The 70,819-nt window shown below is 37.5% G+C and overlaps 6 protein-coding genes across 14 annotated transcripts; 4 read left to right on the top strand and 2 right to left on the bottom strand.

Moving 5' to 3' along the window:
- Window positions 1-23,770: 23,770 nt before the first annotated feature.
- LOC112295045 (uncharacterized) lies at window positions 23,771-26,015 on the top strand. 2 transcript variants are annotated; one of them, XM_073540559.2, is made up of 2 exons: window positions 23,771-25,208; window positions 25,488-26,015. In XM_073540559.2, the coding sequence occupies exons 1-2, from the start codon at window positions 24,764-24,766 to the stop codon at window positions 25,565-25,567; spliced, it is 525 nt and encodes a 174-aa protein (XP_073396660.1). In that variant the 5' UTR covers window positions 23,771-24,763; the 3' UTR covers window positions 25,568-26,015. The 2 variants fall into 2 exon arrangements, with proteins under 2 accessions (XP_073396660.1, XP_024401928.1); XM_024546160.3 differs by having other exon boundaries at window positions 23,783-25,300.
- Window positions 26,016-32,092: 6,077 nt separating this feature from the next.
- On the top strand, window positions 32,093-42,694 carry LOC112295469 (villin-3). 5 transcript variants are annotated; one of them, XM_024547124.3, is made up of 24 exons: window positions 32,104-32,357; window positions 32,864-32,950; window positions 34,115-34,266; window positions 34,601-34,700; window positions 35,088-35,156; window positions 35,324-35,560; window positions 35,672-35,849; window positions 36,117-36,246; window positions 36,372-36,525; window positions 36,864-37,014; window positions 37,731-37,831; window positions 37,951-38,109; window positions 38,355-38,423; window positions 38,810-38,878; window positions 39,116-39,214; window positions 39,368-39,496; window positions 39,725-39,872; window positions 40,117-40,127; window positions 40,357-40,497; window positions 40,651-40,776; window positions 41,009-41,071; window positions 41,251-41,530; window positions 41,760-41,953; window positions 42,177-42,694. In XM_024547124.3, the coding sequence occupies exons 3-24, from the start codon at window positions 34,211-34,213 to the stop codon at window positions 42,288-42,290; spliced, it is 2,778 nt and encodes a 925-aa protein (XP_024402892.1). In that variant the 5' UTR covers window positions 32,104-32,357; window positions 32,864-32,950; window positions 34,115-34,210; the 3' UTR covers window positions 42,291-42,694. The 5 variants fall into 5 exon arrangements, with proteins under 5 accessions (XP_024402893.1, XP_024402888.1, XP_024402892.1 ...); XM_024547122.3 differs by having other exon boundaries at window positions 32,218-32,357; window positions 32,842-32,950; XM_024547125.3 differs by lacking the exon at window positions 32,864-32,950 and having other exon boundaries at window positions 32,093-32,357; window positions 40,651-40,770.
- Window positions 42,695-46,053: 3,359 nt separating this feature from the next.
- Window positions 46,054-46,326, top strand: LOC112295431 (uncharacterized). The gene has a single exon (XM_073540753.2). The coding sequence runs from the start codon at window positions 46,054-46,056 to the stop codon at window positions 46,324-46,326; it is 273 nt and encodes a 90-aa protein (XP_073396854.1).
- On the top strand, window positions 46,197-47,860 carry LOC141046499 (uncharacterized). 2 transcript variants are annotated; one of them, XM_073540751.2, is made up of 2 exons: window positions 46,197-46,339; window positions 46,584-47,860. In XM_073540751.2, the coding sequence occupies exon 2, from the start codon at window positions 46,710-46,712 to the stop codon at window positions 47,310-47,312; it is 603 nt and encodes a 200-aa protein (XP_073396852.1). In that variant the 5' UTR covers window positions 46,197-46,339; window positions 46,584-46,709; the 3' UTR covers window positions 47,313-47,860. The 2 variants fall into 2 exon arrangements, with proteins under 2 accessions (XP_073396852.1, XP_073396853.1); XM_073540752.2 differs by having other exon boundaries at window positions 46,200-46,339; window positions 46,593-47,860.
- LOC112295430 (ATP-dependent DNA helicase 2 subunit KU70) lies at window positions 47,752-54,677 on the bottom strand. Of its 3 annotated transcripts, none has more exons than XM_024547014.3 (20): window positions 54,551-54,677; window positions 53,649-53,814; window positions 53,180-53,257; window positions 52,899-52,997; window positions 52,605-52,704; window positions 52,337-52,442; window positions 51,986-52,103; window positions 51,620-51,700; window positions 51,400-51,458; window positions 51,150-51,283; window positions 50,865-50,908; window positions 50,654-50,730; window positions 50,372-50,519; window positions 50,138-50,199; window positions 49,912-49,972; window positions 49,430-49,507; window positions 49,185-49,302; window positions 48,779-48,881; window positions 48,358-48,544; window positions 47,752-48,154 (listed from the first exon to the last, which is right to left on the bottom strand). In XM_024547014.3, exons 2-20 carry the CDS (start codon window positions 53,715-53,717, stop codon window positions 48,041-48,043), a joined length of 1,836 nt encoding a protein of 611 aa, XP_024402782.1. In that variant the 5' UTR covers window positions 53,718-53,814; window positions 54,551-54,677; the 3' UTR covers window positions 47,752-48,040. The 3 variants fall into 3 exon arrangements, with proteins under 3 accessions (XP_024402782.1, XP_024402779.1, XP_024402781.1); XM_024547011.3 differs by having other exon boundaries at window positions 54,320-54,659; XM_024547013.3 differs by having other exon boundaries at window positions 54,279-54,633.
- Window positions 54,678-56,292: 1,615 nt separating this feature from the next.
- On the bottom strand, window positions 56,293-59,046 carry LOC112295397 (phosphoribulokinase, chloroplastic). The gene is made up of 4 exons (XM_024546923.3): window positions 58,329-59,046; window positions 57,441-57,525; window positions 57,188-57,272; window positions 56,293-57,041 (listed from the first exon to the last, which is right to left on the bottom strand). The coding sequence occupies exons 1-4, from the start codon at window positions 58,928-58,930 to the stop codon at window positions 56,542-56,544; spliced, it is 1,272 nt and encodes a 423-aa protein (XP_024402691.1). The 5' UTR covers window positions 58,931-59,046; the 3' UTR covers window positions 56,293-56,541.
- Window positions 59,047-70,819: the final 11,773 nt, after the last annotated feature.

Here is a 70,819-nt window from a genome sequence, read left to right as displayed (position 1 = left end):
TTTATAATTTATATAAAAGACTATTAAATATTTTAAAAAAATATTAATATCTAACCTCTAAATTTATGTGAGAGTTTTATCTTGTAGTTTAATAATTTTATAGTTTTTTAATTTTGATACATAATAATGCTTGATTTTTTGAACAATAGGTGTATAATTTTACCATTCTAAAATATTATAGAAAAAGTTATTACAATATTATTGAAAAAGTTATTACAGTATTATAGAAAAAGTTATTACAGTATTCTAAAAAAAGTTATTGCAGTATTATGAAATGGATTTTTTGTAGTCATCAAAAAAAAACTATTACAAAAGCTACAACATTATTGAAACAAGAGGTGTTGAATGAAAGATAATATTACAACAAAAGATTTGTTTTAAATTGTAAGTAAAGTAGAAGCTTTGATTGAAAAGTTTTGCAAAGAAGATTGGCTTCAATTTTTAGTGATGCAAATCAATAATAAAGAAGCTTTTAAAGAATTATCTATAGATTGAAATTGTTATTTTGACACTATTTGTGGCATCTTTTAATATCATTATCTTGATCTAAGTAAAAAAATCATTGAAATTAAAAAGAGTACAATATTTTTTCAACATCCACTAATGAAGTTAATTAAGACCTATTCTTATTGTATAAAAATTACAATATTACATTGCAACAACCATGTAAAGGCATGTACAAGTAAGGATGTTGAATTTGCATATTATCTTATATAACAAATAAAGGATGTTCAAAAGGCTTAAAGGGGTGAATTAAATATTATAGTTTTTTTTATGAATATCTTCATTCTAAATTTGGAAGACCACATATTTTATTGGATAGACAAGAATAACAAATAGAAGTGTATTTAATAAAATAATTGGATTTAGAACCTTGACATGTTTGAAGAAACTAAAAATGTAAAAATATGAGGCTTTGGAAGAGTTTTAAAGTAATTTGGAGAGTTTGATTTCATTAGAAGAATTAAATTTTATAAGGTGTAGTAATTTTAAAAAGTTTCTGGAAGGATTTAGAAGCTTGACATGTTTAAAGAAGCTAATAATGTAAAAAAGTAAAACATTAGAAGAGTTTTCAAGTGGTTTGAAGAATCTAATTTTACTAGAAGAATTGGATTTCTTAGAGTGTTGGAAGTTGAAGAAATTTTTGGAAGAATTTGGAATCTTGACATATTTGAAGAAGCTAAATATGTAAGAATGTAAAGCTTTGGAAGAATTTCCAAGTAGCTTGGAAATTTTAATTTTATAAGAAAAAATTAATTTCTTAAAGTTCAAGAAATTAAAGTTTTTAGTAGAGTTTGAAAGCTTGACATGTTTAAAGAAGGTATTCATATTTGAATATGTGGCTTTAGAAGAATTTCTAAATGGATTAGAAAGTTTAATTAAATTAGAAGATTGATAATTTGGAAGAATTGTGCTTCTATTGCAAAAAATATTAAAAAATATATTAATTTTTTTTAGAAGCTTGATATATTTGACAAACCTTAATATATAGAAATTACAATGCTTTGAAGGAGTTTTTAAATTTATTGGAAAATATAATTGGATTAAAAAATAATAATTTTATAAAATATAAAATATAAAATTAATTTCTTAATATGTTGTTGTAGGTTTTTTAAGTTTAGAATTTAAGATTTAAAAATACATGGATATCTCCAATATTTTAATGTACTTATTTTTGGATTTTAAATTAATTTATTTACCTCCTCCCTTCCTTTCCTTCTTATTTTAATTTTTTTTTCTACAATTCCAATGATTTAAATAACTTATTTTATAAATTCCTAATTTTCAAGATACAAAAACTTTGATTTGAACTTTAGGATTTTATTGTTTATTATAGAAGAATTATTTCAAATTTTTAAAAATTACAATGGATGCATTTAAAAATTAATAATTCTAAATATATCATTGAATTTTTCTAAAAGTATATAGATTTATAAATATTGAAGATTTGACTATTTTTAATTTTAAATTGACTTTACAATTGGATAGGACTTTATAAGTTCTGATTTGACCTACTTCTTTATTTTATGAGTCTATAAATTTAATGATGGATTTAGAATGCTTTGAAAATTTTATAATTTTTAATTAGAGGGCCTTTGATTTGGTACATTTTCATGTTATTGTTATTATTATTATTATTGTTTTTTTGTTTTTTTTGTTTTTTTTGTTTTTTTTTTGTCTTTTCAAAATTTTAAATTAACTTATATTCTAATTCTTCTAATTTTAATGGTATTTTTAAAATCTTAAACATGTCTAAAGTTTAAAAAATATAAGGTTATCAATATTTTGTATAATATGTCAATAATTAAATTAAATTAAATACACATAGATTTGTTTACATCATGATAATGAAATTGATAGCTTATAAAAGTATGTATTTATATATTTATATATCTTGTGATTATAAAATGTCATATATAAGAAAAATATATAAAATACACTGTAACTTATATATAATCAGCATCTTTCTTTTTCCTTTTTTTTTCTTATTTTTTTTGTTTTTTCCTTGTTATTTGTTTGAGACTTACTTATGTAGGTTGTCATGCTCTCTCATCATCTAGTGAGTCTTTAAATGCTAGTCTTTTAAACAATCAAAGTAATAAACATATAGCCCATAGTTCAAGGAGGATAAAGTTGAAGGCTCTCAGTGATCAAATATAAATCTAGTAAGGTTTCATTAATATAATATAAAGAACAAAAAATGCCTTAATATTAGATATATATGTTATCCACCTTTACGTTGTTGTGTTGTAATACAACTATATGGCAAAAGATGATAATATGGATTTTATCATAAAAGAGCTAAGTTAAAAGATAAAGTAAAAAAATATGGATAAAAGATAGGAAGGTAGTAAAAATTTTAGTAGTAATACTGCCTTTCTAGAAAAGTGACTTCTACTTACTTAGTAGGACCATAACTAATGCAAAACAAAGTAAATTGAAAAAAAAACAAAATGATATAAGCATCTTTAAGAAGAAGTTAAGAGTAAATTCTAGCAAAAATTACCTAGAAAAACTAGATATTGATACCTAGAGAGGGCGAGTTATGAACTAAGGTTGAAATCAGATCCCAAGGCACAAAATCAAGCCTCGATGGCGATTTTAGGATTCTTTGGTAGATTGGAGAGTGGAATTAGAGAGCAGACTTGATAAGGTTTTGATGAGCATTGGTTTTGGATGATTTGGATTTGTATTGACTTTGAAAGAGCTTTGCAAAACTGGGATTTGTTTTGAGTGACTCTGGATTTGTGAAATAAAGTGGGTGATATTTTTTGGAGAATTTTGTAAGTTTGGCAATAGATCTACAAATGAAATTTTGAAAGTTTGTAGATTTATATGTGTTCAATATATGCTGTGAATTTGAGTTGGATTGAAAGGTTGGATCGATGGTTATTGAGGTTTAAGTGGGTGGGGATCTCGGAAAGTAGAGTTTTTGGATCCAATGAGATTTTTTAAGATTTCTTGCAATCTATCAATTAAATTAGAGTGAAAACTACATGTGTAGGTATTAGACTTGTTTTTCTACATATGTAAGAAATTTCAGATCAATTAAACAATTTAATAAGGAGATATTGGCACTGGAAATTCAACATTCAGATTGGAGAAGGAGGCAGCCAACATCCATGCAAATATTAAGGTTGATCTTCTTTTTGGTGAGTTCGATCTTCTTCAAAACTTTTGTACTTGTTGTCAACTTAATTGTGAAGAGGTGTGCAAAATTTGAATTAAAATCAACAATTCATTCATTAGTTATTGAGGTTTAAATCTGCTATAGGAATTACTTGGGATTATTTAGGGTTTGGTTAGGATATGTTTAGGGTTTGTTTAGGATTTTATTAGGATTTTATTGGAATTTGGTTAGTATTTAATTAGGATTTGGTTAGGATTTATTTAGGATTTGATTAAGATTTTATTAAGATTTATTTAGGATTTGATTAGGATTTATTAGGATTTGACTAGGATTTATTTAGGATTTGATTAGGATTTGACTAGGATTTAATTAAGATTTCTATTTTAATATTTTATTAAGATTTCTATTTTAGTATATTTTTGAATTTCTATGTTATTTCTTTATGATTTCTTTAAAAGATCTTTAAGAATACTTTGTGTTTCTTATATAATTCTTTTTCAATTTTAATTGGATTTTATTGGTGTTTGATTATACTTGCTAATATTTAATTGTAATTTTTTTAAGAATCTATTAGAGTTTTTAGGACTTATTGTTACAATTTTCCTTTTATCTTCTACAGCCAAGTGCCTTGTGCATACTCAAATCAAATCCCACGTATTACGACAACGTAATATTGTTGTAATGTTTGGTGAAGTAATATTGAGCATTGTAACTTTGTATAAGAATTAATAATAATAATATTTTATCACATTTTTATATTATATTCTTAAAATTATTCTTTTATGTAATGTAAAATAAGAAGTCCCATACACACTATGCAGGGCATAAAGGATTTGTTTAACCACATATCTTCTTTATTTTGAATTTCTTGTATCTTGTATGCTACCAAATTTTTAATTGAATTAATTTGCAGTTTAAAATAATAAAAAATATATTAAAAATATAATCATATATGATATATATGTATATAATAGTTTTAAAAATTAAATATGTATTATTTGAAATTAAAAATAGTAGGAAATCAAGTGTAATTTTATTTTATTCTGAAATAATATTAAAATAAAATTAATTAATATATAAAAAACTTTTGGAAAATTTGAAGATGATTTGTACATGGTATTTATAACTTTTTTTATAAAAATAAAAATATTAAATATTATTTTTTAATTATTAATATTAATAAATATTTTTAAAATTTTCTGCAAATTAATTTTAATAAAATAAATTATTTTTAACTGAAGATTTATTATTAAGATACCATGATATCTTTTATTCATTTTTTTTCCTAAAAAACATTGCAGTTCTACCAAATTGTTATATAAATTCTCAATTCAAATATCTATGATATTATATCATAAACATTATATTCATGTATCAAATCATGTTTTCAAATTCATATATTATTTTATTTTATATTATATGAATTCAAAATTATATATCATGTTAGATTTTCAAAAAAATATATATCTTTTGAAAAGCATTTGAGAAAAAAAGAAGTGGTATGTTAATAAATAAATAAAATATAAGTCTCAATACAAAATAATAATAATAATAATAATAATAAAGTTTAATATATTTGTGATGATATTAAGCTTTCTTGAATTGAAATTATATAAATATTGAAGAAGATTAAAAACATGGTGAAAATTGTAATAGATGTTCTTAAAAATCAAGATCTTATTATTCAAAATAATAATGTGAAGAACTTATCTTCTTTCCTATTGTTGGATGAAATTAGTAAATGGAACATATAAGATTGGGCATATTAGAAAATTTGGGAAAAATGTATTATATATAGATTCATGTAGATGAAAATTAGAACTGGTAAAATTTAGATTCAAAACCTTGAAATGTCTAAGTTTGATTTTACAAGATTACAAGTAAGCCCTACAATAGCTTTCTCTCACAAACATGACATCTTTAAACATTGCATTAAGTGGCACTTCAACGATGCTACTACATTGGTTTTTTGTAAGTTGAATGATTATGTCCAATACTCTTGCATCAACTATATCTAAACACTATTTTTATTGTTTCCATATCCTCTTTACAAATGTAATGCTTCTTTGGGCAGATAGGTGGACATTGTTTATAGGGTGGTAGGATCAAATCAACATCAATTTTGTTGTTACTTAATACTCTCTAATTCTCAATGGATGATATCAAGATAATAGCTACTACATAAATTACTTATTGGGCTTAAATAATATGAAAGCAAGCAATGTAATCGAAAATTGATTATTGCATGAATAACACAATGCTAATTGCATGCATATATGGGATTCCAAATAGTTACCACTAATTACAAGCATATGTGTCATTTTAAAAATCCAAGATATTACAAGATTGCTTCAACATGCATTTGAAGATAGTAATAGATGAAGAAATGATGCAATAGCCACATGCAAATGTTATTGACCATTTACTCTACTATTATGCACTAGTTGACAATAGTCTTATAATTGAGTTGGCACTAATACATCACTCATTATACCATGTTATAAGTTGCTGACGAATTGTTTATAACATTGAAATTAACAACATTTCATGTGCTTCTAAGATACAAGAGTTGAGAGATTCTGTAATATTCAAAGTTATGTAGTCAAATTGGTTTTTGTCAAACTGTGATAATGTCCAATATCGTAGTTTAGTGCTCATGAAGTACTCTATAGCCTCTTCAAATAAATCCTAAACTTTTGACAATTTGATGTTAAAATTAAGAGTATTTGGTGCATGTGTTATTACCCAAAGATGTTGAAAGCCATATAAACTTGCATTGTAGGCAACAAACAATTGAAGAAAATAATTTTCTTCATCAACTTCTAATTTTGCATATCCTCCATAATTCATTGTCTTGATTTGGTGACAATATGCTTTCAAATTAATATAGCTATCTTCATAGGAGCCAATTAGCTCAAAAATAGTCTTTTCTCTTTGACACCATGGCATCAAATACAATATTGTAATGCCTTATTATATCAAATATCTTTTTGAATATCCACAACTTTGTATTGTGGTATGTCTTTTAACTTGCTCTTCGCATTGCCCGCTATTCAACTTGTGCTACTATGGGAATTGCCAAAGTGTTCAGCAATAATATATGTGTATTCCAATAGGATTGTACAAATGATAAAATTACTTATACATGCTGATTGAAATTGTGATGTAGGCATCCTCCATCTACAATTGTTGTTGCAACACTTCACAATGTACTTTGTTTGGTCAGATTTGATAATGGTTTTTTTATAATGCTTGCTAATTGCATCATTAGATATTGCTTCTTTCAATTTGTTACTAGAACTAAAAACAACATCCACTGTCAAAGACGGTGACAACTTGAAATATAAGTTTTGCTCGAAAAGCTTTTGAAAAAAAAAACTTGTCAACTAATATGTAAAACAAAAATACAATTATATCAAAAAAATTAATGGATCAAATATCAAATGGATGGTATATGCACAATGTGTTTACAGTAAACACTGATTATGTAGTAAAAGGTAAGGGAATTCAAACTGGGACACATAAAAGTTTTCTATTACGCCGCTTCTAGCCCAAGATAATTCTGATATCCCCCCTGCGTGTGAGCTGTCACCGGCTGATGGATATCTTGTCTACAAATCAAGATCAGCTTGTTTGCACTGCCCCATAATTCTCCGTGCAATAATGCTCAATGAAGTTCTATTGTTGCATGCAAAGTCGGTCCTGGAAACCTTAGTACAGATGAAATGTGTTTCCTCTCTCGGAGACCCGACAAAAACTGTAAGCAAGAAGAAGAAGACAAAAAAAAAAAAAAAAAAAAAAAAACCCACTTGCTCGTGGATGTCATGCGGGCAAGACGAGACTTGTCATGAAGGATGTGGACAAGCTGATCAGCCTCTCCTTTTGGAGATATCGATCCGCTGGTTTGATGGTTAGAACGGTGAACTTCGATTCGAAACGGTGAATATGTGTCGCAAGCCAGGTAACTGATTGATAACTTGCCTCTTTCCCCTACCGTTACCCTATCGATCAGTTGCCCGAAAGTTGAAAGTGCATAAGCCCCGCAACTGATCTAGTTCCCACTTAACAATTCGAACGTCGCTGGACACGGTACTCCTCTGCAACCGCACCCACGCACATGCAGTGAAGCTGGTCGAGCACCTTAAAGCCACAGAACCTCTCCTGGCAGGGAAAATCTTACAACCCATCATGGATTTAGAAGCTGCGGTTCGAGCAGGCGACATTTTTTCCTGCGCAAAGCTGCTGTGCGAGCCTCTAGTGCTCGGGAAGTGGTTGTCGAGAGGTACTTTCAACCTTGTTTGGGTAACTGATCGATAACTTCCCTCTTTCCCCAACAGTTGCAAATGATAATAGGAGAGACTGAATTTGGGGGTGGCAACGCGATCACGCGTCATGCAAATGAGGTGGAAACGCCTAGTCCTCGTTTCTCTCACTTCTACACAAGAAAAAAACACTTTGTTGATTGCACCGTCTTTCCTCGACGATGACACCGCCTCGGGTCGTAGCTGATCAACAGTCGTAGCTGAGTGCTCCTGCCATTCTCTATCGAGCGGTAATTCGGTGTACATGATGAAACATTCTAAAAGGCCTACGTCTGATCTTTGCCTGGATGCACTCGAAAAGGAGGGGGGAAAAAAAACAAGAGAAAATAACGACAAAAAAAAAGGATAAGAAATTCTTTGACTGCGGAAACAAAACAACTACACGTGTTTTCAAAATTCTAAAAGCAGAACAAAACAGCGAAAATCTGGAGCACCAAATTGCTGATTCAGCTCCTGCCACAGCATTGAAACCTTGAACCTGCTGAATTGAGCACCTTAATGTCATCTATTCGATACATGATTTGTTGGGATATTACGACACATGAAACGAACAGATAGTAGCCGGAGTTCAATTACATCTTCCTTTTGGCAAAACCCGTCACATGTTTTGAGGTTCATCACTACAGCAGCCTTGTGCACAATGTACCGCACTGCACACACCGAGCTCTCTCTAAAAGCCCGGAAGTCACGCACGTCAGGACGGAAGGCTAACTGGCAGAGCTACAGCCTCAAAACGGATGGGGCACCATCCTCCAAGGCCGCAGAAAAACCCAAACGCGAGGTGGCCTTTTGAATCGTCGACAGATTCACTCATCCCCATAAGGAAGATCAGCAAGCAGGAAGATTCCATTACCGGGAATACCCAAAGTATTGCAATTCATATAGAGGCAATAAACAAGCTGAACAGAGAACAGTCAGAGAACAAACCAAGATCAGTCAGAGCACGAAGAGAAGAACTTGTCATAAGGAGTGAAGACGTCGAGAGTAGGAGGAGGCGCCGATGAGTGAAGAATTAGAAGAACAAGCACAATATATATATATGTATATGTATATATATTGATGCAGCGGACAATTGTGCGGCCAACTAGGGGCGAGCATCGGCAGCAGCAACTGCAGCGTCGGCGACATTTTTGGGCCAAATCGAGAAAAGACGTATTCATTATTCATTCCCAAAAAAATCCAATTAAGATCCAATTTGAGTAAAATGTATAGTCTGCTGAATCTTAGACCAGGCGCGCTCTTCAGGGGCCACAACTTATCTACAAGTATGTCATGGAAATTGTTTGCAGAGGCTGGTGATTTCAGAGATGACAACATAAAAAATGTGATCAAATGTTAACAATTTCATACATTCCAAGACGGAATTTAAAATTTACTTATGTTGATACTGTTGTGAGAAGGCGGCATTTTGAGAGGGAAGTTGTTCTGATCAAACCTACTTCGGGCTGGGGGTGGAGCGTGGGACTGCTGCGGGTACTAAGCTGTATCATGAGCATGAGGGCTGGGCGACCGTCCCATACTGGCGAGCAGCGGCAACTTCTGCGTAAAATTCAGGCCAAAGCGAGAAAAGCCGCTCAGTGCCGTGCCGAAGTGTGCGCGGCACGCCCTTTGGGGCCCAGTTTGAACTAAAAACGGATTTTTTGTTTTCATAGCTTATCAGGATCAGGGTAGGTTAAATATTATCACATTTATCAGGGGCAGTTTTTGTGATTTTCAAGAATACATGGATATTCAAGAAAATTGCAAGGGTGTTTAAGAAATTTTTCCAATTATATATATCCATGACTTAAAATCGTATAACCTATGTTTTAAATCTATGCAATGGATTGTATATGATCATGCCATATTCTCCATATTCTCTAATGAAGTAGTGAGTCCCTCCAATACAATCTTCATAAACTCATTTATTTCTTCCAATTTCTTCTTCAGCATTACTCCATCCATACTTCTATCTACCACCCATTGTGCACAAATCAATATGCACTATAAAGAAATTCAAAGATGAGATGACAATTATTAAGATTATCTTGTTGTTAGAGACATAGTCCTTAGAACCTTCTAGAGACAAGTTTCTAGAACCTTCTAGAGACAAGCTTCTAGAACCTTCTAGAAGCAAGTCTCTGGAACCTTCTAGAAGCTTCTTAGTTGGTAGAAGATGTTAGGGACATAGTCCTTAGAACCTTCTAGAGATAAGTTTCTAGAACCTTCTAGAAGCAAGTCTCTGGAACCTTCTAGAAGCTTCCTAGTTGGTAGAAGTTGCTTGAGAAGCTTTCTAAATATGAGTATATATTGGAATCGAGGTTGAAGAGTTCTTCAGTCTCGACAACACATCTCTTGGAGCTCTAGCTCACCTCTCTGGTGTTGTTCTTGTATTCATCTGATTAATCTAGTTCTTGCCAGTTCTTCTTGAACTTCTTGGTAGATATCAAGTTTGTATTCTGTGTCCGTGACAGTTTGTCGAGACTTCACTCACCTCAGATATCAGAGCTAGTTTCTTCTTTGTTAGAGTGTGGATTACTCCTCTGCTTGGAAGCGTACTAGCACTTTAGAGGTTGCGGATTACCCTCCTCTAAACTGATACTTCTTTTGTTACAATATTGGAGTCTTATTCTTCTTGTAGAGAGTGGATTACCCCTTTTCTTGAAGCTCTTAAGGCATTTTAGAGGTTGCGGAGTACCCTCCTCTAAACCAATATTGTCTTCTTGTAGAGTCATTCCTGTCCTTCTCTTAGAATGGTCGGGGGCCAAGACATTAGTATGACGGAAAGTTCGGAGTCCAAGTTAGATGCTATCATGAATGCCCTCGCTACGTTATCACAAAGAATTGCAGAGATTGAAGGAGTCGTGGCAAGGCTTCATAATGATGGAGCATCTGAAATGGCACAATCTAGGTTGCACCAGCCTCAAACTTCTACACTTCGAGAAGCAACTTTGCCTCAGGTTCGACAAGCACCACTGGTTCTACAACATAAGGAACCCCGAATTAGCCTTCCGGACAAGTTCGATGCTACACGTTCCAAGTTTCGAGGATTCATCAACCAAATCAAGTTGATAACAGTTTTACAGCCCGAACGCTATCCAACGGAGGAGTCGCGTGTTGGGCTTGTTGGAACCTTATTTACAGGACAAGCTCTATCATGGTTTGTTCCTTTGTTTGAGAAACGATCGTCAATACTAAACAACTTTGAAACCTTTTTGGAGGCATTTGCGGAAGCATTTGGTGAACACGACAAGGTTCGATGGGCTACAACAAAGATCCGGTCACTACGACAAGGGATGCGTTCTACATCAGCCTATGCATCGGACTTCAGGCAATTAGCATGCGACATCAATTGGGACAAAGAAGCGTTGATGAGTCAATTCTATTGGGGTTTAAGGGACGATGTGAAGGATTTGTTGTTAACTCTTTCTGATCCGTAAACGCTCAACGAAGCTATTAGCCAAGCTGTGAAGTGCGTTAACCGCCTATTCCAACGTCGCCAAGACCAACGTTCAAGACAACATACGGTTCGCCACACCCCAACTATGTCGGCAAGCAGCGTGAATTCACATTCAGAGGTAGAAGACATGCAAATTGATGCGGTACGTATCAAATCTCTTACTCTAGAAGAAAAAAAAGCGGCGTATGGAGGAAGGTCTATACTTGTATTGCGGTGAAGAAGGCCACAAAGTTGGAAACTCCTCCAAGAAGCAAAATCGACGTATTATCAAGCCTAGGGGTGCGTTTATTCAGAAAAACGAAGATGCTTAGCTGTCACGGACACAAAATACAGACTTGAAATCTAACAAGAAATTCAAGAAGAAGTGGCAGAACTAGATTAAACAGATGAGTACAAGAACAACACCAGAAAGGTGAGCTAGAACTCCAAGAGATGTGTTGTCGAGACTGAAGAACCCTTCAGCCTCGACTCCTATATATACTACTGAATAGGAAGCTTCTCGAGCTACTTCCGCTAACTAGGACGCTTCTCCAACAACTTCTACAAATTAGGAAACTTCTCGAGCAACTTCTTAGAATCTATCAGAATATTCTAGAACCTTCTAAGAATATTCTAGAACCTTTTAAGAGAATCTTTAGGGAATATTCTAAGAATATTCTAGAACCTTCTAAAGGAATCTTTAGAGAATCTTTAGAGAATATTCTAGAAGAATATTCGAAGAATCTTCCAATGTATGTCCATGACATCACCTCCTCTTCTAACTTCGAGGTCTCCGAGAAGCAATGTTGTTATCAGTCAATACCAACGCAAGAAAATGAAAATCTATCGCATCACATCCGCTATGAATTCCAATTGTTGTTCGCGAGGCAAATGATTCATCGGCCCTTGGAGCCAACGGTAGTGACCAACACCTTCAACCTCTGACCAAGCGTGGACTTCTGTGTCTTCATTGTGAAACTGTCCTCCAAACACACCTTCTGGCTGACCGTCGTAGGCAGGCTCGACCTCAAATACAATTACTAGCGATCTGTTGCTCGGTATCCTCCGACGTCGTCGTGGTGCAGGCGGTTCTTCATCTCGCGGTCGTCTTCGTGAGCTAGTCGCTTGAGATGACATAACAAGTGTAGTATCTTGACTATCCATGTCCAAAGGCTAAAATGATGAGAGCAAACTATAGTTGCTAACAAAGTTCTACACTATCGAACTATGGGTTTTGGAGGTGCCCTCCCCCCTTTTTATGCTACTTGATGAGCAAGCTTCAGCAAGAAGCTATCGTTGAATCGGCTTAGGTTTATGAGGATATCGTTGATGAAATTCTTGTACCTTTTTTGGTGCATTGGCAAGATTTTCGGCACGCTCCCACGTTCGTTCATTGATGTCGTATCTACTCCAATGCACTAAATACTCCAATTTTCTCCTATTACGCCGTGAATCTAGTACCTTTTCCACCTCGTATTCCTCATGGTTTTCAATTTCGATACTTGGTGGCGGACTTTGTACTCTTTGGGGAAAAGCTGACTCTCGATAAGGTTCCAACAAAGACACGTGAAAGACTGGATGTACCTTCATAGTAGCTGGTAACTCCAGACGATATGCCACCGGATTGATCTGCTTCCCGATAACAAATGGCCTTAATCTCCGATAGTCCAATTTGTCACATGGCCGCTTGGTCTTGATATTCCGTCGAAGAAGCCATACTTTACTTCCAACTTTAAAAGTAGGTGCCTCATTTCGATATTTATCTGCAGATGCCTTGTAACTTTCTTGGGCAGATTGCAATTGAAGCTTCAACGTCGCTTGAAGCTCCGATAATTGCTTCACAAATCCTTCAGCTGCTGGGTTGTTATTTGCTGAAGAACTCAATAAATCGAGCTTGGGGTGGTATCCGTAGTTGGAGAAGAATGGTGTTTGTTGAGTTGACGCATGAAGAGTGTTGTTGTATGCGAACTCAGCAAGCGGTAGATATGCAGTCCAATCATCTTGTTGATAGTTGATGCTGCATCGTAAATATTGCTCCAAAACTTGATTCACCCGCTCCGTTTGACCGTCAGTTTGAGGATGAAAAGCCGAAGAGAGCTTAATATCCACCTTCAATATCTCAAAGAGGGACCTCCAAAACTTGGATACAAATTGAGTACCTCGATCCGACACGATATCATATGGTAGGCCATGATAACGATATATGTTATCAAGAAAGAGTCTTGCGGTGTCTTCGCTTGACGATGTTTTCTTGCAAGGCACGAAATGTGCCATCTTTGTAAATCGATCCACCACAACAAAGATGCTGTCAAATGAATTCGATGGCGGTAGGTCCGTAATGAAGTCCATAGAAACTGAAGACCATGGTCGGTGCGGAATAGGCAATGGCTGGAGAAGTCCATACGGACGATGTCGAGGGATCTTGGATCTTGAACAAACATCACAAGAAAGGACAAATTCCTTCACATCCTTCCACATTTGGGGCCACCAAAAATCTCGTGAAATGAGCTCCAAAGTCTTGTTGAATCCAAAATGTCCCGCAGCTGGAAAGTCGTGGCGAGATTGAAGTACTCAGAGTCGAGTTGGTCCTTTCGGGATATACAACCGCTCCTCAAAATACAGAAGATCTCCCTCCACCTTAAACTTGTCATTATCGACACGTTGTTTGATGTCAAGAGCTATAGAATCCTCAATGGTCGCAGTACGTACCTCGCTGAGGAAGCCGTCATCGATACTTGCAACAGTAGCAAAAATCCTGAATTTTCCTGGTTTCAACAATGTTGTACATTGTTGATCAAACGCTGCTTCTCCAGCCTTTGGCGCAAGATACGATCTCCTCGATAATGCGTCAGATAATCCTTGCTGTTTTTCAGGGCGGTAGGTGATAATAAAGTCAAATCGTGATAGAGACATATTCCATCGAGCTTGACGACGATTCAAAATTCGAGCTGTCATGAAGTACTCCAAATTCTTGTAGTCCGTATAAACAGTCACTGGATGTGCAGCTCCTTCGAGGAAGTGACGCCACTCTTGGAAGGCATCCACTATAGCAAGCAGCTCTTTGTCGTGGATCTCGTAGTTGATCTCAGCAGTAGAGAACTTCCGTGAATAGAACGCAACTGGGTGAAGCTTCTTGTCTATGCCCATCTGTGAAAGTACAGCTCCCAAAGCAAAATCTGAAGCATCGGTCTCTAAATAGAAAGCCTTTGCAAAGTCAGGGTGTACCAAGATTGGAGCCGTAGTGAATGCCGTCTTGAGATCTTGAAATGCTTTTGCTGCTTGTGATCCCCATTCGAGCTAGTCTTTGCTTGTTAGACGCGTGAATGGTGCAGCAACTTGAGAATAATTCTTGATGAAGATCCGATAGAAGTTAGAAAATCCAAGAAAACACTGAACATCTCTAACCGTCTTCGGAACTTCCCAAGATATAATTGCTTCTACCTTTTTTGGATCCATCTTCAAGCCCTCTGTAGTCGCAATGAAGCCCAAAAATTCCATCTCATTCTGGTGAAATTGACACTTCTCCAACTTGGCGTAGAGTCCTCGTTCGCGTAGTTTTTCAAGAACCAAACAAACGTGCTTCTCATGTTCTTCTTCATTCTTGGAAAATATCAAAATATCATCCAGATAGATGACAACAAAGTCATCGAGGTACTCCCGAAAGATGTCGTTCATCATATGCTGAAAGACCGCTGGAGCATTGGTAAGACCAAAAGGCATGACATTGTACTCAAAATGGCCATACCTTGTACGAAAGGCAGTCTTCCATTCATCTCCTTCTTTGATTCGCACAAGGTTGTAGGCTCCTCTTAAATCAATCTTTGTAAAAATCCTTGCACGTCCAAGTTGATCTAAGAGGCCGGAGATCAAAGGTAAGGGATAGCGATTTTTCTTGGTCACCTTGTTGAGTCCTCGGTAGTCCACGCACATCCGCAGTGAGCCATCCTTTTTCTTCACGAATAGGATTGGTGCTCCAGCTGGCGACTTTGAATGTCGAATAAAATTCTTGGCTAGATTCTCATCGATGTACTTCCGCAATTCTGCCAACTCCATCTGCGATAGGTTGTATATTGGACCAAAAGGTGGTTTCGCTCCTTCCTCCAAGTCTATGGCGCAATCATATGGTCGATGTTCCGGCAGTATATCGGCGTTCTTCTTCTGAAACACGTCTTCAAAATCCCTATATTGCTCTGGTATATTCGATGTTGAGATATTCTCGCCGCTAGTTGGAGCTGCATAAATGACAAATGGTGCGCCTTCCTTGGACGATCTTAGGAACGCTCTCGCTCCAATAAACATGGATTTCTTCATGTAGGTTCTACCAACAGGTTTATTATTATTTTTTTCAGGAAATGTTATCCTTCGTAGCCTCCAATCAATGGACGGATTATGATCTTCTAACCAAGAAAGACCAAGGATAACAAGGCTTGATGGAGTTCTAATAATATTAAAAACAACGTGACTACTATGGTCCTTAAACACCACTTCTATAGGTTCTGATTCGTGGGTAACGTTGCCTGACAATAAGGGTCGTCCATCTATCACCTCTACGTGAACAGGTTTGGACTTCTGTACTAAACGGATCTTGTGGCGTTTAGCAAACTCTTCATCTAAAAAACAAGTAGATGCCCCCGAATCCAATAAAGCTAAAGTTTTTTGTTTTTGAGGGCCTAAAAACAAAGGAATTGTAAAACAACGGGCAGGTTGGACAGAGAAGGAGGAACCTGATTGTTGTCGTGATATTAGATTGTCCAGCCACACGGTTCCTACTGTGGCTGGGCGTCGTCGTTTTCCGGAATCATTGCACTTCTAGTCTTGACAGGGTGCCAATTTTGCTTCTTTGGGCAATTTCCAACCTTGTGACCTTCTTCTCCACAATACAAACATAACCCTTCCTCCATACGCCGTTTCTTCTCTGTTGGAGTAAGAGATCGGACACGCGCCGTGTCGATTTGCATGTCTGTTGCCTCCGAATGTGAGTTTAAGCTATTTGCAGACATAGTCACGTCGTAACGAGTCATTTGGTGTCTTGGACGTTGGTCTTGGCGACGCTGGAATAGGCGGTTGTCACACTTTACAGCTTGGCTAATAGCTTCGTTAAGCGTTTGAGGATCAGGAAGAGATAACAGCAAGTCCTTCACATCATCCTTCAAGCCCCAATAAAACTGACTCACCAACGCCTCTTCACCCAAATTAATGTCACTTGCCAATTGTCTGAAATCCGAGGCATAGACTGATGCAGAGCGTGTTCCTTGTCGTAGCGATCGGATCTTTGTTGTAGCCCATCGAACTTTATCATGCTCGCCAAATGCTTCTGCAAATGCCTCCAAGAACGTTTCAAAGTTGCTCAGGATTGGCGATCGCTTCTCGAACAAGGGAGTAAACCAAGACAGAGCTTGTGCTGTAAGCAAGGTTCCAACAAGCCCAACACGCGCTTCCTCCGTCGGATAACGTTCGGGCTGTAAAATTGTTATCAACCTGATTTGGTTGACAAAACCTCGAAACTTGGAACGAGTTCTATCAAACTTATCCGGAAGACTAACTCGAGGCTCCTTTCGTTGTAGGACTACTCGATCTTGTTGAAATGGAGGTAGAACTGCTTCTTCTGGCGCAGAAGTTTGAGGCTGATATGCTTTAGATGGCGCTATCCCAGATGCTCCATTGTTATGGAGTCCTACCATGACTCCTTCGATCTCTTTTGTCCTATGTGACAACGAGGCAAGAGCATTTATGATGGCGTCTAGTTTGGATTCCAAACTTTCAGCCATTTTAACGTCTTAACCTTCGACTAACCTTCAGAAAGAAGAAAAAAGAGTTTTGACAAGAGGACAATATTGGTTCAGAGGAGAGTACTCCGCAACCTCTAAAACGCCTTAAGACTCCAAGATGAGGGATAATCCACTCTCTCCAAGAAGAATAAGGCTCCAATATTGAGAAAGAAGAGATATCAGTTTAGAGGAGGGTAATCCGCAACCTCTAAAACACTAGCACACCTTCAAGAAGAGGGGTAATCCACTCTCTAACAAGAAGGAACTAGCTCTGATACCAGTGAAAATGCAGTCTCGACAAACTGTCACGGACACAAAATACAGACTTGAAATCTAACAAGAAGTTCAAGAAGAAGTGGCAGAACTAGATTAAACAGATGAGTACAAGAACAACACCAGAAAGGTGAGCTAGAACTCCAAGAGATGTGTTGTCAAGACTGAAGAACCCTTCAGCCTCGACTCCTATATATACTACTGAATAGGAAGCTTCTCGAGCTACTTCCGCTAACTAGGACGCTTCTCCAACAACTTCTACTAATTAGGAAACTTCTCGAGCAACTTCCTAGAATCTATCAGAATATTCTAGAACCTTCTAAGAATATTCTAGAACCTTTTAAGAGAATCTTTAGGGAATATTCTAAGAATATTCTAGAACCTTCTAAAGGAATCTTTAGAGAATCTTTAGAGAATATTCTAGAAGAATATTCGAAGAATCTTCCAATGTATGTCCATGACACTAGCTACAATAGGAACCGTGCGGCTAGACAGTGAAATATCGCAACAACAACCAAGTTCCTTTCTTTCCGCTCAACCTGCCCTTTGTTTTACAATCCCTTTGCTTATTGGCCCTCAGAAACTGAAAACCTTAGCATTATTAGATTCAGGAGCATCTGCTTGTTTCTTAGACGAAGAATTTGCAAGGCATCATAAGATCCCTTTAGTACAAAAATCCAAACCTGTTCACGTTGAGGTCATAGATGGACGACCTTTATTGTCTGGTAGTGTCACCCATGAATCAGAACCTATAGAAGTGACATTTAAGGACCATAGTAGTCATATTATTTTCAATATTATTAGAATCCCATCAAATCCTATTATTCTTGGTCTTTCCTGGTTGGAAAAGCATAACCCATCCATAGATTGGAAGTTGCGGAAGATGACCTTTCTCACAAAACCACCCAAGAGCAAGCCTAGCAGAAAATCCCGAATATAGAAATCCTTATTTATTGGAGCAAGAGCGTTTATAAGATTGTCCAAGGGAGGCACACCATTTGTCATTTATGCGGCTCCAACTACCAGGGAGAAGATCTCGACAACAAGTATACCGGAGCAATATAAGGATTTTAAAGACGTGTTTCAAAAGAAAAATGCCGACATGCTACCGAAACACTGACCATATGATTGCACCATAGACTTATAGGAAGGAGCACAACCGCCTTTTGGCCCAATCTACAATCTATCGCAGATGGAGTTGGCGGAGTTGCAGAAGTACATCGACGAGAATCTAGCCAAGAACTTCATCCGTCATTCAAATCATCAGCTGGAGCACCCATCTTATTTGTGAAGAAGAAAGATGGCTCGTTGCGGATGTGCGTGGACTATCAAGGCCTCAACAAGGTAACAAAGAAGAATCGTTACCCGTTACCCTTGATTTCTGGTCTCTTAGAACAACTTGGACATGCAAGGATAAGCTAGAATGGGGACCTCTAGTAGAGAAGGCGTTTCAAAACCTGAAGACCGCATTTACTACGGCTCCAATCTTGATACATCCAGACTTTACAAAGGCCTTTTATTTAGAAACTGATGCTTCGGATTTTGCTTTGAGAGATGTACTTTCACAAATGGGAGAAGACAAGAAACTCCATCTGGTTGCATTCTATTCTCGAAAGTTCTCTGCTGCTGAAATCAATTATGAGATCCACGATAAGGAACTTCTTGCTATAGTGGATTCTTTCCAAGAATGGCGTCACTTTCTTGAAAGAGCTGCATATCTAGTGACCGTATACACAGATCACAAGAATTTGGAGTATTTCATGTCGACTCGAGTTCTAAATCGATGTCAAGCTCGATGGAGTATGTTGCTATCTAGGTTCGATTTTATTATCACTTATCAACCTGGAAAGCAGCAAGGACTATCTGATACCTTATCGAGGAGATCGTATCTTGTACCAAAGGCTGGAGAAGCAGCGTTTGATCAACAATGTACGACATTGTTGAAGCCAAAGCAATTTCAGCTTTGCGCTACTATTATGCCAATTGATGCTGACTTCGTGAATCAAGTACGTGCCGTAACCATTGAAGATTCAGTAGCCATTGATATTAAGCAGCGTACCAATGACGACAAGTTCAAGGTGGAGGGAGATCTTTTATACTTTGAAGAGCGGTTATATATCCCAAAAGGACCAGCACGACTCCAAGTTCTTCAATCTCGCCACGATTTTCTAGCTGAGGGACATTTTGGATTCAACAAGACCTTGGAGCTTATTTCTCGAGATTTTTAGTGGCCCCAAATGTAGAAGGATGTGAAAGATTTTGTCCTCTCCTGCGACATCTGTTCAAGATCCAAGAATCCTCGACATCGCCCTTATGGACTCCTATAGCCATTGCCGATTCCACGTCGACCATGGTCGTCAATTTCCATGGACTTCATCATGGACCTGCCATCATCGAACTCAGTTGACAACATCTTTGTCGTGGTAGATCGGCTTACAAAAATGGCACACTTTGTCCCTTGTAAGAAGACATCGTCCAGTGAAGTCACAGCAAGGCTCTTTCTCGATAATGTGTATCGATATCATGGACTACCAGATGATATTGTATCAGATCGAGGAACCTAGTTCGTATCGAAGTTTTGGAGATCTCTCTTTGAGATACTAAAGGTGGATATCAAGCTTTTTTTGGCTTTTCATCCTCAAACTGACGGTCAAACGGAACGGGTGAACTAAGTCTTGGAACAATACTTACAATACAGCATCAACTATCAGCAAGACGATTGGACCACATATCTGCCGCTAGCCGAGTTTGCATATAACAACACCCTCCATGCGTCGACTCAATACACACCATTCTTTTCCAACTATGGATATCATCCAAAGCTTGATTTATTGAGTCCATCAACAAATAACAATCCAGCAGCTGAAGGATTTGCAAAACAACTATCAGAGCTTCAAAATATGTTGAAGCTTCAATTACAATCCGCTCAAGAATCCTACAAGGCATCTGCAGATAGATTTTGGAATCAAGCACCTACTTTCAAAATTGGAGATAAAGCATGGCTTCTTCGACGGAATATCAAGACCAAGCGACCATGTGATACGTTGGACTATCGAAGATCGGGACCATTTATCATCCAAAAGTAAATCAATCCAGTGGCATACCGTATGGAATTACCGGCTTCTATGAAGTACATCCAATCTTTCATGTTTCTTTGTTGGAGCCTTATCGAGAGTCATCTTTTCTTGGAAGAGTGCAATGTCCGCCACCTAATATTGAGATCGAGAACCACGAGGAATACGAGGTTGAAAAGGTGCTGGATTCTCGACAAAGATGGGGCAAGTTGGAGTATCTTGTTCATTGGTGCGGCTACGACATTAATGAGTGAACGTGGGAGCCAGCTGAAAATCTCACCAATGCACCGCAAAAGGTACAGGAGTTTCATCAACAACATCCTCATAAACCTAAGCCGGTTCGACAATAGCTTCTTTCTGAAGCTTGCTCACCCAAGAATATAAGAAAGGAAGAGAGCACCACCAAAATTCGTAGTTGATGTAGTTATTTTCTCTAAGATAAAATAGAATTTTTTCAGTAGCCATAGTTGGGTCTTCTGATATGGATAGCCAAGAGATAGATACTATGCTAGTTAGATTATCTCAACCAACTAGTTCACGAAGGCGACCCCGAGATGAAGAACCACCTGCACCATGACGACAATAGAGGATAACAAGTAACCGATCACTGTTGATTGTATTTGAGTCCGAGCCTGCTTACGATGGTCAACCAGAAGGCATATTTGCAGGACAATTTCACAATGAAGATACGGAAGTTCATGCTTGGTCAGAAGTTGAAGGAGTGGGCCACTACCATTGGCTTCAAGGGCCGATGAACCACTTACCTCGTGAACAACAGTTGGAGTTCATAGCAGACGTTATGCGACAAATCTTCATTTTCTTGCGTTGGTACTGATTGACAACAACATTGCTTCTCAGAGACCTCGAAGCTAAAGGAGGGGGTGATGTTAGGGACATAGTCTTTAGAACCTTCTAGAGACAAGTTTCTAGAACCTTCTAGAGACAAGCTTCTAGAACCTTCTAGAGATAAGCTTCTAGAACCTTCTAGAGACAAGCTTCTAGAACCTTCTAGAGACAAGCTTCTAGAACCTTCTAGAAGCAAGTCTCTGGAACCTTTTAGAAGCTTCTTAGTTGGTAGAAGATGTTAGGGACATAGTCCTTAGAACCTTCTAGAGATAAGTTTCCAGAACCTTCTAGAAGCAAGTCTCTGGAACCTTCTAGAAGCTTCCTAGTTGGTAGAAGTTGCTTGAGAAGCTTCCTAAATATGAGTATATATTGGAATCGAGATTGAAGAGTTTTTCAGTCTCGACAACACATCTCTTGGAGCTCTAGCTCACCTCTCTGGTGTTGTTCTTGTATTCATCTGATTAATCTAGTTCTTGCCAGTTCTTCTTGAACTTCTTGGTAGATATCAAGTCTGTATTCTGTGTCCGTGACACTTGCTTCCAACCATTATAGCAAAATTATAGTTTTTAACTAATATATAAAAATTAACCAAAAATATAATTATTTGGTTGCAACAAAGTCATAATCAATATGAAATAAGACATATGAATGTTATTTATTAGTTATCTTAATTATAAAGATTAATTTTTATAAGTCTATTTTAATCAATTTTTCATAGAATAAAAATTCAAATCAACAATATTATAAACGGAAGTTTCACATCTTTTATTTTTAATTTATTTTTACAAATCGGTTTTTTATAAATAAGAATTGTTAGATCCAAACATTCTTAGAAACTAAACTTACATTTAGTCTAGAATTTATAATCAAATAAGATTAAACAACTTTAATACATGTTTTAGTTATTAAAACTTTACTTGGTCTTTTTTTTCCTATTAAAAGAAATTTTAGAATAACATTGTATTATAAAAACAAATTAAAATAAAATAATTTTTTCTAACATGTCATTGGATTTATATTATATATACATAATTTATTTTTCATAGTCAAAATAAAATAAAATAAAATAAAATATTGATTATAGATTTAAATTACTAGCTTAAGTTACTTAACAAATTGATTATAAATCTAAATTACTAATGTAATTCAAATTTTAAATTAAATAAATAAATTAGCTAGTAAATAAATGTAGAAAATTATAGACATCATGTAAAAAGTTATTACCATAATGCATATTTTTGCTTGGAAGAAAATTTCAATTCCATTTTCATATCTTTTAGAAGAAAATAACCATTACATTGAAACTAACTTAATACAGAGATTTTACTTTCTGAAGATTTGGCTGGTATTTTTTAAATTATTTTCTACAGCATAAGTCAAACATTCTTTATACCTTGGTAATTTATTATAAACATTGTATTTATAATTCTACTTGTGCTGAAGTAAATCAAAACTTAAAATTGAAGATAGAATTTGGAAGTAATCCTCCGCTTCATATTTGTCTAGGAAAATCTCTATATAGAGGGATCTACAACATCTTCTTTGTTGTTTTTCTCTAATTGCAATAAAGTATGTTCTAATCAAAAATTGTCATAAAGTATGTTTTAAACAACAAAGAGGTTTGCTAATACAATTTTTTATTACAACATCAATTATAGTCTAAGGTATTTAATTGATTTTTTTTTTAAAAAAAATTAAGACTATGTGTTAAACCATATTTTATTTATGCTATTGCATTAAATTGCATAAAACTTCGTTTAAAAAAATTGAATTCTCTTAGCCTGCCAAAAACAAAATAAGTTTTAATAGCATAATTACTATATTAATTTATAATCATAGAGCTTATTTTGAAATCGGCTTGGTTAGATTTTTAAATTTTGGATAAATACATCATGTAATAAATATGAGTATAGTTCTGTACATCAAAAAATATTTTTAACAAAGAATAAAAAAAACAAAACAAAAACAAAAAAAACAAAAAAAACACTTCTTGAATAGTATTTCAATCTTCTTATGTTTGGTTTTTCTGAATATATATATATATATATATATATATGCATTAATAGACACACACACATCAAAATGCATGTATGATTTTGCTCATCATTCCTCACATCATTTCTTTAAGTAATATCACCAGATGTGTGTAAGTCAATTCCCAACACTTACGATTTGTTTAAAGTATCCCGCATGGTACAATCCGAGCTGCCCGAAAAAAATACGGCAATTAAAAGCAAATGAACCACGGTACAATCGCATACGCATACACATTCGTATATTCAGTAAAGTTGGATACCAAGGTATTATAAATACCACAGTGCATACACGTATAACATAAATATACACACACACACACATATATATATATATATATATACGCCGTCGTCTTCTTCTCGCGACTCGTGTTCTGGGACTGCCCACAGCGACACTGTGCTGTACTGCCATCACTCCTCCCTTGAATCAGCCGCTGCTGGTCGCAGCAGTATAATAACACGCTGCTCTCGCCTCCTTCCCCTCATGGGCATGGAGCTCAACCTTAGTACTATTCCCACCCTCTCTCTACCTGGCTTGCCCAGGCCTTGTTAACTTATCATTCTCGGATGATTGACGTTTTCAGGTTGCAGGAGTTCGAGAGGGCTCGCCGCCGCAGCAGCAGCTTCATCCATGTTGCTGAGCCAGGACTACCCTCTTGAGGATGGATTTTGGGGCTGGAAGTTATAGGTTTGGGTCGTTGCCGTTGTGGGCTCATAATTGCGAGCTTTTCCTGGTCGAAGGGCAGGTCATTACTACTGGTTGGAGTGTTTGATCAGTGCGTCTGCGGCGTTGCTTTTTTGAGCTGATTTTCGGTTTCTCTGCTGCACTGGACTGAGTTGAGACAATTGTTTGCGATGCACTCAGCTCCACTTCTCGTTGTCTTTCAGTGTGAAGCTCTGCTATCATCTCCGGGAGCGTTTGCGACTTCCGTTGGTTAGATTAGAACATGGTGTCTTGGTTTGGGTCTTAGGTCGGACAACTCACGAGGTATCGATTTCGTCTCCTGCTTCTCAGTACCTGCATACCTGTCGAAATTAGCTCGTGATTGTCGAGCAGGTCGCTAGAACAATGGCGAAGCAGTCATCAACTCTGCTCAAATTGCACATCGGAAGTGGTGTGTTTTCTCTCGTTACCAGACTGGTTGCCTCTTCAGCTCTGCCTACCATAGCTCAGCATTTTCGTCTTTTACGCTGCACTGGGTCGAAGCCCTCAATTCGAGTCTTATACCTTTGAATTTACTAGATGATACCTTCTTCAATTAATGCTAGACTGCTCAACTCGTTTCCCGAAAGCGGAGGAGTTTCGGCAACGATTCAAGTTTAAGATATATCTCAGAGCACTCTTGCTGTTGAAATAATCGAAAAGAAAACGGAACATTCTGCTTTTGAGCTCGCCCCATGAGTTTGATGAAGAGGGACGTGAAGATGCTCATATCACTGAAAACAGTTGTTGGGACTGACGAGGCATCTGCAGTTTTGTTGCAAGATTTACTCCAGGGGGAAGCTCTCTTGCCTATCCTGGACTATCATGCCCTAATGACGTACCAGTGCCAGCAAGTCGGCGGATTCCGTGATGCTTGTGATGCAGCCTGCAAGACTGCTTGTCGGTTTGAAGAAACCTGCCCCTTGATTAGCGATTCGTGCGACTTGGGGAGCTCCTTTCTGTCCAAAATTAGAGACTCAAATCCTTCATATTCCCTTCAACAACGAAATCCTTTTTGTTCTGAAGATATCGCTATGCCTGATGCTTTGAGAATTGACCCAACACCAGAACGCAAGGTAGGGCACGACACTCTGGAGGCCGTGTCAGTGCTACAAGAGACGGAGGCAAATTCCCGCTCAGGTTTAGGGTTCTTCACACATTCATACTCACTGCTGGACCTTTTAGAGAACCTTGCTACGTGCTCAGAGATGATGTCTTCCGCAATTTTCAAGGTACCAGAGACACTGTTGGAAATGCAAACGTATGATTTGGCAGTCCCCTTGTTACACCATGATGTGGCAAATTGCTGCACCATGAACACTTGAGTTGCAGTTTTCTCAATTACTGTGTGTGGTTTTGGACTAGCCACTGCATTGTGTTTAGATTTAAGCTGACAATGAGATGATTTACGTTTGGCAGCTAATCCAGGCGCTGCGGCTTCAAGGATTGATCGAGGCCAGGGCCATAATCCTACCTGGGCCGCCTCCTCGACACTTTGAACACCTCCAGCTCCGCAAACTGCTCTTGCTTTGAAATTTAGAGTACCCGAGAGTGGTGCGTGTATTGCACAGATTTTACGGGACCCACCTAGGTTTCCCAACGATTCCCTCGTATCCTCTTCCCCCGCGTTAATAAACCCCTTACCATACAACCTAGACTAGGCTACATGTATTCACAATAGTTTCTGTGTTAATTTCAGTCATAGTGAACATTGCTGCAGTGTCGCGAGCGTCTTTCGTGTCTTGGTTTCCATGCAGCATTTGTTATTCTAGCTCTATCTGCGCAATTAGTTGCGACACTTGCACCTTTCTCGGATGCAAGTGTTTTTGATGTCACAATCCTAGCGGGAATTGACAGACATGTCAAAATCTTGTTCTGGATTTAAGTGCATCATAATTTTTGTATTAAGTTTTGAGTTGAATGTGCATGTGTGACAATTTCATAGCGTCTTTGGTTCTATGCAAGACACAATGGCTCTGCGATCTGGAAATTAACACAAGAAATCTTACGCCCCGTCTGACCATATCAACACCCTGTCTGGTTGGAAGTTACTGGAACAATCTAGTTGGACAGTATATGCATATTATAGCTGCTGCATCCACACATGAACATCGGACTGGGATCTTCGAGCGATTTATGATTTATTTCGTGATCTTTCCAACAGCACATATTGATTGCAAATCAACTTAAAAGCAGAAATCCTCTTTCGGATGAACCTCACACGCCAATCAAAGTAACATAATATCTTTTGTTCCACATTTGTTTCTTGTGCGTTTCTACAATTGTAAGCTGTAACAAAAAAAGTCATTCCTCGTTGTTCTATCATACTACATAAAGAGAACGCATGCAAGCAGCTGGATTTTTAGTAATGTAACACTATAGGTGGTTTTACTACAAAATTTGATAGTTGTCCATATTTCAGTGTAGAGAAGCTTACTAAAATAAAGGCATAGAAGACAACTTTCTTGCGAGGCCCTCCTGCCACCAACAACATGGAGTGCACGCAGCCGTGCCAATGAGTTCATTAAAGCCACCTTCACAAATTTCACACATTCTGACTCATCCTTTCATTACACAAACCAATGACAAATCTAAACCATCACCAACAAGAATGACTTCATTTCGAAAGCTGGACTGGTGATGGACTTAAAATTTTCTCGTCAACCACAGAGAGTTTATATTTTGAGACTCTCGTGGGTTGAAATGTTTTTGGGCGGCAACCCTCTGCAAAGCAATGTAACGGAATTGGAACTAAATCCTCACTTCCGACGCTTCGCAAACCTCGCCATACGGAGTCGGCATTGACTCTCGACGTGGCCTGCCCAAGATTACGACATCCTCATTCGATCATCTGTTCGGTAGGTCATTACCAACACGCACCGACTGAATGCAACTACTGAAACAGAACATTGGGGAGTTTATCCATCTGACGATTCGTCGAGGCACACCAAAAACGAAAAACTGGGAATGACAACTGGGAAGTCTAGGTCTAGGGTTCGCCAATGCCAGGTGACCCTACCGAAACTGGGAGGCAAACAAGAAGCCTACACAATAGTGAATGTTATATAGCTATTCAACCCGACTGTCACAGGACACAGAGCTACGGACAGTTCAAAAAATATGACCAGAAGTAGAAAAGTCTCCAATCAGTAGGGGACCCGAGGCAGCAGTAGGCTACAGTGGCGGAGCGGAAGTGACGAGGGTCGCCATTAATGTGTGTCTCTGTCGACATGGATTCATGTTATACTGGAAACCCTGAAGACGGCCGAAGTCAGAGCTGGCAGGCACTCCCCCACCAGACTTCTTTTTTTTTTTTTTTTTTTTTTTTTTTGGCTTAAGCTTCTGCTTGTGGTCTGTTGCTGTAAGTTATCGTTGGCAGCCACGGTGTTTCAGTGGTCCCATTTTAGCCCTGCCTGGAGGTGTGAACAGCGCAATTTTGTGTCCTACACCTCTGACTGAAGCATTGCAGACCTATGTATCATCCAGGGTTTAAAATAGCATAATACTTAAGTTGGATGTGGTCTTGTAAAGAAGACTTTTATTTATCTTTTTGAAACCGAGACAATTGATGGGCTTGTGAGTCTCGTTGTGAAGCACATGTACATTTCTGTATGCTCTTCATTATATGATAGTAGATTATACTCACTGATAGTAAAAGGTGGGGAGAAGTCGCTAAGATTTTTTGGGGCATGTATTTGTCTAAATATTGCAATATGCATGGTTTTGTTTTTAAAGGACATGTTTGTGAGTGTCTATGTTAAGAAAAGGTGGTGAATTTATTGGTTCCTTCCACTGCATACCTGCCCTTGAAAAGCTACAATGCAAGGGTCTCTGTGTGTGTACATTGTATTTGAGCAGATTTACACACACATCAATCTATGTATAAATAAATATTTATTTATTTATTAGTGGAATCCCATGCCATTGACCACAAAAAAAACATTGTAAACTATGTGTTGTAAATTAACCTTTTGTTTGTTTGAAGCTTCATATGATGTGAAACTTCATGTTGCATGCCATTTCACATTGTGGTGCTTCCAAGCTCCACACCTAACAATCTTGCAATGCTACTTTCGGCAATTTGTTGCAACAACATGAAAATTTTGATCTCTGATTGCTTCATTTTGTATGAAATAATGATATATGCAGCCAATCAAATGTGGTTTTTTGTCTCCTCTGGATTATCTTGTTGGTTTACCACCTGAACTATTTTGTATAAGAGATACATTGTATTTTAGCAGATTCATGCAAGCAGCAAACTTGTGAAAAAAAAATAATAATACTATATATATAGAAAAAGATTTTTTTTTATTTCATGCAGCCGTAAATACCATGATTGATGACGTTTGAAAACTTAAATATTAGTTTAGCTGATTTTGTAAAAATGTCACTAAATGTTGGTACATATAGAATGAACTAAACTAAATTAATCCACAGTTTCATGAACTTTTGGAAATATAAAACTTTATGACTACATACATCTTTTATTCAAGTACATATACTTTGAATTCATCTATGATGCACAATTACACAATCAATAAAGATCATGCTAAATATATATACATATAAACGACAGGAAAAGTTGGTATCTATAAAATGTGAAGCAATCTTATGCATCCTGGCAAACAGTGAAACCAAATCAAGATTGTGGTAGGATATTTTCAAGTTCACAGCAAGGGCACAAATATACACATTTGCATAGCTTATACAAAATTTCCTAAGCACGTGAAATTACAGATTTTTCTTAAATCTAAGAAGAAATAAATTTCTATATAAACATAAATAATGTTCAACTTGCAAATTATTAGGGTCATGTGAATCATGCCATTAACAAGTTAACTTGTAATCAAATAATGTTAATTTTGAATTAAAGCATGTAGTTTTTTGTCACAAGTATTACCATTGATTTATTTAACAATTCAATTATATTTATAATTGAAAAAAATCATTATTATTTACAATAAATATTTTTGTTTCACTTTTATTTTTTCAATTCAATGACAATGTGATTATTTAAGCAACGAATTTAGAACATTATGTTTATAAGAATTTTACTATAATATAAATATTGATCATTCAATAATCCAAACGTCTCATTCAATGGTAATTTTGATGTGTATCCTAAATAACCAATGATAAATATTTTGTTACATAATTACATACATATGCTTTTATTTTAGAATTTTTTAAATTCAAGAAAGCTTTGGAAAATGTCAATCTCTAATATCTTTGTGGGCACATATATATATATATATATATATATATATATATATATATACAATTATAGGCCAATGATTGTTTTATTTTTTTAATGCACGATTTGGATGTAAGAGATGTGTTTAGCTAATCTCGTCCAAAAAGAACAATAAATATATTTTGTATATATATTTTTTTGAAAGGAGGAAAAAGTAATGCACTTTTCTTGAGTGAGAGCGTCACCTTTTTGGGGGGTCCTAGATCTTCAACTGATCATCCGAACACTGCTTTTTGTTTATCCATCTGCACTCTTGTGTTCCAAGCGGCTTGGTCATAGGCAGCATGCGTGCGGTGATAGGTGTAGCAGAAGGTGCAACCTATCACCGCACGTTGGTATTAGCAGAAGGTGCAACCTATCACCGCACGTTGGACGGGAAGGCCCCGTGAAGGCCCAGGCTGACCGCTTCTTCCGGTATTCTGTTTTTTGGGCCGAGGATGAGGTGGAAGGTCTTTCGCTCTTTCCCTGCCAGCTGGTGTGCTCAGCTGGAGCCATGTTGCCAATGATGGTGACTGAGTCAGCAGCTCCAGACTGAGTCCTACGTGGCATCCCATTCTCACAGACTGTGTCCGAACATTTGCCCGCTTCATTAATCAATGTCCTTCGCCACCACTACAAAAAGTCCTTTTTCATGTCTTGGTTTGGACCCAGTGTGTATATCTACTGTTGTTATTTTATTTTATTATTGTTATTATTTATGTGTGTGTGTGTGTGTGAGAGAGTGAGTGAGTGAGTGAGTGAGCATATGTAATCACCATTCTATTTTTCTAATGTAGCAGTCCCAGTAATAATGAATCCCAGTAATAATATTGAGTGATTGAATCATTATTACTCAATCCCAGTAATAATATTGATTTTTAATTTATGTAACTCTTTGTTTGTTTATGACTTCTAAGCATATACCTCACATGCTAATGCATCCTTTGCTCATACCTGGTAAAATGTCAATTTGTTAGAATGGGACTGACTTTGTATGTGCTTGTTTCCAAGATATGTTATGTACATGAATGAGGATTGGATGTACATCTTGGCACAAATGACATGGAATAGTTAAAATTAGAGCCTATGATTTCTAAAAGAATTAAATTGTGCATGGAGATTTGTTAAACTGATGTTTTGATCTGTTTTGTTTTCTTAATATGATTCACTAAGAACCATAAAGAAAAATATTACAAACTATATATATATATATATATATATATATTATCCCATCCATCTACATATTAGTATTTTTAATTCATCTATTTGTTTGAAGAAACAAGTTATGTTTTGTGAATTGTATTTGGAAGTGCTTTTGGCACAGATATATGTATATATATATATATATATATATATATACATTTTATGATGCTAATGATGCACATAGTATATTGATGACTATCATATGTAAGTTAGCTTAAAACTACTGTAAGTAAGCATGAGATTTAGGCTGCAAGGTATTATAACATGAGCCTATGTTGAGAGTATAAAAGACCAAAAACCTTTGCACACATCATCCTCGACGATGAAGGATGTGCATCAGAGTTGTTCATCCACTGAAGTTGAAACACTTCCAGATATGATTGGAAATGACAAGCGAATCAAAATTGGGTTACATGATCAACACCAATTTCACTTCCTTTTTTTTTTCATCCCTAGGACAAAATTGCACTTTGTGTTGTTTGTTCGTTCTTATTTCTCTTCCTAAACAGGTGTGAATCTTTAGAGCTCCTCGATGGACAGTGCTGGACCTCATCCAAAATTCCACTAACCTCACTAAGATACTTTTTAGTTGGATGCCACCCTGGAACCACAGGACCTAAGGCGTGTTCCATTCACCATATTTTTCATCCGTCCATCACGTGGATGGAGTCTGACATCGCCTGAGCTAGGTAACTTGGATTCCTTCTCTTGCAGCCCATCCCCAGCACTCAGATAAAGAGACTTGGTCTTTGTTGCCAGCCACTTCAATCTATTAGAAAGTATAGAAAATAATGATAAGAAAAGACGATGCAAAGAAAAGAAGAGACGTTGGTTTAGACTCATCCATCGTTGTTAATCACTCATGGAGAATCAACACCAACACATGACCGGGGACAAACCCCGGTTTGGAAACCATCAAATTTAACCTCTGGCCCTAATACAGTGTGCATGCCAAAATAAAACTGAGAAAGCCTGGTTTCTTCGCTTTCCACACAAGGACATTGAGGTGAAATAGTAGGCTAAGGCTATAGCGGAGGTCGAGTGCAAACTGAGTGCTCGAGTTGGACCCCCTCCACACACAAATGCCGCATGCCAGATACCACTTCGCTTGACTATTCCTTGCTCACACTCTGTTTCTCTCCTGCTTCGTTTCCATTATTAGATGCGAAGGGCAAAGGTCTTTGTTATTCTCAGACATGGGCAGTTGCGACTGCCGTCATGTCTGCTACACACACGGTCAAAACACCCTTCCGGTTTGAACCATTCAAACCAGAATGGGACAACACAAACGCAACTCAATCACTCAATGTAGTTATGCACCTGACACCCATCAAATATTTTACATTCGTTAAGAAATTTCACTCAATTCATTGAGTTTGATAAGATTACCCCCCCCCCCAGATGATTCCATGTAATAATATTTTGCGTGGTAGATACTCCGTCTGGACAAACGATACACGAACGAACGATACACAGACGAGCGAGACACCGACGAACGCCGAGAAAACGGTGGGCAACCAGGGGTTGCCCGACGTGTGAAGTGAATGCTGGGGTTTAATTAATCCCGGGGGATAACCGTACCTCGGCTTAGAAGTTTCGGACGAGACTCTTCCCTTCCCCGGCTCACCAGTGCAAGCACAACATCAAGCTCCTCCGTCCTCTTGCGAAATGCTGTCTGGAAGTCTTTTGTTCTCCTCCGATTCGTTTCCATCGCCTGCATCGAAGTTCCTTGCGCCATAGCTTTCGCAGCAGAGGTTTCCATCCACGCTGAACTCGCGGGGTTGGACTCTCGGTTGAATTCTTGATCCGAAGAATAGATGTTTGCAGTGGCTTGGAAGAAGATCACGTGACAGGTGAGGGGCGTTTCCTATCGAGGGTTTACAGGGTGCAAGTGTCGCCGGTGCTGCGGCTCAGAGCTGTGTTAGAATTGTCCTAGATTGTCGTGAGTTGGCGCAGCACGCGGGAGATCTGGTTTCGTGCATCGAGATATTAGATTTGCGTGCGTTTGGAGGTGTTGTTCATTGTCCGTTGTGGTGCGAAAGAGAGAGAATGTGTTGTTGATGCTGGCGTGTGTTATTTTTGCGGATGCGCGGAGTTGAGAAATATGCCATTGTTACGAAAATCGAACCTTTGTTGTTGTTGTTGTTGTTGTCGTTTTGTTTTGTTTTGTTTTTTTTTTTGTTTGTTGAGAGGAGAAACTTTGTAGTTTCCGAACGCGCTTCGTTGGATCGTTTTCTCATATTTCAGATGTTTCATTTCTGGAACACGATCTTTGTCCCTTAGAAGACTGGAGGCGATCCCTTCAAATTCCCTACTGATTGGATCGTGACCTTTCAGTTCGAGAATGTGCGTGTCGCAGAGACTTTTTGGTGAAGTTTGGAATCCTCTTTTTCAAGGATTCCTTGTCAAAACCGCCCCTTCGCGACTTGAAATTGGAACCCACATGGTATAGCTCCCTCTTTTGTAGGTGATTTTTCCAGAAATTCAGGAGTTGTGATGAGCTGAATGTGATTTTGTGTTGTCCTGCTTGTTGTTTTATTACGAGCTTAGGCGTTGCCATTAATGAACACGTTAATTAACCTATTATTGACGCGATTTAAATCAAGTACCTTCTCACGAAAACACATCGTCTTGAATACGTGGAGGGTTAAATAGTTGTAGTCACAGAGCATTTCTTAGTGCCCTACTCGCTGCCAATAGATCCAATTAATATCATCCAATTATTTGAAACCAACTACCTTTGTGACTGGGTCTGTGCTTCGGTGATTTATAAACTAACCGATCAGTTTACTGCCGAATGGTAATTCTTCCATCTACTCTCGAGTTCAGCTAGGGCTGCCCTTGTGGTTTGCTCCTTGCAATTAAACAGATTGCAGCTCCTGTGTGTTGGAATCAATCCCCTTCGCTGTACACTCAGTGACTGCTCTCTTGTTGCAGTAAAAAAGTGGTTGATCGCGCATTCTGTAGTTACAAATTGAAGGTTCGAATGCACTTCCCTTTTATGTCTTATCTCTTGATTGTCCGATCACGTTGCCAACCTGCAAGTGGCGTGTCCGTCATATATCCTATATGATGGGAAAGTTGAGAAACAATCTGCGAAGTCCTATTGGGCGTGAACACTGGGAAAAAGTTGTTACGAGGAGGTTTATGTTAACGGTAATATGACGATGAGAGGACTCGTGTGGTAATCGACCTTGTGACATCAATTCCTGTGAGAGGGTTGGCAGATCAATTACTACGTTGGTAGTGGTTCAGAAATACGTCTTATAATCTTGTAATATGTACATCATCATGAGGATCGCTCAAGACTTGGTGTATTATACCGCCTGCTAAATCATCTTAGTGTCGTTAGTCTACATTTGTTGTTTTGCGATTTTGTAGTGTAGCTACGGTACTGCATCATATCAGCCTTGTAAAATTGTTGTTCACTCCAAATATTGTTCGCTACCCATCTACAACCTCAAATACAAAGAAATAAATATGAGAATGAAAGAACGAAAAAGGAAAAGGAAAGAAGGAATGAAATGTATTTGCTCGTCTTTAGCTTCTTCTATTTTTCATCTTCCAAGTTTGTTTCTGACTATAACGAAATCGTTCCTTATCTTTGTAGGTGCACATGCTGGGATCCCAAGGATTCATTACACGATTATGCATGTGAATTTGAAGGTAATACTAAGAATTAAAGGTGATTGCAAGGTGCAGCCGGATGGCTGTGTCCATGAAGAATGTCGACATTGCTTTTCAAGGAGTTGGGCAGAAACCGTATCCTACGTTTAATTCCATTCTTTTTCATGAATTCAGTTTGATTCTCACTCAGTAATATTGTCGCACAAAACTCATCTGTTAGAGTGGTTGCAAAAATAACGTGGATCTAAATTAATGAACACTGCAAAGCTTCCAGGTGCCATATATTGATTGAGTGTCAAGATTCTAGCATTTTCGTGTTACTTGTGGTATGGTTTGAAGTGTTAATCGTTTGAATTAATGTGGTCCGCACTACTATGTGATTTTCCTGTAGTGAGTTTCGCTTAAGTTGGAATGGTAACAAACCTGACATTGGTCTCCAGTTAGTTGTTTCCTTTGACTATACTCTCAGAGGAATGGAAATCTGGCGCATTGAAGATTTCAAACCAACGCCCTTACCTACGGAATCCTATGGAAAATTTTACTCCGGCGATTCTTACATTGTCCTCAGGGTAAAACTTCTTCTTCCCTTCATCTGCAGTCCTTTTGCTGAAGATGGGTTTCTTATTAGCAATGTTTATTACTAGTCTTTGTGGTTTACAGGAGCTCGATTCTGGATCTGTTCACATATTGCTGACCGGGTTATGAGACTACTTTCCTAGGTTGACCTGGTCTGATGCTTTTGTGTATCTTTGGCTCATTTCGATCTACATAATATAGTTGCAGTTGGATGGACTTGACGAATCTTATCTTTATAGTTTTTGCAACCAAGTATTGGGTGTAGTCTGCTCACTAGATGAATAAACTCGTGGATACTCCTCGTAAGAATACTTATTTCTGGAACATTTATTTGGTCCTGGAATAACCCCGAAATAATTGTTAGCAAATTTTGGTAACAGACCACAGCACTAAAGACTGGAGGTTTCCACTACGACATTCACTTTTGGCTAGGAAAGAACACAACCCAGGTACTCTGATTTCTTGGTCAAGTGTGAATTTGAGCTTCCAGTTTTTCTGATATCTTTTGGGTGGTTGAATAGTCAAAGCCAACTTCACTTTTTCTGTCATTTACCTCAAACCTGTAGTCTACTGCTCTAGCGCTAGTTGGTTAATGCATCACGGTTCTGCCCGGCAGGATGAAGCTGGCACTGCGGCAATTAAAACAGTTGAGCTGGACGCTGCTTTAGGTGGTCGCGCTGTTCAATACAGAGAAACTCAAGAACATGAAACGGATCTTTTTCTGTCTTACTTCAAACCTTGTATCATTCCTTTAGAAGGGGGTGTTGCTTCTGGATTCAACAAAGTGGAGGTTGAGAAGGTGGAGCCTCGTTTGTTCATTGTCAAAGGGAGGCGCGCAGTTCGAGTTTCACAGGTCTTAAGCAGTTCTCTGAGTTACAGATTCTACTCCAGAATTCTTCATTCCCTGCTTACTGCATCTTTTATTTTAATCTGAACGATTTGGCTATTGCCTCTTCCATGACAGGTCCCCTTCGCCCGTTCCTCTCTAAACCATAATGATGTCTTTGTTCTGGATACGGAATCAACAATCTTTCAGTTCAACGGAGCAACGTCTAGCATCCAAGAGCGGGGAAAAGCTTTAGAAGTTGTCCAATATATCAAGGATACATATCACGATGGAAAATGTGAAGTTATCATTATAGGTATGGAGGCAAACAAAGGTTTCGCTTCTCAATTTCAAAGTTAAACACAATTATGTAGTGACGATGTGAACGGGCACTTCGGTTTTGTTGAGTTGTGTTCAACGAACAGCGTAAACAAGCGTATAGTATGCATTGATGAGAATAAGACGGTGTTTAACAATATCATTCTTTCAATACCTATCGTTTTTGGGCTCGATAATTTTTTTGCGGTTTGAGTTTTTTAATTCACAGTTGTTCACGTGGGTTTCTGTTTCAATGTTACTACAGATGATGGTACGCTCGGGTCCGAGGCAGACACAGGGCAGTTTTGGGTTTTATTCGGGGGTTTCGCTCCACTTGCAAGGAAAGCTGCCGTTGCAGATGATGCTCCTAAGTTGACGAAACCTAAGCTTTTCTGGTATGTAAGCTTTTCTTTGCGGGCACTACCTCATGTTCGTTGCTTTTCATCCAGACATGAGTTTGTTAGCTCTTGCAAGAGTGTTAGTGACAAGGGGACTGGTTGTGGGCATTGAATTCTCAAAGTATCATTGAAGCCAGCTTCAAGGAAGTAGAAATCTCTAAAGACATATTGGACAGCAGCAAGTGTTATCTGCTTGATTGTGGTAATGAGCTCTACATATGGGCGGGTCGTAATACATCTCTTGATGCACGAAAGGCTGCTGTTTCAACAGTAGAGGTAAGTTCTACTGCTATTATCTGCATGACAGTCTTTTGCTCTGCTGAAATCAGGGTGTACCGTAACTTTATACGGACCACGTGATGCGTATTTTATATTCTTTTCAGTGGATTTCGAACGCAACAGTATGCTATTACTGATTTAGATTTCTCAACCGCCGCTTTAAATTTCCTCTTGCATCATCTTGTATTGTTTTATCTTAAGATGTTCGCAGAATATCTAATTATGCCAACTCTTTCCGCTATAACCTCACAAGTACATTGCCACGTTCTCTCACCCCGCATTCATTTTTTACAATTTCTGTTGCATAAAATTTGATCTCTACTACATGTGTGCAGAATTTCATCACTAATGAGAAAAGACCAAAGCACAGTCAGATTATCCGAATCATTGAGGGATTTGAAACATTAGAGTTTCGGTCACATTTTGACAACTGGCCATTACATGAACAGTATCCTATCTCTGAAGAAGGAAGGGGCAAAGTTGCAGGTAAACAATGTATTATGCGTGTGTTGTTCCTTAACCCTGCTGTCTTGGTCAGATGTACTAATTGTGTCCTCACTGCAGATCTTGACAAGTATCAATCTAAAAAGGAATGCTATGTTTGATCGGTCTTCTGCAGTCTTTAGCTCATGCAATAGTGTAAATCTTACCTCAAGAATTTTATCAATAATTATCTTGGAAATCGTATAATGTGTTCGAGCATGCAGTAAGGATGTCCAATTCCCAACTTCGTCCTGTAATCATTAGCTATGATTTCATCCAAATATGTACTTACTGACTCTATAAACTATGTTCCTTGCGATCATGGGCCGAAAAAGATGTCATGTTGGTTGTGGCCTCTTGAGAAAGGCTCAATGTGTTGTAAAGGTTGGAGCCAAGGATAATGCAGTGGCCAAAATAGGCGTTTGTCATGTTGTCATTTTGAAAACTCGTCTTTATCTCATGCGATGTCTAAAAATCGCTTAAGTTTGTTTATCAATTTTTCGATCTCTCTGTGCAATTTTGAGACCCTGGATTGATTCACAAATAACGCATTTGTAACTCTGTCAGGTTGTTTAGTATCCCTTAAACCTTTTTGATGTGCTTCAAACTTTTATGGATCCTTCACTTTCCTGATATTCATTTTAATGAATATCATGATGGTGCTAAGTATTTTAGTTTCAATACATTGTTACGATGCTCACCCACTGTGATTATGACAGCTTTGTTGAAGCAGCAAGGCCTCAACACGAAGGGCATTCTTAAGGGTTCGCCTGTCCGAGAAGAATCACCATCACTTCCAAGTTTGAGTGGCAAGCTTGAGGTATCCCTTACGAACCAGTACTTTTAAAACTTTTCTTAGTACAATTCTCTGGTTTCAAATTTGCATTTCTATCCCCTTTACGTGGTGGTCTTGTTAATTTAGTGAGATTTTCACCTTAGGTTTGGAGGATAGTATGTGGTATGAAGAAACAAATTGCTGCTGAAGAAATTGGAAGATTTTACGAAAACAGCTGCTACATTGTACTGTATACTTATCAAGGAGAAGAACGTAAAGAGGAATACCTTCTTTGCAATTGGAGTGGCCGGCATTCCCCTCTGGTAAGTTTGGACCTGTAGGTGTAGTTCTGACGAGTGTTTCATTAAAACGCGACGCGCGGTCTTGTGACCAGGGGGGAGGTCTGGATGTCTAGTGGGTCCTTTCTGATTCTTACAATAATATTATTTTCGCGCCGTCTGTCTGTCTGTCTGTCTGTCTGTCTCCCTCTGTGTGCTTGTTTATGTGAGTGTGTCACACGGGATGGTTAACCAATATCCCATTATTAAGAAGAAATCTTGGTGTGCAGGAAGATAAGGATGCGTCCCTGAAAGTTATGAAAGACATGAGTGTAGCACTTAAAGGGCGTGCAGTGCAGGTAATTTCTCTTTTAAGATTAGCCCTTTTTGTTAAGATTTTATTTCGACAAAAAGATTTGGGATCTTGCTCAACACTAAGGTGTAGCATGCATTTTTGCTGGCGCTGTAAAATTCAGAAGGCATTGGCATACTTGGTCGATTATGTAATGGGTGGGACCGGTGGAGTGTGTTAGCCCGTCATTCTTTGTCTATAGTTTAACTGGTTGATTAGTAGCTCGGTGTTTAGGCTTTGCGTGCGATTCGTAAATTCCAGACTTGGACCTCTAAATTTGATGTTATTAGTTGTCGTGTTTCATTACAACGTGCACCAATTGCCAGCAACAGGGAGCCTCAACTTGGTTGTGCGTCTATAGTTTCATGTTGTGAATGTTTTGACTCATGTCAGGCTTACGTTGCACAAGGGAGGGAACCCATTCAGTTTTTGGCGCTGTTCAAATGCATGTGCATTCTGAAGGTTGGTCAGCTATTTTGTCATCAAGTACATGTCCCTGATTTTGAAAGACTTCACTTGCTGGATACTGTATCTTGTGCATATTATTAGTTGCAGCTTCCATCGAAGAAACAGCTAGTAATTGATGAGTGCAGTTGTAAGGTGTGCGAAGGAAGATTCACCCTGGGTTGGCCAAAGCAGGGAACTTGGAGGATGTTTTTATGCATATTGAAACATCTGGATCTTTTGAACTTTTGGCAGGAGCCTCCCAGTTTAGGCCAAAAAGACAATAACGCAGTAATGTTGGTGCGGGTGCGAGCTGCTGGTCCGAAAATTGTACAAGCCGTACAAGTAGAGCCTGTAAGTGGTGTTACTTTGCTGGCGATCTTTATCTGCAACCTGTCAGAAATTATACTTAGATGTTGACTACTTTTGACTTTTTCAATTTTAATCATGGTGTGGTTAATTGTTGAAGACAGCAGTTTGATTGATCGTCTCTTTTATATCTTGCAGTCATCCGCTTCGCTGAACTCCTCCGATTGCTTCCTGCTTCAAACCAACTCAAAATTGTATGCCTGGTCAGGCAATCTTAGTACTTTTGAGAGTCAAAAGGCGAGTCTGCTAGTGGCGGAAATTTTGAAGGTGGGATATATGGTACTTAGAGTGGACATGAATTATTTTATTCGGTGGTCAACCCGGTTGGCGATTTAATTATTCCCAAACCACATGCTGGGTTGAAGCAAAGTTCTTCAAATTTTGAAACTGGGCCGAGGTTGTAGATTCTTAATCTAGACAACAGCTATATGTCTCTTTGTTGAGCAGCGTCGTTGAATGTACTTCAAGCTCTGACTCTGTTGTTGACTGACGCAGCCTGGTGTTATAGCAAGGGCTATGAAAGAGGGTTTAGAGCCTCCGCTATTTTGGAGTTCTCTTGGAGGGAAACGGAAATATGCAAGTCAGAGAGAAGCAAGAGATGTTCCGAAGGATCCACGACTGTATGCTTGCAGTCTGTCACAAGGTGAGGTCTTATCCTATCAAGCAGATTGTGACTTATCTTTTTTAGGCTTTCTGATCAAATCCAGTCTCGTTAGTCTCTTCGAAGCTGTCTCTACCTTTTGTGTTGTAGTATCTTTCAATAATGCAAGTTCTAGAAGACAGTGCTTGCTTTAGTAACAAGTTGCGCTACGGATTTATCATATCTGACTCAAATCTGGTTGCTTGTCCTCGAATCATCAATTGCATATTTATCAATTACTATTCAGGAAATTTGAAGGTAATTCTCGCTCATATAGTAAATCGCTATGTGTACTGCAGTTTGAAGTGTTGTCTTATGTTAGCGTTCTTCTGGAGTTTAAAGCTTTGTCTTGTTCAGCGATAATCTCCGTAATAGTTATCGGTTCGAGCATCTAAGGCTTTTCTGTCCAAAATCTAGCGACTGCTTCTTGAATGATCTTAGAAAATTGGTGAGTGTCTATTAGTGCACTGAAGCTGGAATTGTGCAGGTGATCGAAGTACATAATTTCACACAGGATGATCTTCTGACGGAAGATATCATGATCCTGGACTGTCACAATATTATATACGAGTGGATTGGCCATAATACGAGCACAGACAACAAAGAGCATTCCTTAAGCATTGCCAAGGTATGGCACTACTTGGGTAGATCAGTGAACTAGGAGAGCTAATATTAATGACCAACAGCCCCCTTGTTTTATGTCTTGAAGCTGTCGTAGGTCAAAGCAGAATTTAGTTCCAAGAATTTAAACGTTAATCTGAGTTTCAAATGTTTCTCGCAGAGATTTCTTGAACGAGCAGAAAAATTGGATGGAGCACAACCTGATACTCCCATCTTTATACTTGCAGAAGGCTACGAACCAATATTTTTCACCTCCTTCTTCTCATGGGATTCCAGCAAGGTCAATGTCAGTATCACTGGTGCCTCTATTTGCTTCGTGTTTTTTATATTGGATTTACCAGGTGGTATTTCAACTTCCGAACTATTGCAGAAGTAAAACTCACACCAATATAAAACAATTCTCGCTGAAACCAGTCTGGATCATTTTCTTATGAATAGGTAACATAGAGATTATCGCAAACATCTAGATGTACAAATTTGAACACACTTTTGAATCCAAAGCTTATGAGATGCCACAGGTCAATGGAGACGCATATTCAAGAAAGCTTGCAGGGCTTCAAGGACGACGTATTCCTTCAGAGGTAACTACATTGAGGTTTTAACTAAATCAAAGTCTTATTTAAAAGCCTATTCAGAGACTATGTACAAGCTGCTTAGAGTTCACGACATTGGAACACCTCCTTGGGAGATAGCTACTAGATCGGAACTATTGTCTCAAGACAATCTTCATGCGCAATCTTAATATGTCTAAGTATTGCAGAAACCCCAAAGACATCTTACATCAAGTTCTTCAGTTGGAGCCAAAGACGAATCCACACAACGGGCTGCAGCTATGGCAGCTCTCTCATCGCAGTTGACGAAAGAGGGGAAGTTTTCCAAGGTTGTCCAAAATATAATCAATCAGAATAATTCAGCCTCTGCTCCAGTGAGTCCTAGATTTCATCGACCATCAACTGCTAACTCTCAAAGAGCTGCTGCAATGGCAGCTCTATCGTTAATGTTTGGTACGAAAAAAGCAGGATTAGCCTCTTCAGTTTCAGGTGAGATTTTGTCACTTTTGGTTGCTTAATTTATGATAGAACACAACCTGGTGACCGCTGTAATGCTCATCTCACTAAAGCTGTGATGCAGATCTGTTGCTGTGAATCGTGTATGTTTAATTTTCTAATCTTCACTTGACACTAGTATAAAGTGCCGTTTATGTCGAACTGGCCAGAATTAGTAGTACTAAGTAATTTACCTTGATTCATTTTGTCTTTGCTTTTGCAGTTGATTCTGATTGGATCGCTGGAAGTTCGCCGTTCACGAAAATGGAGGCATCAGGGGATACAGAATCTGTAACAAGCTCTAAGTCTGAAGATGGAGGGGATGAAGGGGAGGAAATCACCGAATTTTTCAGTTATGATCGCCTGAAAGCATCGCCCACGGATCCTGATTTAAAAATAAATGTAAAAAGAAAAGAGGTACGTGTCACACCAAAACTCATTGCACAGTTGTTTCCAAGAGTAACGAATGTTAATTCGTTGGCAATGAAGTGCTGCTAGTAGCCAGTGGTTTTGAATTCTATCCGAGACACTGCATTGATTCTTAACTTTCGTTTTAAAGCAAAGACGCTCTGAAAAGCGTCCCACGAAACCCACCGGATGCTCCTTTTTCATTAAGCATTGACTGTTTCCTCTCTTGTAGGCTTACTTATCTCCCGAAGATTTTGAGAAGCTGTTCGGAATGCCCAGAAGCCAGTTTTATGAGTTGCCAAAGTGGAAACAGGATCAACGCAAACGCAATTTACAACTTTTTTAGTTCATCATTATTTACGACTTCACATAGTGTGAATTTCTAAGGTATCTTTTGTTCATCTGTAAGATGTAGCATGAGTAGTAAGGGTGCATGTCTCACCCAACATGTAAATCGAGCTTTTGGAATATTTCCAAATTTCGCATAATTGAGAAGCTGTGATAGGCCTGTCCCTTCGTGCAACCATCCAAGTTGTATAACTAGTAAGAATAGAGTTCTGCATTCTAGTGCAACTATCACTGTCAATAGACGTTTGATGTATAGTACACAGCTAGATACCTAAGTGATAATAGGTTGAATATTAGAGAGTCCAAATTTAGAACGTACTGATGATGTAATCCAGGTAGAGAAGTCATTGATGTACCCAATGTGTGCATTAAATTAATAGTATTGCTTCTGGTGCTCATACATTTCAGGGTCTACTTTTAAAGTCAAAAGTGCGTTCACGTTGTGAACGATTGTTATTCAAGTCTAATACCTTTGATCTGTGGATGCTCATGAGATCCTTCAGCTCCATAGAGCTAGGTGAAATAATTCTTGCCTGGATAGTTGTCTCAACCTCGGCACTTTGGGGCTCAATAGAACGTTCCTTGATGATCTCTGCCTGTGCCACCCCCCCGTTCTCTGCACCTGCCGCATGGATGGTGTCGTGAGCAATTAGATTACCGCTGCAATTTGGCTGCATTCTACGCAAACCACCTGAATACGCAAATATGTCTTCTTTACTGAAGAGAACAGCTATTGTTGCTGCATCGGTGCTATTATAAAACCTCAATTAATTTTCGTGGACATATCCAAAAATGATCAAAGCCCAAGTTGGTGCATCCATTCATATGTGCTTTGTAGATTACAAGGAATCGACAAAATCAACAAAGACGTTCTATTGTCAGTATTTACAAATAAAGGATTATTTTGGTGTTCCTGAAACAGTTTTGAAAGGCCTTTAAAGGTTGAAGTAGTTTTAAGTATCAATATTGACATACTACTTATAGTGGCAAGAAGAGATTCAAGTGTTTGTGGTGCAATTATGTAAACACCTCAAACATCTTGCAACATGTTTGCTATACTAAAGTTTTCAATTTTCTTTTGTTTCTTTGGAGCAGCCTCAGGTTGTCATAAGTATATGGTTTCCATGAGATGTCATAGTGGATGAAGATCTCCCATTTCTAAGGATAAATTTTCCTACTTCTCCTTGATTGCATGAATACAAGGCACTTCCATTGTTTGAGTAAAAATTTAGGATTAAAGGTTGCCCAATTAGCTCTTCTTGAGAAACTCTTTGTATATTTCTTTAAGTGCAAATTCAAAGACTTTTAAGATCTTGTTCTCATAAAATAGTCAACCTTGATTATAATGAATTTGTATGTGTTCTCTTCCAACTTAAGTTCTAATTCCATTGATCCAATTTACAAACACTTATAAAAAAATTAATTTGAACTTAAAGAAAATATTAAGTTAATCCTTGCAAGTATCTCTTCAATACAAAGTGAGATCCTTCCACATACAATGAGTTTGTATTTCCTAAGTAAGAATACTTATTTGTCCATGGGGCAACAAATTGCTCATTATGATCCTTAATTTGAGTGTCATTGAAATAATTTACAAGTGATAATATAGCCTAGTATTTGTTCTTTAAGTTGGTCTAATGCATTTTTAATGCTTGTGTAGTACAAGAATAGAATATGCTTTGTCAAATTTACTCAAAATCTTTCTAAGCTTCTATGTTGCCAAAATACTTTTTGCAATTTGCCAATACATTTTTATTGATGAGCCAAATACAAAGAAACAATTGGAAGTTAGAAAAAATATATATATAAATGTACAGATCAAAGCAAGCTTGCAATTTTTTATTAGTATAACTGGTTTTTGATAAGATATAAACTTGACTAATTGTTCCAAGATCCATATATAATATGCTTTGCTTTTATTATTCAAAGAAGCTATTACAATAACAAATGTTTAATTGAAGCTTGTCAAGCCAACTATGTAGAGCATCAATACCTTGAATTTGTTTGTCTTGTATGTTGTTGTATTGTAACATGACTATTAGCTGAAAAATAAAATAAATTAAAGATTATATAATACAAAAAATTAATAAATAAAATATAATAAAAAAATATTTTTTAAAAATACAAAAAAAATTAATAGAGAAGTAATAAAAATATTTAGCGTTAATGTTGTCTTTTTAAAAGGATTTTGTATTTATCTGTGAGACCATAAATAAGAAAACACAAAGTAGATTAACAAAAATAATATTAAAGAAATCTTTGAATAAAATAATATAATAAATTTAATAAAATTTACATAAAAATCCCTTAAATTGATATCCAAAGAAGACTAGTTGTGAACTAGAGTCAAAACTAGATCCATAGACACAAAACCATGCATCTACATCAATTGTATTTTATTTTTTATTTTTGTTTGTTTGTTTGTTTTTGTTTGTTTTTTTTGTTTTTTATTGATTTAAGAGTGGGATTAGAGATTTGAATTAATAAGGTTTCTTTGAGTGTTTTTTTAAGAAAATTAGAGTTGATAATGACTATGTGAGAGCTTTACAAAATTAAAATTGTTTTGGGTGACTTTAGGTTTCGTAAATTAAAAAAGAATTTATACTTTAGAAAACTTCATGAGTTTTGTAATTTATCTATAAGTAAAAATTTGCATATTTTTGAAAATAGATATGCTAAATAATTTTTTATAAACCTAATCTAAATTAAATGCTTGGATTAAAGGTTATTAAAATTAAAGTGGATTAGGATCTTAGAAATTGGATTATGAGGATTAATGAGGGTTTCTATGATTTTGAGCAATTTAATATTCTCTAAAATCTAAGGAGGTCTTTTTACATAGGAGACAAAGTAAGAGGCCACAACTTTTAATGTTTTGATTGGTTGATATCAAGAAGCCTCACTTAGTTATCTTTGTACTTGGAAAAATGAATTCAAAAACCCAAAGAAGAAAGAATGAGGTATAATGAAATTTTTTTGTACATGACATTAACAATTTTGTTCTTTATAGTTTATTGTAAGCCCACCTAAAGAGATAATCTTTATAAAGTATTGAGAAATTGTGTTAGAAATTAAAAATTAAAATTTAACTATGTTTCTCATAATTGTTAGAATCAAGATATGAGCTAACATATACTAATACTAGAAAAAAAATTGGTCCATTTTATGACCTCTTCTTAATTTATACTATCTAAAATAAAAACCTTTGGAAGACTTTTATATCAAAATATTTCAAAGTGGGCTTTGAAGTGTAGAAATCCCCTAAATGCTCTACAAATATAAGATTCATTGGTTCTGTATTTACTCTAATATGAAAGCATCACGTTGAGTGGTGATTGTACAAAGTCAAAGCTCCCATCGCTTTGAATATGTGAGGTGAATCAAACCTACTGGCAGCATCTGCACCGTCCAGGTGGTAATTTTCGGGCGTGGCTCTCAAGGCCCATGTCGGCCGAACCGTCCTCCCGCTAATTTCCAGCGAGCGCCGCTTAATCCTCGAATCGCACAATTACGACTCTCTGAGCTAGGATGTGGAGATGCACATGAGATCACTAGGCTTCTGACGATCTAGTGGAAGAATGGGTTGCCGTGGGGGCTCAGATCTGCGACGAGTTCCATCACATTTTGAGTTTTTCGGTGCGAAATGGGGCGTGTTGGAATAGGAATGTGGGCACCAGTTTTTTTTTTTGAGGTGAATTCGAGCTGTGGTGGAGGATCATGGAGCGGTCGAAGGCTTGAAGGGTGGGAGAGATCGGGTGGTCATGGAGCCCAAGGAGATTGGGGTGGTGATGACGAGAGCCAGTGAGCTCCACAGCAGCATTTGCGATGCCATAGACAGAGTGACACAGTCACGGATTTTCGGTGGTGGGTCGCTTCGTAGCTTCGGAGAGGAAGAGGTAATTGTGCCGGAATGTTCGAGTGTGGAGAAAGCGCACAGCTTGGCGGGTATTCGAATGGCCATGGAGGCGCTGGAAACGCAGCTGAAGTCGCTTCAGATGGGTGCAATCTGCAGTGCCGATATCTTTATCTTTTAGGTCTTCAACTCTGGTAATGGAATAGAAGCATTTTGTGAGAAAGTCAGTCGACGTAGTTCAGTCTAGGCCTGACAGTGCCCATTCATCATGCATTTGGGTACGGTTCTGGTTGTGGCTTACAATGTCAGTTGGATAATCCTTACCCTGGTGCATTTTGTAATGTTTCAGTTAGCATTTGTGTAGCTTTATCGCAGCACAGGGATAATTAGGTCACATTTGTAGAACATAGGTATTTTTCTTATCTGTCAATGCTTCAGTCTGTGCAGCAGCAATAGCGGATTCGCAAGGATGCAGCCTTGGCAAAGCTGGAAGAAAGCAGAAGACTCTTGTTGCTGCGGCTGAGACAGCACAATGGGCAGGAACTGGAGTTGGTGCAGGAAGCCATGGCATTTGTAGAGGGGCCAGTGAAGAAGGCCAACGATGTCCCCCAAACGCACCACATTCACCCTGTCTTCCCCTCCATCCACAGCGGCTCTCCTGTACTCACAGCATCCAAGGGGCACAAATTCAAACCCAGTCCTGCTAAGAAGCTGGAGGATCGACCCTCTTTCAATGACAGTCACTTCCTGGCGGACGATCTGTCACCTCATTCGCAAGCTGTGAACTGTAAGATTCGTTCAGATGAAGGCAGAAATCCTATGTCTGGCAGACTCTCCAAGGTGTTCTCCCGCATGCTCAGCTTCACTGGAAAGACATTATCAGTGGTGGCGTCTGTTGCAGCATTTCTGGTGGTCTCTGAATTGAATCTCAAGTCCAAGAATGTTTCAATGCGAGGACCTTCACAAACATCACCACAGCCAGTGCCAGTGCCAGTGCCAGAGCCCAAGCTGGAGGAGAAGCTAGACTTGAAGCCAATTCTTGAGCATCCAGTGGGTTACAAGCGCATTGAAGATGATGACACGGTCAAATGCATAGTTAACGAGCGTGTTGAGCTTCTGTTTCCTCTGGGAGTTGGTACTCGCGATATTTTGTATGGTCGCGGGTGACATGTCTTACAATGTCGACCTCAGCAGCAACTTCTTCAGTATAGCACTTCCAATCATTTTTTAACATTAAAAAAATAATAAGTAATTGCTACTTCGCCAATTTGAAACTGCCTCCGCAGTTGAAAACAATTGGGCAGCACTAGATGATTAAGATATAATCAGTTTATCTGGTAACGGAGGTTAGTCTTTCGCAAGAGGATAACGCAGTCTAATTTGTGAAAGCCTCACAGCTTTTCAGATCGGCTGTCCTTCTAGCCGCTACTTTTAGTCATGACCCAATGAATACTCCATTTTCAAACTAATCTGCCAAAAGTCCTGTCATAAGACAACAAATAAGGACGGGAAAGGAGAAAAAGTAAGCTCTTGCAAACACAGCATGCAGTTGCGAGTCAATTTTACATGTAGAGCAATCATCTAAGAGATATTGGAAGAAACAATGAATGCGGAATATGGATAAGTTATTTTTTTATGAATGTTTCAACTACTGTTGTAAGCTTATAATTTTCATTGCAGAAATTCAGAACCCAATAAACGAGTATTTGACATTATCGCGTTGAGTTAGCTACCCTCCCATCACTGGGAAAAATAATAAAACCGGTCGCTACATTACCAATGCATGAGTTTGAGGAACCACGAGGTACACTGCAACTATGCTCTCTGCTCAAAACTCCAATAATTTTAATGTACAACGTGGATCCACAAAAATCAGGCAAGCAGCAGCTTTGACCTCATTTGCCAAGATGAGTAAGAATTCGATTGATCAAGATGTCCTTTTTGCCCAACAATGGGAGGCCGTTAGCTCTCAAGTAAATTTTGAGCTGCTCTGTAGTAAGACTCTTGAGCTGCAAATGTAAACAACCAGCAATCATTTAGCACGAAACATGGATAAATGCTTCAAAGACTCGAAGTCACCCTTCTCCACAATACCACTCTGTACAATATCTACAATCAGAACTTCACAATATCTGAGACTTGTTATAACAAGCTTGAAGCTGCAAAGTCCATAGAAGATCAAGAGTTCCCAAAGGGTGGACAACATTCGCACCTTTCCAGCGTCTGCTAGCTGTACCCAATTATACTCTTGAGCTTCTGTGGCAGCCAGTTCTGCGGCTGCTTTGCGCTTCTGTGCTGCTGCGCCGCCCTTCTCTTTTGCAGCAGCAGATTCTGCTTCCTCTTCATCGTATTGCTCCCCGAACACACTATTCTTAAATATCTTCGCAAAAAAACTTGCACTGCGGTTTCAATAAAACACACATTAACAAATTTGAGTGTGAAAACAAAGAGCACCCTTTCTCAGCAAACGTCCAGCCAGAACTTAAGCACGCAACCACATCATTAGAGCCATCTTCACAAAGCGATCACAGAGTCAATCAGTCAACTTCGTCCACCTTGCAGGAAAAGATTGAAGATAAAGGCCAGACTAACCAAAGCCAATTCAGGGTATTCGCAAAAAGTAGATTACGTACCGTTCTATACGCTTTGAATCTGGTAGAGTTTCATCCTCAATTTCTGAGATATCATCTTCCTCAAGTCCCACTGCCTCAATGATTCTATATTGTTTCTGTAGAGCTGCACAGAAATACATCAAAGTTTGAATTCGGGAGCGTTTTAAAGCGATTTGAGAAATGGAATAGGCTGTGATAGAACCTTTCATAAATATCAAATACGATCAAACTTTTGTTCAATCTTCCCTTTCTGAATCTCTTACTACGTCACACCAATCATAAGTGGTTACTCAAGACGAAGACAAATTTCTCTCTCGTACTTGGCACGGAAATGTTCTACAACTCTGAGAATCAAAGCACAGATTGTTCAGTCGACTTCCGAAGTACCGCAGCTGTGGCACGTATGTAGTCGAACAATTTTGAATACCTGGATCTTGAATATCTGTAACTGAAAAGTTCTTTAAGTGAAGTTTTTTAATTAAATCTGTTGCCATCTCCACTTGCTCTTCCGATGCCTTCGAAATTGGGGAGATGCTTGTATGGTACTGCATTACCACGGCACTTTAGAACAGTGAGGAAGTATTACCTTCAAAAATATTCAATAATCATTGCTTCTCATGGGCCAAAATAATTGGACAATGTAACAAAACGCAATAATTGATCACGCCAGACCTTCTCCGCAGGGCGAATATCATCCGAATAAGGCAAATATATCACATTCATGCCATTTGTGCTATCACCTTCTTCCTCCTACAACAAACACAAGTTCAATCAGTTTCGCACATGCTGGTTTTCGGGAATGCTTCAGCTTTGTTACATCACTTTATTCTACCGATGAAAAATTCTAATCGAACACCAGCTGCTACTATTATGAAGAAAATGCTGGAAAATCAGTATAATAAAGAACTTGAATGAACCGAAATGTCTCGCAAAAGGGATGACGATACTCGTACTAGCCAGATATTAAAAGTTCATGCATGAGAGACATAATGTAATCCATTCGTTGTCAAGCAGGAAAACATGCATAGAGCTTTCAACATAACAATTCTAGGTATCTTTACAAGAAAATCAACAATATGAAGGAATTGTTCTGCAATCTGTTGGATACAATTGCCGAAGGAAAGATCATGTAAAATAAGCAGGCTTCAGTCTACCTGTGCAACTAGTGCAACCAATTGAAATGTTGCTCGTGACGACAAGCAAGCAAGAGCATATCTGCATTATAAAAAATTACATAATAGAATTAAGATGGCTTATGCCGCATTAATACCTCAGCACAAGGAATTCAGATTATCTTACAGTAAACTAAGTGTTTAAATTGCATACAATATGGAATCACGTTCAGAATTGCTTGGACACTAGAGGGTACTGAGGAATTACTTGTTCAATCGCACCATAGCTCTGTGTAAAGCAATAAAAGCGCATGTGCTTCCCTTTACCGCCTGCATCATAACATTGTGTCAATTGGTGTGAACTAATAGGCAAAGTGAATAAATGGCAATTTGTGGTCAGCTATTCCCCCAAAAAAGATTGATCATTGGACTCAAATAACATTAACAATCCTATCATGAATTGTATCCATACATATGAGTCATTAAAACCAAGGAATATTACCACTTCGTCAGGATATATGAAAGTTGACGGGCGCAAATTGTGATACGGTTGTAAACATGACATAGACTTGAATCCCAAGAGTCGAAGTTGAACACTGGATATCCTTTTGATATCTGACACATCGTCCACAGAAAATACGACCTTCTTCCTGCTAGAGGCAAGCTCACTACTAAATGACTAATTGCTCAAAATTGCTGCAAATAATGAACTACTCGACATACACACACAGTTTTATTCTGTCATATATACCGTAAGCAACAAACCATGGTAAGTTGCACATACCCTTGATATTCTTCAAATCTCTTCAGAGGCTCATGCATCAATGCTCCGGTGTCTGAACAGATGTAGGTCCTTTCGATCTGCAGCATATCAATTTTTCACAAACTGCGTACGACATTTCAAGATAAGAATATCTACACAAGGACTACGGCAAACACTTGAACTTTGCATTCAAATTTGAGCCAAACACAACAGAAAAGAATGGAGTAAAGACCTTGAGGGGCTGATTGTTACGCGAATCAACAAAAATGTGAGAGGCTGCAGAAAAAGAAAAACTACATCATTAAGAACTCGAACACGTATCATATCCATATTCTGCTCATAGAAAAATTAGCACAAATAAAACAATATGGGGTGCTCCAGAGACTAATAAACCATCCCTTGTGAAGGAAATCCTTGAAAGTAGCGAGCAAGAACCTAGTTTGAAGAACATCGTTAGACTTGAAAAAAAGAGAAAGATTCTTTATTTGCATAGTTAAAAGATGGTTAAGATCGTTACGTGGCACTGCGGGGCGTATTAAAGCATATGTTTTCAACGCAATCTCAGTACCACTTCCGACTGTCAAGAGCATTTTGCGTACAATTCGTTTCTTGTACATTCTTCTCCTCAAGGTGTCCACGAGATCATCAAATCTGCACATATCATGAGGATCTATAAAAACATTGATTTGGACGACAGAACTTGTTCGTAACTTATACGCAGTAACATGCAGTTTAAAAATTTCAAATCCATGCTAACTGCGACTTACCTGGAAGATGGTTCAGAATCTTGTGATGCATCCTCGTTACCCTCAAATTGAGTAATCATCTGTCAAAACTCAATCCACAAAGTCCATTCAATATGATTTACAGAAGACTGACCAGCATTAGTAGCAGAAATATAAGGTGCCAAAATCTTTAACTGGACCTCCATACTCTGGTCAATCGTGTCTGCATGTGTGAAAAAACATACAAGGAACTGCACCTTACATTGTAGAAGGTCTTATCAAATAATTTATCAGGAGTGTTTAAGGCAACCAATTCGATATTTATTCCCAAATCTTGAGCATCCTGTCAAGTGAATACATCGAATAAGTAATCAGGCCACCCATTTCAAGCTCCAACTAACACACTTGAGATGTCTTAAATAATAGCTATTGGATTTTCAAGTGACAAGGAGTAATCAAAACGATTGTATGATCGATGAGAATCAATATCTAGTACGGTACAAAATAAGTTAGATCTGTTGTCAAGAAAGTAGTTCCTTCAATTTCAACTAGAAGCAGAGACCACAAAAGTACCAGCTCACGACAAGGTCCACAAGAAAATCTGAGATGAGCAAATTTCAGGACATACTAAGGCTCGTTGGATGGTTGTGCGCTCCAAATCCTTCCTCACGAAAGCGTCATTAATATCACCAAATGGATCGTCATTGTTTGTGATGATAACTACAGACTTTTCCACGTTCTTTACACTATTCACACAATTACCAGTAAGTACAAGTCAAAAACATCTTTCTATGCTCGTAATACCAACATCGTGTAGCAAAAAACAAGATCTGCAGTAGACATTACTCAGAGAATGAGCACTTCAGGGAATAAAGAGACATGAATTCTGTCACTGTGATATTTCTGAGTCTGACATGGCGGCTTTGACTTCATATGCTCATTACGTTAAAATGAGTTAGCGATGGCCAATGAAGAATACCCTGAACGAAGCATAGCCTGTACCACCCACAGTGCATCATGTAAAGGATGCTCCCTTGCATTTGCTGCTGCCGTGACTTGACTACCAATATCCTTTTGGAAACTTCCTGCAAAGGGCTCAACAAATATCCAATTTACATGAGATACATCTAGATCTGCAAAAGCCAAAGAACCAACTCCAAATGCAATCAAAACATCAACTAGTCAAATTCGCAATGCCTAAAATAGATCAGGAAATACCAACACATGTAAACGGAAGCAGGGAATACCATGCAAGGAACGAAAGTTTCTAATGAGCTCCGCCGACAAATCATCAAGCTCCGACCACACATACACACCGTCTGCCTCTTGGATATTCTTCTTTTTCAACTGATTGCAGCAAACGAATAACACTTTCAATCCCGAACTAAATGGGTTGCAATTAAACGTAAGAAAAGGGTCGTATTGATACCGCACCCAATAGGTGCTGATTGTTACATAATCTTACGACCCAAATGTATCCAGTAAATTTCCAGACTGCACATCGAAATGTAAATGACTGCAAATATAGGGACAGTACTGACTGTATTGAAGAAACAAATTCCAACTTTGTCATCTCGCGCAATAATCCTTTTCTTCAAGTTTTCTTCGACAGCCTTCATCGCCCATTTTAAGCATGACTCCTGAGAAACACTCATTACATTCAACACTATAGACAGAAACTCCAATGCAATGAGTTAGCTAACAATTTTCAAACTAACATGATCTCATTGCAAGGTGGTTTATCTGCCGAATCCTTGTTGCCAAGTCACAAGTTATATGCACAGGCCGTTCTAATCTCCAAAAGGCGACCAGAACTTCTAACCCCTTTCTCAAACGGCAGCATCATGTCGCAGCCAGAATCAATGAGGTACACCAGATACTCCTTGTTGGCCAACAAATCCTGCACGTACACAAAGAATCTTCAATTCACATGCAATCATAAACTGTAGTCTACATCAGACGCCAGATGGAGAGCATGTGTGTAACAGGGAAATAAAAAATTGCAGGTATCATGAAAGACCTTGAGAGGCATTTCTACATGTTCATATTGCAAGCAAGGTTAACAAGTAGATATGTTTACATGTGGATAGCTAAATGTGAATGGTTTCATCGATGGTGAATTAATCACACTCTAGTTTTAGCATGAGCGGAATCTCCGACGAAGAAACAAGAAAACCGCTTTAAAAGAATGAATCACAACAGTACAATGCTTCGAAAGAGGTGGAAAAAGTTAGCTAAACTCCTTTCCAAAATTCAAATCTACTATCTAATTTGGAAGAAATGCGACGTACCGTGTCATAGGTATCCTCCTGCTCTTCCTCCTCGTCCTCAAACAAACCACTTAGGCTTCTGTAATCCATGGGGAACGAAAAATATTCTAAAGATGTTCGATGGTTGTCTACTATTGCTAAAAGTTTCGACAATTGCACGATTCGATGCCGCAGTGATTCTCAATTCCTGCGACGGAACACCAGAGTATCAGGTAAATGAGCAAGAAAACTATTTCACTTGCGGGCGAAAATGAAGAAGAGAAGAGATCAACGCGATTATTCATTTGTTGTAAACAATGCTCCTATGCGTCAAACTATACGCTCACCGGCGAACCTCTTCTGTTTAGAACAACCCTACAACAGCTCATCCAGTAAATAGAGTAAAAATGAACATTTATTGCGATCAATCGCAGCAAATTTCGATATCGATTACGGCTAAGAAGGACGTATAATCAACAAAAAAAAATCAAGAAAAATCACCATCCACACAAATTTCCGGCATGCAATGGAGGGCCGAACTTTAGAACGAGCAAGTTCTGAAAGAAAAATGGAAGTTCCGTTCTACCACGTGGAAACTGTGCATCGCATTTCCAAAAGAAACAAAGAACCTCCGCAACAACAATAGGGCAATAATTAGAGACTTCTCTCAACTTCTGAAACAGAAATGCATAATATATTGGCACAATCTTAACCGACTCATGTAAGGCACAAGCGAGCTGACTGCTCGTGCACTTAAACCACCAAAAACTCGCGCAGAACTTCTCGATGTCGACTCAAACGCCGAAACTCCGCATACACAACCCGGAATAAATCCAATTACGCCGCAATCACTCAGTGCGACGGGTTCCTGACTCCTGGAAATACTGCCACCAAGGAAGTCCTCGCAAATTTTCCAAAAACGCTCATGAGTGCCAAATGCGTACCGCTCTGAGAACAAGTTTCATGACAGATTCGCAAGCTCTAAGTTATGACACAACGGCGGAGATCGGACTCGTTTACTAGAAGCTCTCAGCAAATGCGAGAGCCTCAACAGAAGGGGAGCTTGATGATGAAGCTTGGGGGCTGGAGAGCCTGCCTTGAGTTGAGTCCGACGAGTGGGACCAAGAGACGCCAGCATCGTCGGGGTACAAGCCCCTTTTGAATTAGAACTTCGTCTGTCCACGAAGCATGTACATTTTTAGTAAAAGAAATTGTAAAAAATCCACGTGGATCGTTGAATATATTTTGGATTTTTTTTTTGTTTCCGATCTCCATTTTTTAAAAATAAATAATATTCATACTTTATCATGCCTTTGTACACAATATATATATATATATATATATATATATACATTACTTAGGACAATCTATTTCAAAATTTTAAAATAATTTAGTAACTTGCAAGTTTGAGACTTCAAAAAAAATTGTAATGGATAGTTCTTTAGGGAATGTTCAATGTAAAGTTTTTGTGTGTGAAAATTATCTAATTGTATTCAACTGCTGCAGGACATAATCCACTTCCTACTGCATTTGAACAATCCAGACCATAGTAGGAGAGCTACTGAATGATATTATGGATGCTCAATGTTTTTGAAGATGTATACCATTGATTTTTTTTTAATCTTTGATTTAAACAAAGCGAAAAACCCAGAAACATTTTTTAAAAAAATAGATATTTATTTATTTATTTATTTGGTTGTGTGTATGTATAATTTTTGTTGTAAATCACACAAATCAAAAATTAAGAAAGATATATTGTGTTTTATACAAAGATTATTAAAGCTAATAATCGTATGTGTTTTTATTTTTGCTCAATATTCAACTATTAAAGAACAAGATAGCAATCCTAATAGAAAATGCGTGCACACATGTTTGTCCCCAAAAAAAATTCATAAGATATGAAAATCTCAAAACCATATCACACATACTGCACAACATCTGTGCATTTTTAACAGTATGAGCAGACGTAAGAATGAATTTTTAAAAATATACATGAAACTTATGAAATATCTTTGAGGATGAAAGAAGAGTAAATGGTGGTGCACAAATGTGATTCAAGTGTGAATTCATTAAGCGCAGGCAGTTCTGTTAATTTTACTTGCGTTCAGAAACAAATAAAATTAGAACGGCTGCACACATAGAAACTGTAAAAAACTCAGGTTATCATTCACATACTTATGAAACTTTGAAATGTTCAAGGATAGCTTTTACAGTACTACCACAGCTGCCAGTCGCGTGCAGACAGAATTTGAGAATGACAAATTACTTCTTCCTCATTGCCTTCAATTTCGCACCTGTGTATTTGTTGATCCCTGATATGCGTACAAATCTCAATTGAATTCTCCTCAAGTTGTAAACTTAAAAAAAGAGGGGATGCGTAGTATGCCGATTGAAGGACCCGTCTTACAAGTGATGTGACTATAGTTGGTAGTATTTGGAGGTCATTCCAGTTTAGCGTTTAAGATTTCTACATACAATCCATTCAGCGAAATTTTGTTACTTCAGTCAAAAGAAGCAAAAAAGGCCCGTTAATATGTTCTACGGAGGTTCTTGGTAACGGAGAGTGAATGTTCGGTTGAATAATTAACAGTCTTATGATTCTCATTGAGTGAGGTCAAGGCCCTAGACTGTTACACATTAACGTATGCATATAGGTTTTGGAAACATGCAGTTCATGGCCATGGAGTTCACAATTGCAAACGCGTGTTTCAGGGAAGAGGCAGCACGCGAGAAAGGTTGCTTTAGTGTGTACCTGCACAGGAAGAGGACAACAGACTCTCTGTCCTGGGGACAAGTCATCGAATAAAACTTCTACAAAACTTACCAACCTCACTGGACAAACCAGGATCGTGAGAATTCATCCACAGGAGAATCATCGAGTCTTCACATTCACAAAAATCTACAACGACGCTAATTCATAATACAATGGTTCCGTCTACGCCTTTGCCGACTGCAATGTGGCCGCGTTCTTCTGGTTGGCGAGGATTCTCTCGTACACGCTCCTGATCTTCAGCCCGCAGATGGTTTGGAACAATCCAGTGCCATTGTTGCTACCAGGGAAATCTGCGTGCTTCAGCATCTGTTGAGTTATCTCTCCGTAGAACTTGGTAGAGATGTTGCTCAGGTGAGACTCGACATAGATGAGTTCGTCCAGCTTGTCAAACTGACCGTCCATCTCCAGCACGGACACCTCGTTGCCATAGTAGGTGTCTGGGCCGTAGAAAAATTTGATTCCGGGGTAAGAGCAAGTGAGCTTGCGGCCGCAAGGGATCCAAGAAATGGTGGAGCCCTCGTCGAAGAGGTAGACCGGCTCGAAGAAGGGCACGCCTTCCTTCATCACCATACGTACCCTCAAGACCTTCCCTTCGTTGTCATCGGGGATGAGCTGAGTAGGAAGCACCTGGATAACAACGTCGGCGTACTGCTTCTGGGGGTCTGCAAACAATCCAACCTCTAGGTCAAAATTTCTTCTCAAACCATTTATCTGTTGCTATCTCTTCGTACTGTAACTGGAATGCGAATAATTCCTACGTCCTTGCCTGGAATTTATCACATTTGAACAGATATGCTAGAAGACATACCAATATATGCATCGAAGTCAGGTTTGCGGGCGGCGATACTAGCCTTGATACTCTCCAAGCTGTGGCCTCTTTCAGCCATGTCACGCTGCACAATAATTCGCCCCGTAAATACGTCAAAAATCAGAGCGTTGCGGTGGTGTAATAATGTGAAACACAGCTATAAAAAAAGGCCCTCTCTACAGGGACTTATCGCCGCCATCAAATAGCTTCAGATAAGCAGGACTAGAAATTTGCATTTGATGAGATAGCGAACCTGGATCTTCCAGGCGAACTTGACGTCATCACTGATGTCCAGGTAGATACTGAAGTCCAGCAACTCCCTCACACGCTCATCGAACCTACACAATACAGACGGAGCAGTTTAGAATGACGAGATCAAACTCAGGTTTTGGTCAACTACAGTGTTGTAGGACAGGATCTATTTCCGCTAGCAGGGTCGGGATAGCTCAAAATCAGAATGTCAAAATTGGCCACCCGACACGACGAGCAAAGAAAAGCTTCAATCTCGGGTGCTCCTGTACATTAACTACGAGACATCACCTCAGTATGCTCGCGGTAACTGTCGCCGACAAATTGTCTGTTATGGGTTTCGCACCGAAAGAAACAGAACCAATAAACCAGCATCTCAAATCTCTAAACAAAGTGTCTCCTCGAATATGATTCTCTCTACGACCCGTGAACACATCATTGGTGCACACATACATTTGCGCAACGTAAGCCAATACGCATCCCTACCTCTGAAGAGATGCATGTCTAAGAAAAACTTGCCGGGTTTATGGGCATCAAGTCGAGACTCTATATATTCGACCCATTGCGGGCAACAGCACGACATCCGGTACTATGTTCAGTTTTCGTCTTTGGCAGTAAACAAAGGTCTGTGGCACGAATTCCAAGGGAACCATTAGTGTAATCAACATTCTAGGATCCCTGTGACTTTAAGAGTAAATTGTGCAGTGACTCCAAGAATCCAGGAGAGTAATTGTTTTCGTCCTCAGATAGGACCCGGCATTTCTTACAGCATGAAGGGTCTCGGGTCGTGGAATTGGCTGAAAGTGCATGAGCAATTCAGCCAAGCATACTTAACGACGTCAAAGATTAAAAAATCATTCTAGAGTCTTACAATTCTTTTAAGAAAACTCACATTGGGTGCAGACCCTCAATAACGAGAATCTTCGGGGGGTGGATTGTCTCGGGGGCATCCAGGAGGCCGGTGACGTGGTTGTAGATTGGCTTCTCGACAGACTTCCCCTCCTTCAAAGCCTTAACCTGCTCGTACATGAGATCGAAGTTGTTGGCCTTAGGGTCCAACGCGGTAACGGCCTTCTCCTTGCGACCATACCTGTCCAATGAGTGGTAGTCGTCCAAACAGATCACAGTGGTGGTGTCACTGATTAAGGTGTTGGAGTCGGGGTTGCCACCCTTGGGAGGAGATGCAGCACCGCCGAACACCGACGTCAACCTGCGCATGAAAGTGGACTTCCCACACCCGGAATCGGCAGCCAAACCAATAACGACAGTCTGGCCATCGGCAGCCTTGCACACCACGACGGCCCTCCTACCAGCACTCCTGTACTTGACACCAGAGCTCTCAAACCCCGCAACCTGGGACACACTTGCGACGCTCTGGCCATGGAACGCAGATGTCAAATGCACCGGCCTCGCGGACCTTGCAGGCTTCACAGCTGCCAACCGGGGCGTGGACAAGGCCGTGGAAGCAGCAGAGGTGCACGCCATGGCTGCCATTGCTGGTACAAAAATTGTCACGCCCCAAACAACAAACACTCACAGTCCCAAGGTCCAATTGAGGAACTTGCTGGTGGATTCTGTAATTCAGAAATGGCGACCTCACAGAAGTCTGGTCCAGCTCCACAGGACTGATGATCGAGGACGAGGAGGGCCTTATCCGTGGGGCGCGAGCAAAAGAAAGCATCGCCTAATCTGGGACATCCATTCTTCTATGGGGAGGGAGCCACTCGTTGAATATCTCAGAATTACGTGGCTGGTCCCAACTCGATTCCCATGTTCTCCACAAAATTGCCTTCCGTTGTTGATTTACAAACATTTTGCTCAAAATCCAGCAAGCATCGACATGAAAATCACCATTACTCATATGAAATAGAATCTAGACTTCGGTATGGTAAGTTCACACATCAACGCTCCTCATTCAAAATTAGATGGTATTCATCTGCTTTTGGCCCTCCCCCCCCCCCTGCACATGCCAAGTGTCATTTGCAACAAGTGTTTGCACAGCCTACTCTTACTCCAGCCTTGGCAAACACCCACAAAAATTAAAATGAACCTACTTGGGAGAAACAATGTGCTCCTGCATTGGAAATGGCTCCCAGCTTTTCTCCTCGTGTGAGGAAAAGAGATACCTAAGCAGTGTGTCAGTTAGCAGGTGTGAATGTGGGACAGTGTGGGTTGATTCTGAAACCATGGCCACAGCTTTATTGAGTGTATGGTATTCTGTCTGTGGCCACAAGAGTATTTAGGGTTTCCAGCCATGGATGGTCCCCACTTTGGACCACAAAGGCTGCGTGCTGGAGCTTTTTGTGAGGATGGGGGTGCCCTTAAATTTCCCTTGCTTACCTTCAATGAGTTTAGGAATGGTTTTATGATTGGTTAAATAGAAATGAATGAATGAATAATGAACAAATGATGATGATGATGATAATTTGAATGTGGGTGTGATTACCTTTGCATATGGTGGTCCACAAGAGAGATAGATATCAATTGATGTGTTTAAACTTTGCATATTATTTCTTACAATATAAATTACAAGAATGAATACAACTACATTTGATGTTTCAAATGTAAAATTTTGGAATATGGTCATTTTTTTGTCATGCCATAGTGGATGTACAAAAATAACAAATAGTACAATTTTGAAAACTACATTCGAATTTGCCTTAGCTTCAATATTTTTACACAAAATGTTCAGTTTTAATGTTATTAATTTTGATTTACTTTGCTTATTTCCATTATATTTTTTAAATGTTTATTTTATATTTCAATTTACTTATTTTTAGTATATCTATATCACAAAATCACAAAAAACGTCAGATTAATTTTTCCAATCTCGAAATTAAAAGTTTACAAACACTTTCATTTTCATGTACAGAAGGACGATTTCTCTCACATTCACATGCACGCATCTGTAATTTTCTTGGTATATCAATAATTGTTATTCAGTATATGTGAATGAATTATGCCAAAAAGAAAAGAAGTTGAAAGCTGCATCATTATTTCATATTGCATAAGAATTTTTAATGTAATGAATATTTCAGGCATCAAAAGTTGTGCCTAAAATTTAAAATAATTTAGCATTCAATCAAAAACCTACATATGACGAGGAATCAGGTTCAACTTATCCTTTAATTCTGAAAATTAAAACTGTATATTACACATGTATGAACACTGTTAATGCATGCTAGTATTTAAATTTTACATTCGGTATTTTTCAGTCAACTAATCATGGATCTTGGAAAAAAACTAAGATTACAGTGAAATTCAATGCAGGAGCGCAAGGTTGTTTGGGAGGCATACAGGATATTGATTCCTCGCATGGAGGGTATCAACTCCTCGCCTGGAGGGTATCAATCTCATTTACGAAGTAACCAAACAACGATAATGTCCAATTGTTGAGACGAAGCTTGCACTTTATCAAATTCATGCATCGATGGTGTCGATCACCAGGTTTGTGCCATGAATGAGCCCATGGTCTTTGCCGACCTCGGGCTTGTGCAAACTCGTTCTTAGGTTTGAAGCTCTGGTTCGATGGTCTATCACTTTGCTGACTCGAGGTCGAGGTGTTGATGGCCTCAGGGTTGAGAGCGACGCCCGTTGTCGCCCATGGTGATAGTTCATTGTCAGCTGTATGATCCCGTAGGCAGGTGGTGGTGATTGATGTTGCTGTGAAGCGGTTCTGGCTGTGAGCAATCGACGAGGTGTTCACTCCACGATGTGTGAGAAAGCATGCGGGTCGAGTTGAGGTGAGGGAGATGCATGGTGGAGGAGAGGTTGCCGCGTTGTCTAAATCGCTAATGCTGTCTTCCATCGCGCCCACGCGTTCTTCATTGTCGCCATGGTCTACTTCCACTTTTGTGTTGCCAGATATTAAAATGAAATTTTCATCCTTAGCTCAGGACACTGTTGAAAAAAAAGTTATTAAAAGATGTACTTCGACAGCTTTGGGTTTCAGAGTTTGATTTTCGAGAATGATTCTGATTTGTTGAGATCAGAATAGTATCACGGTTTCTGTAACTTCTTGAGATCAGGTTATGTGCGGTTGTGGTATGATCTGACTTGGGAATGTTAGCTTAATAAGATTTTTGAATTCTCACACGGCAAGTGTTGTTGTTCGAAATTGCGAACAAGGTGCTGCTACTTATGGTAACCAGCCAGTGCTTGAATGTGACTTGCCTCAGCAGCATCGCAATTCTCATGGTGATGCGACTCTTGCCACTCAGCCTGGCTATATACAAACTATGTTGGTCTTCGGGATTTATTCACGGCATTGAAATTACTATTTTTGTGTTTCATTTATTTAGAAACTGATAAGCATCCTCCTATCTACATCCAACTTGCTTCAATCTATATATGAAATGTTCACCTCTTTTTTTTCAAGTACTACACTATTTGCTAGTCTTTCTATTTTTCACTAATAAAACCACTTTTATTGCAATTGTAACTATACCACAATATTCAAAATTCAAGCATGTAGAAGAGAAAGACATAGATGGTACTTTCTTAGATCTTATTTTAAAGCATGTTGTTGAGTGATTTCCTATCTAATACCACTACCAATAATTCTTAGCAAAAAATTGATTTTTGAAGTATCTTTAAATAAAGTTGAATGATATATCAGGACTAATAGAACAAGAGAAAACACTAATACATAGCTTGTAAATGGTCTAAGAAGAAAATATATTTCTTAAGCTATACTGCAACTATTAGCATAGGTTCATAGAATTATTAATAGAGTAGGTTGATTGTAAAGAATTATTTGACCTTGTATATTAATCATTTAACTAAAATTTTATTTTAATTAATCCATAAATAAAAATAAATAAAATTTTATATTAAATAATTTTTTATAGAAAAGAAATTTTAAAAAAATTTAATACAAAAAATGGCATAAAGTAAATAAATAAAATTTCATATTCTAATTTAGATTTTTTTTTTTTTTTTTTGAACTTGCCAATTAATTTTGAATAATAGTCAATATTGCCTTTGAAATATTCTTTAAATTTCATTGTCTTAATATTTGATGTAGAATTATAAAATAGATCATCATTGTAGTTATCTATCTATATTTGATAAAAGTTGCTTTAAGAAGGTTATATGTATTGCAATTGGTAGTGTTTTATAATATATTAAGATACGTAGTCCTATATATATATATATATAGCAAGATTTAGTTTCATTATAAAAAAAATTCAACCTTATTATTTGCGTACGTTTCTCTTTTGTGAATAGAACCATTTGCTAAATGTTAATTAACTATAAGAGTTATATACATTATAATAGAAATGCAACTTATTTGCAAATTTGATAAAAGCAAGGAATGTAGAAGACATATGTAAGCATGTAAGAATGTAAAAAAATATTTGAGACTTTGACCATAAAATTCATCATCAAAAATTAAGACTTATTATTTTTAACAAATCTATATAACTTAAAAAATAAAAATTAACATATTAAATAATGATATTATTAGTAAATTAAAAATAAGATAATTTATATATTTTTTAAAGTTTTTTTCAACATTGTTTGTACATATCTTTAAGATTGGTATCTAAAAACTTAATGGCAACTATAATATCTTATTTGGCATGCAAAATGTCCTTCTAGCTTGTTTCTTACATACTAAGATTTGAGATCTTCTTTCTATTAAAGTATTTCGAATTTATTCTTGTAGTTTTGATAAATTGTCTAAATAGACCATAGTATTTTTTTTATCTAATTAAGTAACATCTATAATGTTAGTATATTAAAGGAGAAATAAAAAAATATATAATATGTATATGAATTTTTGTCATATACACCAATTATCACGGACATATTCATGTAAGCTAGTAATTACATATATAAATAGCTGGAAGTAAGTAAAAGTAAGTAAAAGTAAGTTAATTCTATAGTATTTAATATGAAAGCTTCCTAGAAGCTTCATAGACGTTGCTTTGACTTCATAGGTGTCTTTAATTGACTTTTTGGATTAGAAACGTGGTCAACAAGTTGGCCATGTGCCACACATGTTGTTAGCTTGAAGATCAAGCTAACTATGTGGCCCACACATAGAAAAACTTGCCTTGTAAGTCAAAGCATGTGTCCTACAAAGTCAACATATATTGGAGGTCATATAGAACGTCGCCACGTAGCCCCTAGTTAGATAGTATATATAGAGACAAGAGTGAAGTCCTCTTCACTCTTGTCAACTCCTTTCTTGCTTCTAGTCTAGTTTCAAGGGTCTCTAGTTTTCTTGTCTTTTGGCAATAGCCATTCCAGTTTCTTTTTCAATATATATACTTGTTTATTTATATTTTGTTACCTTTCTTTGAGTGAAGGCTCACTTGTCTGAATTTCTTTTTTATCAAATTCTTATCCTTGACAGATTGACAAGAGTACACCTACAATATCAGAGCTTTGTCTAATCTTGATTAAGAGTGGGTTACCCCTTTTTCTTGATAAGATATAAGCATATTAGAAGTTGTGGATTACCCTCTTCTAAACTGATATTGTCCATAGTATTTTTTTTGTTCTCAAGTCCTCTCTTCTATTTGTCTTGGGTGATATTAGACATCTTCTCTTTTCTAAGTGTTATCATGGTAGAACTTATTGAAATGAAGAGTGCAATGGCACAAATGCAAGAATAATTGAGAGAGTTAATGCTTGCGATGCATTACCTCAATTTACCACCACAAGGAGCAACAAGATTGGCAGGAAGTGAAGATATAGAAATGGTTGGAACTGCTTCAACATCTGCACCAAATCATGTCCTTTCTCCTATGGTGGAACGTCCTTCCAGTGTTAGAGAACCAAGAATTGCCCTACCCGAGAAGTTTGATGGCACCAAATCCAAGTTTCGAGAATTTATCAATTAAGTGTAACTTCTGATTGAACTTCAATCCCAAAGCTATCCAATTCCAGGATCGCAAGTTAGATTCATTGGTACGCTTCTTTCAGATTCAGCATTATCGTGGTTTTCATCTTTTCTTGAACGACGAGATCCAATATTAAATAATCTAGAGGCTTTTCTAGTAGAGTTTCGATACATGTATGGAGAACATGATGCAATTCGTATTGCAACCAATAAGATCCATATTTTACGGCAAGACAATCGATCAATAATGTTGTACGCTTCACAATTTCAACAACTTGCGACTGATATCAAGTGCGATGATGCTGCACTTATTAGCCAATTTTTCTATGGATTACAATATGAGGTAAAAAAATTAATGCTCAACTTACCTGATCCTCAAACATTGAGTCAAGCAATTGACTTTGCTGTGAAGTGCGACAATCGCCTTTTTGAATTTCGATCTAAGAACTGACTTCAACATTACTATAATTCAATGGCAACACCAACACCTCTTCAATACATACATTCGGAAGTAGAAGATATGTAAATTGATGTAGTACGTTTCAAACCTCTTATTGAGCAAGAAAAGACTCGTCGTCGTCAAGAAGGATTATGTTTATATTGTGGAGAACCAAAGCATACTGCTCAACATTGTCCAAAGAAACAACGTAATCATAAAATGAGGAGTATGGCTTTGAAAGAAGACAATATGTCGAGAAACGAGTTTGTCTAGCTATAATAGGGACCGTGGCTGGAACCTTGCACAACATCTAGTAAAGGTCCTATTCTCTCCTCAGAGCCCTCTCCTTGTTTTACATTAAATGTTATTTTAGGACCTAAATATTACAAAGCCTCTACCTTGTTAGATTCAAGAGCCTCGATGTGTTTCTTAGATGAAGAATTTACTAAAAGACATAGCATATCTTTAGTAAAGAAAACTAAACTTATTCATGTAGAAGTCATAGATGATCCTCCATTGTCTTCTAGGGATATTACTCATGAAACCCTTCTTATAGAAGTAGTAATCAATGGTCATAATAGCTTTGTAGTATTTAATATCATTAGATCTCCCTCTAATCTAGTCATTTTAGGTTTATCGTAGTTAGAAAAATATAACCCTCAAATAGATTGGATTTTCCGAACTCTTACTTTCTATAAAAGTATAACTAACAATGTAGTTAATGAAGTAGAGAGTCATAAGTCCAGTTCAATTAAATCCATATTTATAGGTGCAAAAGCTTTCTTGCATGCTGCTATAAAAGAATCACCATATATTATTTATGCCACACTTATTTCTACTGGTGGAAAGACTTCAAGTGGCATTCCAAGCCAATATCAAGAATTTCAAGATGTATTCAAAAAAAAGAATGCGGATACACTTCCGGAACATCGTCCCTATGATTGCTCAATTGACGTTCAAGAAGGAGCACAACCACCATTCGGACCAATCTACAATTTATTACAAAATGAGTTGACTAAACTCAAGGAGTATATTGAAAAAAAAAATCTAGCCAAGAATTTCATATGCCATTCTAAATCTCCGGCAGGAGCTCCAATTCTATTTGTGAAGAAAAAAGATGGATCATTGCAGATGTGTGTTGATTATCGAGGACTCAACAAGATTACTATCAAGAATAGGTATCTACTACCTTTAGTATCTGTACTTCTTGATCAGCTGAATCAAGCTAAGATCTATACAAAAATAGATCTCCGGGGAGCATACAATCTAGTATGCATCAAAAATGGAAGACTACGTTTTGAACTAGGTATGGATATTTTGAATACAACGTCATACCTTTTGGACTTACAAATGCACTAGCAGCTTTTCAACATCTAATGAATGATGTTTTTCAAGAGTTTTTGGACGATTTTGTGGTCTGTTATCTAGATGACATCTTGATCTATTCTATGAATCTAGAAGAACATGAACTTCATGTTCATCGTGTATTACAAAAATTAAGAGATGCAGGATTCTATGCCAAGATAGAAAAGTGTGTATTCCACACTACTCAAGTCAATTTCTTAGGTTACATCATTTCAAATGATGGACTTATGATGGATCTTAAGAAAGTTCAAACTATTATAGATTGGAAGATCCCCAAAACGGTAAGAGATGTCCAATATTTTTTGGGATTTTTCAACTACTATCGAATCTTCATCAAGGACTTCTCTCGAGTTGCAGCTCCACTTACACGTTTGACTTGTAAAGACAAACTCCAATGGAATCAAGAAGCGGAAGTTGCTTTTGAATCTTTGAAGATAGTGTTTGTTTCTGCACCAATCTTGTATCATGTTGATTTTTCCAAAGCATTCTTTATGGAAACAGATGCATCAGACTTTACTCTAGATGTGGTTTTATCACAAATGAGAACAAATGACAAACTTCATCCAATAGCCTTTCATTTAAGAAAATTCTTAGCAGCAGAAATCAATTATGATATCCACGACAAAGAACTTCTTGCAATCATGGATTCTTTTCAAGAATGGTGTCATTATCTAGAAGGCACTTTCAGACCAGTCACCGTATATACAGATCACAAGAACCTCGAGTATTTTATATCAGCACGCATATTAAATTGTCGTCAAGCTCATTGGAGCATGTCTTTATCAAGATTCGAGTTCATCATCACTTATCGGCCAGGAAAACAACAAGGTTTGTTTGATGCCTTGTCTAGACGTTCTTATCTTGCATCAAAAGAAGGAGATGCAGCTTTTGAACAACAAAAAATGGTTCTCTTGAAGCTAGAGCAATTTCATCTTCGAGCAATAAAATCAATATTGATTGTTGATTTAACTTTTCTTAAGCAAGTCCAGTTAAGTATGTCTTCAGACCCTCTTGTTCATGATATCAAGAATAATTCTTCTAAATCTCATGATCCTTCTAAATTTGAATTCAAGAACAACCTACTCTATTTCGAAGGATGCCTATATGTTCCAGAAGGAGAAGCACGTTTACGTATTCTTCAAGCTCATCACGACTTTTCAGCAGCAGGATATTTTGGATATAATAAGACTTTAGAGCTAATATCTAGGGATTTTTGGTGGCCTCAAATGTGGAAGGCAGTCAAAGATTTTGTACAATCATGTGATATTTGCTCAAGATCAAAAACTCCTCGTCATCGACCTTTTGGACTTCTTCAGCCATTACCCATTCCAAAACAACCATGGTCTTCTGTTTTTATGGACTTCATCACGGATCTTCTAATCTCAGATTCTTATGACTCTATATTCGTGATAGTAGACCATTTTACCAAGATGGCACATTTTGTACCATGTACAAAATCTATCACAGGTAAAGAAACAGCTAAGCTCTTTCTTGATAATATCTATCGCTATCATGGATTACCCAAAGATATTATATCAGATAGGGGAACTCAATTTGTATCAAGATTTTGGCGGACTCTTTTCAAGATTCTTAAAGTGGATATAAAACTATCTTCGACATTCCATCCTCAAACTGATGGACGAACGGAGCATGTTAATCAAGTTTTGGAGTAATATTTAAGATGTACCATTAATTACCAACAAGATGATTGGACAACTCTTTTGCCATTGGCAGAGTTTGCTTATAATAACACGGTACATTCTTCTACAAAATAAACACCTTTCTTTGTTAATTATGGTTATCATCCACGACTTGATACTTTTAACTTTTCAAAAGTTGATAATCCTGCTGCAAAAGATTTGGCGATTCATTTATCAAAGCTACATGCAATGATGAAGGCGTAGTTAAAAGAGGCTCAAGAACAACAAAAGGTCAATGCGGATGTCTATCGAAAGGAACAACCACCATTTTTCTTGGGTGATAAGGTATGGCTACTTCGTCGCAATATCAAGTCCACTCGTCCTTGTGACAAGTTGGACTATCGAAGACTTGGACCATTTTCTATTTCTATACAAATCAATCCAGTTGCATATCGTTTACATCTACCGGAGTCAATAAAAATCCATCCAGTATTCCACATATCTCTTCTTGAACCATACAAGATAGTGGACATATCAAGAAGATGACAAGCTCCACCTCTTCCTATAGAAGTGGATAATAATGAAGAGTTTGAAGTAGAAGAAGTTTTAGATTCAAGGCGGCGCTGAAATAAATTAGAATATCTTGTCAATTCGTGAGGATATGATATTAGTGAACGCACATAGGAGCTAATAAAGAATCTTACAAATGCAACAAAGGCGGTGGAGGCTTTTCATCAACGACATCCATCAAAACCAAGATGAAAACCTTCTTTATAAAAGAAACAACATCTAGGCAAGATAACATTCTACTTTCAATCTTTGTTCGTAGCTTCTTTGTAGTTGTGACGCTTAGAAGATGGAGAACCAACAACGGGCGGATTCGACTCAGGAGCCTTCATTTGCTGACCTACCGAACGAGACATTACGATTGTCACAACCTTCAAGACGACGCAATCAAGATGAAGATCTTCAAGAACGACATGTTCTTCCTCGAATAGATGGTGAGATACAATGTGTTTGATATCACAATTTGGGAAGGGACTCCCGATGTTTGGTGATTTTGCTAGAGGTAGGAATAACTCCTGATGATGTTCCAAATGTTCTATTCGAAGGAAGTTATGAAGGCCTCAACAATGATCAAATAACTGGATGGTCTTCTTGCCCTGGTATGGGACACTACCGATGGTTGAGAGGCCCTATCAATCATCTTCGAAGAGAACAAAGATAAGAGTTTGTGGCGAATACAATTCGTCGCATCATAGATTTCCTCAACATATGATGACCGCTTTTCATGGAACTCGTCCTTAGAAGGGAGGGTAATGTCATGGACATACTCATGTAAGCTAGTAATTACATATATAAATAGCTGGAAGTAAGTAAAAGTAGGTAAAAGTAAGTTAATTCTATAGTATTTAATATGGAAGCTTTCTAGAAGCTTTATAAACGCTGCTTTGACTTCATAGGTATCTTTAATTGATTTTTTGGATTAGAAACATGGTCAACAAGTTGGCCATGTGCCACACATGTTGTTAGCTTGAAGATCAAGCTAACTATGTGGCCCACACATAGAAAAACTTGCCTTGTAAGTCAAGGCATGTGTCCTACAAAGTCAACATATATTGGAGGTCATATAGAACGTCGCCACGTAGCCCCTAGTTAGATAGTATATATAGAGACAAGAGTGAAGTCCTCTTCACTCTTGTCAACTCCTTTCTTGCTTCTAGTCTAGTTTCAAGGGTCTCTAGTTTTCTTGTCTTTTGGCAATAGCCATTCCAGTTTCTTTTTCAATATATATACTTGTTTATTTATATTTTGTTACCTTTCTTTGAGTGAAGGCTCACTTGTCTGAATTTCTTTTTTATCGAGTTCTTGTCCTTGACACCAACTTGTCAATATTCTTAAGATTATTTTTGTTTTGTTTTGTTTTGTTTTTTTTTTTTTTGTCTAAATATCTTTAACTTTAGTACAAGCTTACTTTTATCAAGTTCATCTCATGTGCCAAAGACATATAAATACCACTATCTTAGACTAAGCTTCTTTAGGTATAAATAAAATAGCTTAATAATATATCAAAAAGTATTTCTTACAACACAAAAGTATATTTAAACAACTAGTAATTGAAATCTTTTTTAAAAAAAATAGAAGATGGATATCTAATAGAGGTTATTTTATCACCTATAAAATTATATATATATATATATATATATATATATATATATATCTTAAAGAACTAATCCAATTTTTTTTTCTTCTTATATTCTTAATTTCAAACTTTATATCCAAACTTTAATATTTATTGTTCAAGCTTAGAATGTTATAACAAAGACTTTAATAAGAATATTTTGTAAGTCATAAAAAAATAATTATTATCAATAATAGAAACTATAAATAAATAAATAAATAAATAAATAAATCTCAATATGTCAATTATTAGCAAAATATCTTTATAGTAAAAAGAATTAATCAATAATGTGGTGTTAAATATTACTTAAAATAATTCTCACTTAGGCAAAAGTTATATCTATAATAATTTTTCTTGCATTTTTATCTTAGAGCATCATCTCAAATAAGAATGGTATCTAAATGCTTATAATAAAGTAGATGTTTTCAACCAATTAGACTCTTTAAACTTTTTTTTTCTAAGACCAGGTCATAGAATAGAAACTTTATGTTTGTTTTGAGTCTTTATTTTTATATTTTTGAAATCATTTATATTCTTAATATAAAAATTCTTTTGTACAAGTCCATATATATTCTAAATTTCTTTTTTATAAATAAAATAATTCTTTATTGATACTGGTTGATCCTTATTGCATTTCTTAAATAAATGACATGTAAATCTCATCTATATATATATATATATATATATATATATATATTTTATTTATTTATTTATTTATTTATATTAGTATGAATACAAACTATTTATACAAACTATAAATTCATTATAAAAGAACTAATTGCTTACAATATAAGAATTTCAAATATTGCTATAGAGTCCATCTAATTCTTATTGTAGACAATCAATTTGTTGTTATTAACATGTTTAAACTTTGGATATTATATTACAACAACGCAACATATTA

Source organism: Physcomitrium patens, chromosome 18, assembly GCF_059467195.1.
Source record: "Physcomitrium patens ecotype Gransden chromosome 18, ASM5946719v1, whole genome shotgun sequence".
NCBI classification, from domain to species: Eukaryota; Viridiplantae; Streptophyta; class Bryopsida; order Funariales; family Funariaceae; genus Physcomitrium; species Physcomitrium patens.
This window is presented reverse-complemented; position numbering and strand designations above follow the sequence as displayed.

What these genes read in the sequence shown, in the direction of transcription:
- LOC112295045 (XM_024546160.3), top strand. Translation starts at nt 24,764, where the DNA reads ATGAGTTTGATGAAGAGGGACGTGAAGATGCTCATATCACTGAAAACA. An exon ending in TGTCTTCCGCAATTTTCAAG is followed by an intron (nt 25,301 to 25,487) that starts GTACCAGAGACA and finishes TACGTTTGGCAG; the next exon opens with CTAATCCAGGCGCTGCGGCT.
- LOC112295469 (XM_024547120.3), top strand. Translation starts at nt 34,211, where the DNA reads ATGGCTGTGTCCATGAAGAATGTCGACATTGCTTTTCAAGGAGTTGGG. An exon ending in ATGTGAAGTTATCATTATAG is followed by an intron (nt 35,850 to 36,116) that starts GTATGGAGGCAA and finishes ATGTTACTACAG; the next exon opens with ATGATGGTACGCTCGGGTCC. An exon ending in AATGCATGTGCATTCTGAAG is followed by an intron (nt 38,879 to 39,115) that starts GTTGGTCAGCTA and finishes AACTTTTGGCAG; the next exon opens with GAGCCTCCCAGTTTAGGCCA.
- LOC112295431 (XM_073540753.2), top strand. Translation starts at nt 46,054, where the DNA reads ATGGAGCCCAAGGAGATTGGGGTGGTGATGACGAGAGCCAGTGAGCTC.
- LOC141046499 (XM_073540751.2), top strand. Translation starts at nt 46,710, where the DNA reads ATGGCATTTGTAGAGGGGCCAGTGAAGAAGGCCAACGATGTCCCCCAA.
- LOC112295430 (XM_024547014.3), bottom strand. Translation starts at nt 53,717, where the DNA reads ATGGATTACAGAAGCCTAAGTGGTTTGTTTGAGGACGAGGAGGAAGAG. An exon ending in AGGAGGATACCTATGACACG is followed by an intron (nt 53,258 to 53,648) that starts GTACGTCGCATT and finishes GTGTACGTGCAG; the next exon opens with GATTTGTTGGCCAACAAGGA. An exon ending in AATACGCCCCGCAGTGCCAC is followed by an intron (nt 50,909 to 51,149) that starts GTAACGATCTTA and finishes CTTTTTCTGCAG; the next exon opens with CCTCTCACATTTTTGTTGAT.
- LOC112295397 (XM_024546923.3), bottom strand. Translation starts at nt 58,930, where the DNA reads ATGGCAGCCATGGCGTGCACCTCTGCTGCTTCCACGGCCTTGTCCACG. An exon ending in AGTTCGCCTGGAAGATCCAG is followed by an intron (nt 57,273 to 57,440) that starts GTTCGCTATCTC and finishes ATTATTGTGCAG; the next exon opens with CGTGACATGGCTGAAAGAGG. An exon ending in TGACTTCGATGCATATATTG is followed by an intron (nt 57,042 to 57,187) that starts GTATGTCTTCTA and finishes GATTGTTTGCAG; the next exon opens with ACCCCCAGAAGCAGTACGCC.